The following is a 71,721-nucleotide window of genomic DNA, read 5'->3' on the forward strand; positions in this document are numbered from 1 at the left end:
TTTCTCATCTGTCCCTTTAGTCTGTTTAAAAACTCCATGGGCCCTTCGTTTTTTCCCTGCTGTATATTAAATGCTTGGAAAGTATTTGGGGTTTGAGGCACTGATTCCCAAATCCCTTTAACCATCCTTTCCCTAAGGTCTTTCATGTTTTCTCAGTGGGCTGCATTGTCATTATCCCTTTGGGGGTCTTGGGCTGCAGGGATATTTTGACCGGGAGGATGTTCATGCTCCCAGACTATCACAGCAGTCCTGCAGATCATGGCTCTTTTCTCCCCCAAAAAGCAAATAGTTAAGACACTTCCTCTGAGGAGAATGGCATCCCGGAGAAATTGTTAGAAACAAGTGCTTGATGCCACAAGGAAAAAACAGCACTTACATAAAAAATTTCTCAGCAAGGCACATTTACTTCTGCAGAAGGGTGTTGCCTGTATCCCTCTGATTGCAAGAGCACACCAAGTGGGGTAGGGCAGGGGTTTTTATCCCTAACACAGTTCCTATTTCTGTGTCCTTTTCCCACTGGGTGGAGTCAGGCACAGTCTAAGCTGATCTGATTGGCTAGTGTTTGAAATTGAGTAAGGCCAATTAGGTGGGAACAGAGAGGCTGTCCATTACCAACTAGGTGGGAAGGGTTATTTACAGAGTAAGAGGTTTGCTAGTTACAGATTAAGTAGAGAAACAAGTGCTCCTTACAGATTAAGCAGAGAAAGAAGTGCTTGTTACTGGTTAAGAAAGACTAAGGAAGCTTTGAAGAGGAACTTATTATTTCTGGCAGGACTATGGTCAAAATTGCCACTTCTGTACTTCACACCCAACTGAATCTTTTCAACTGTGAGATTTTGGAAGAGAAAGAAATTCCAAATAGGATTAGATCTCCTCATATTTCAGTGGAGGACTCTAAGCCCTGGGAGGTTCTGGGTTGTGCCTGTCTCCTCCCTCCACACTTTCATCACCTAATCCCTAGCCCCTTGGACCTGTGCTCCAAACTCGGAGACACTGCTTGCTTCTTCCTGAGACCTCACTGTTACCTTTGCCTCACACACCTCACTTGTCCTTAGTTGCAGCAATCCCTGCATCCCACCTCACCTTCCTGCCTAACTTCCATCTCCTCTCTTTGGTGCCTCCACTTGCACCCTTATTACACCTTCTCACAGATTCAGGGGACAAACACAAAAAAGGAGTCAAGTGTCTAGCATTTTTTTTTTTAAATGGAGTCTTGCTCTGTTGCCCAGGCTGGAGTGCAGTGGTGCGATCTCAGCTCACTGCAACGTCCCTCTCTGGATTCAAGCGATTCTCCTGCCTCAGTCTCCTGAGTAGCTGGGACTACAGGTGTGCACTACCACATCCAGCTAATTTTTGTCTTTTTAGTGGAGATGGGGTTTCACCATATTGGCCAGGCTGGTCTCGAACTACTGACCTAATGATCCGCCAGCCTCGGCCTTCCAAAGTGCTGGGATTACGCCCGGCCTCATTTTTACTATAAACTGACATTTGAGTGCCTCCCACCCTATCCTGGCCCCAGGCACCTGCTCAAACCATGATGAGATGAGCTTTTGTGGCTCGGACGCACTGCTGGGCGCCCTGTTCGTGAGGCTGCACGGCGGGGGCACCCTCCACTACAAGCTGGCCCTAAAGGGCAGCACAAGCGGGAGGCGTTTGGCCGCCGACTCCTCCAATGGCTTCTACTCGTGGACGCGGATGTCCATGAGCTCCGTGTCCGCCTCGCCCAGCCACTTCTGGGGCGCCTGCTGCCTGGAGCACCGACTGGCTGGACACGCTGAGCAATGGGATGGGATGGGAGGGCAGAGTGGTGGCTGCGGCTGCGGCCACGGTGCGCAGTGAAAAAGAGCAGCTGCAGGCGCTGAAGCACCGCTTCACCGGCTACATCGACAGGGTGCGGCAGCCAGTCGTGAACAACTGCAGCCTGGAGGGTGAGGCGGCGGCGCTGCGACAGCAGCAGGTGGGCCGCACTGCCACGGGCGAGCTGTATGAACGCGAGGTCTGAGAGATGCGCCGCAAGGTGCTGTACCTGGGCACCGCGCTATCCGCTGCGCCTGGAGCAGGAGCACCTGCTGGAGGACTTCGCACATGTGCATCAGTGCCTCCATAGAAAGGCCCAGCAGCGCGAGGAGGGCAAGTATGTGGCCCACTCGCGGGCTTCTTGCGGGAGGCCGAGGCGGCGGGCGTGGAACTGCAGAAGAAGGCGCAGGCACTGCAGGAGGAGTGCAGCTACCTGCGGCGCCACCATCAGGAGGAGGTGGGCTAGCTGCCCGGCGAGATCAGCGCTGCAGCGCCTGGCAGGCACAGGCGCAGGTGCAGGCCACGTTGGGGGACTCCCTCAAGTGTGGCGAGATGTAGGTGCATCAGCGCTGCAGGAGATCTGCGGCAGCTCGAAGGCCACGCAGTACAAAGCACGCTGCAGTCTGAGGAGTGGTTCCAAGTGAGGCTGGACCGACTGTTGGAGGCAGCCAAGGTGAACACAGACGACATGCGCTCAGTGCAGGAGGAGATAACAGTACCAGCGTCAGCTTCGGGCCCAGACCACAGAGCTGGACGCACTGAAAAGCACCATGGACTCACTGGAGAGGCAGCCCTCTGAGCTGGAGGACCCTTATCAGGCCGACATTGCCTCCTACCAGGAAGTCATTCAGCAGCTGGATGCCAAGCTGAGGAACACCAAGTGGGAGATGAGGGCCCAGCTGCGAGAATACCAGGACTTGCTCAATGTCAAGATGGCTCTGGATATAGAGATAGCCGCTTACAGAAAACTCCTGGAAGGTGAGGAATGTCAGATTGACTTTGGCCTGATTCCTTTCTCGCTTCCAGAAGGACTCCCCAAAATTCCTTCCACTTCCACTCACATAAAGGTCTAAAGCAAAGAGAAGATCAAAGTGGTTGAGAAGTCTGAGAAAGAAACTGTGATTGTGGAGGAACAGATGGAGGAGACCCAAGTGACTGAAAAAGTGACTGAAGAGGAGAAAGGAGGCCGAAGAGGAAGAAGGCAAGGAGGAAGAAGGGCGTGAAGAGGAGGAGACAAAAGGGGGAGAAGAAGCAGCAAAGTCTCCCCCAGCAGAAGAGGCCACATACCCAGAGAAGGAAGCCACGTCCCCAGCGAAGGAAGAGGCAAAGTCACTAGCTGGGGCCAAGTCCCCAGAGAAGGAGGAAGCAAAATCCCCAGCTGAGGTCAAGTCCCCCAGGAAGGCCAAGTCCCCAGCAAAGGAAGAGGCAAAGTCACTGGCTAAGGCCGAGTCCCCAGAGAAAGAGGAAGTAAAATCTCCAGCTGAGGTCAAGTCCCCCGGGAAGGCCAAGTCCCCAGCAAAGGGGGAGGCAAAGTCACTGGCTGAGGCCAAGTCTCCAAAGAAGGCCAAGTCCCCAGTGAAGGAAGAAGCAAAGTACCCTGAGAAGGCCAAGACTCTTGATGTGAAGTCTCCAGAAGCCAACACTCCAGCAAAGGAGGAAGCAAGGCCCTCTGCAGATAAATCCCCCAAAAAGGCCAAAAGCCCTGTCAAGGAGGAGGTCAAGTTCCCAGAGAAGGCGAAGTCTCCCCTGAAAAAGGATGCCAAGGCCCCTGGGAAGGAGATCCCATAGAATGAAGAGGTGAAGTCCCCAGTGAAGGGGTGGGAGAAGCCCCAGGAGGTGAAAGTCAAAGAGACCCCAGAGAAGGCAGAGGAAGAGAAAGCTCCTGTCACACCAACAACAGAGAAGAAGGACAACAAGAAAGAGGAGGCACCCAACAAGGAGGCTCCAAAGCCCATGGAGGAGGAGAAGAAGGAAGCTGCCATCGAAAAGCCCAAAGAATCCAAAGTTGAAGTCAAGAAGGAAGAGGCTGAAGATAAGAAAAAAGCAGCCACCCCAGAGAAGGAAGCTCCTGCCAAGGTGGAGGTGGAGGAAGATGCTTAACCCAAAGAGAAGACAGAGGTGGTCAAGAAGGAACCAGATGATGCCAAGGCCAAAGAAACCAGAAAACCAGCAGAGAAGGAGGAGGCAGCAGCAGCACTGGAGAAAAAAGACACCAAGGAGGAGAACGCCACTGAGGTCAAGAAGCCTGAGGAGAAACCCAAGACAGAGACCAAAGCCAAAGACGACCCACCCTCTCAAAGGAGCTCAGCGAACCTAAGGCGGAAAAGGCTGAAAAATCGTCCAGCACAGACCAAAAAGACAGCAGGCCTCCAGAGAAGGCCACAGAAGACAAAGCTGCCAAGGGGAAGTAAGGCAGGGAGAAAGGAATGTCTGGAACAGCCAAAGAAACTCAGAAGGGTCCCGGAGCTCAAGGATCGGAGTAATGCAATTTTCACTTTTTTTCTCTTTACGTAAGAAGAAACTGCTTAGATGACAGGGCCTCTTTCTTGAAACAGGAACTTCTGTTAGCAATATGTTAGCAAGAGAGGGCACTCCCAGCCCCCTGCCCCCACGCCCTCCCCAGGCGATGGATAATTATGTTATGATAGCTTATGTAGCCGAATGTGATACATGCCAAATGCCATACGTAAACACTTGACTGTAAAATCTGCCCCCCTCTTTCCAAATAAGTGCATTTATTGCCTCTATGTGCAACTGACAGATGACCGCAATAATGAATGAGCAGCTAGAAACACATTATGCTTGAGATGTCTTAACCTATTCCCAAATGCCTTCTATTTTTCAAAGCAGTGGTCAAGCCCTTGCCCAGAGCTCTCTATTCTGGAAGAGTCGTCCAGGTGGGGCTGGGCACTGGCCACTGAATGATGCCAGGGCACACTTGCTACTGGAGTCCAGTTTCAATTGCTTCTGTGCAATAAAACAAAGTGCTTATAAAATGAATTAAAAAAGAAAAAAACCCTGACATTTGCCAGGGCTTCAGTGATGATCTGAAAGGCTACACTGTGTGTCTGTGGCCAGGTCCTACTGATGTTTAGCTTGGTTGTATCTAGATGATCACAGCAGAATTTCAGTATCAGTATGATTCCACAAACATTGCCACTGCCAGGCAAAGAGGTGGGTGTTCTCATAAAAGCAGCCTAATGTAATCAGCCACCAATGCATGCACCATGGCGGCAGACGTGCTCTTTTCCAGCCAAAAAGCCCGTCTCTGAGAGCTTGTTCTGTTGTCAGGTGGTATCTCCTCCAAGGCAAAAACTGAGTTTTCTTTTCCTCTTGGACTTCCCACCCACAAAGCAGAGAGTTCAGACTTGACCCACAGTGCCAGTTCCTGTGTGAAGCCTGGGTTCCGGATGTGAGAGTCACTCACCTTGGAAGTCCCCCAAGCGGTAAATGCCTCTGACAGAAGAAGGGGTACATGCTTGTTGCTAGCTGTATAATCATGTGCTTTTAGGGAAAAGAGCTTTGAGTCACCACATACTAGATACACGAATCTAGGCATGTCATTTCATGTCTTTGCATCTCAGTTTCCACATTTGTAAAAGAAGACAAATACTTTGTTTTCAAGCCTATTGTGAGGTCAAATGAAGTGATGTGTGTCCAGGGTCTAACACAATGCCTGGCCCCTAGGAGATGCTCGACAAATGTCAGCTTTCCTCTCAGATTGCCTCTATGTGCCTGATAATGAGGCCAACTTAAAAGAATAAAAGAAGAGACAAAATAATAGAGAAGTTTCACCTTGGGAAATAAGCCAGGAAAGTTCAAGCTCAGGGCCTGGAGACTTCGTAGCAAATAAGTCATGGACTGTAGACTGAGAAGAACTAGGAAACTTTATATGATTCCTTAGGTATGCATTACTTTTCTCTGCTTTTTACTTTTGTTTTTGTTACCCTCCTCTTCCTAGTTATTTCTCAGGATTGCCTAAATAGAAAGCCAGCAGAGCCTGTGAGATTGTGATCTAAGAAGCTGTGATGTAGGGAGCAGGGGGAGACAGGGCCCTTCTCAGCTGTTGGGCTTGGGATATGAGCCCCAGAACACCAAGGAGGTGGCGCCTGCTACCCAGAGTAGAGGAAGATCAACTGAGGCCCTAGCTCTGAGCAGAAAAGGTGGGAGACGTCAGCTCTCCTAGGCCAGGAGAGCGGCCACCATGGCTAAGTAGTAGGAAGTCTATGCAGCTCTCCAGCAAACTGCAAGAGCCCAAAAAGTGCTGGTTGTATGAATAACTGAACAAGCAGGTGAAAGAAGTGATGATGTAATGGAATTCAAGCTAAAAAAAACCCAGGCTTAAAATGTGAATTCTAATTTTTTCCTATTTAGTATCTGTGTGATCTTCAAAGCAACCTCTTTGGGCCTCAGTTTTGTCATGTCTGAAATGGTGAGGTACGGCCAGGTGCTGTGGCTCACGCCTGTAATCCCAACACTTTGGGAGGTCGAGGCAGGTGGATCGCTTGAGGCCAGAGTTCAAGACCAGCCTGGGCAACATAGTGAGACCCTGTCTCTACAAAAATAAAAATTTTTTAAAAATTAAAAAAATAAAATGGTGATCTGGGGGAAGGAGTTATAATCTGGCCTGCTCACTTAAACTCAAAAGTTTGTGGTGAAGGCTAGATGAGGTCACCAACAAAAAACCTACACCGAATGCTGGAATTTTCAGGACAGCATTGTGATGGTGAGGGTGGCCATAAGAACCATCTGGGGAAAATCACTCAAAGGAAGACTTCTGGGATTTGGTTCAGCCCTGGCCGGATCCCACTCCAGGAGAGAGGGCAATCTCTTCACAGTCAGATGAGCTGATCATCTCAGGGCAACCCAGTGAAAGTATCCCTTTCTGGCAGCTTCCAGGGTTGCTTTTTTTCACAGGACGGTGGGCCAAAGTCCCTGCCTGCTGCTGCCACCCTCTGGCAGCAACCTGAGCCGCACTCTTGTCAATTTCACTGGTTAGAACACCTAATTTTTGCACATTCGTTTACATTTGCATAGTGTTTTTCAGTTTACACTTTTCCCCCCTCAAGAATGATGCCCTTTCATCCAAACAATATCCTTGTGGCATAAACATTTTTGTAGATGAAGAAACCAAGGTTTGGGAAAGGTAAATGGTTTGTCTAAAGAGACTCGGAAAGGAGATGAGACCAGGCTTTCTGATTCCAAGTCCTGTGTTCTTTTCACTGTCACAGGGGCATGTCAGTTAGTTCTACTGCTATTGTTGCACTTCTCAAACTCTGACAGAAGCGGATATGCACATGGAGTTCTCCTGACCTCCTCTCTCACCCCATTCCTCCAACACATCCCCAAATTCTCCAGACCCCATCTGTACCTGCAGCTGCCTATGAGTGAAGGGGAGTAAGGACTACAGATACGAACAGGGCAGAGCAGCACCTGCTCTTCTCTGGGATTCAGACTGATGAAGGAGATGAGACAGATACCCAGGGACCTCAGAACCTGGGAGAAGTGCACATGGAATTCACCAGAGGTCAAAGGGACTCCAGCTAGGTGGTACCTGAGCTGGTCCTGAAGAGACAAACAGGATGTAAGTTCACAAAGAGGTAGATGCAGGATCTTCCAGGCAGAGGAACTGGCAGAAGCCAGGCTTCAGTGAACCGAACCAGAGGATACCTGCTCTGGTTGGGCAGAGGAGGGAGGCAGGTGGTGAAGCTGGAGAGGGAGGTTGGAGGAGATCTCGGCAAGATGGAATTCATACTGTTTTCTAAAGGCAGCAATAAACCAGCCATCCTGCATGTCTCCCATTTATTCACTTAACAAATATTCATTGTAATAGGCATATACTCTCTTTCTCAGGATAAGAGCAAAAGCTTAACTTTGTTACATAATATTCATTTATTTCTTCAATGGATATTGGCTGCCTACTTTCCTTGTGCCAGGTATTCTTCTAGGCCCTGGGGATGTATTTCTGTGGATATTGAACTTTTGCTTTAGTGGGAAAGGCATAACAAACAAGAACAATAAGTAAAATAGAAGTATTTAGATAGTGACAAGTATTCAAGAGAAAAATAAAGTAGAAAAAGAGTCATGCAAATTAGGGACGTGGGTGGGGATTTGCTCTTTTGGAGAGCATGGCCACAAAGGACTGAGGGAGGAGGTGGCTCTCAGTAAAGGCCGAAAGCAGCAGTTTCCAACCTTCTTGGCACTAGGGGCCAGTTTTGTAGAAGACAATTTTTCCATGGACCGGAGGGGGTTGGGGGAGGATGGCTTCAGGATGAAACCGTTTCACCTCCCATCATCAGGCATTAGACTCTCAGAAGGAACGCAACCTAGATTCCTCAAATGCACAGTTCACAATAGGGCTCGCACTCCTTGGGGAAGCTAATGCTGTGGCAGAGTTCCTAACAGGCCACGGACAGGTACCAGTCTGCGGCCGGGGCTTGGGGATCCCTGGCCTAAAGGAATTGAGGGAGACAGACAGGCAAATACACAAGGAGGGACAGTCCAGGCAGGGGGAACTGCAGGAACAAACGCCCTGAGGTGGGACCATATCTGGTGTGTGTGGAGCCAGAGGAGGAGGCCAGCATTGCTGGGGAGTGAGTGAGGGAAGGTGGAAGGAGAGGAGGCCAGAGAGGCCCAGAAGGGACAGGCAGGTCGAGTAGGAGGTCACAGCAGGCCTTGTTCAGAGTGGGAGCGAGTCAGTGCTGACTGCCACACAGTCTGGCTCTTTCTGCAGGGTTTTAACAATGGACAAGGAGTCTTTTCTGCAGTCTGGTCCTATAGATTTGATGAGGTGTGGGCAGTACAGCCAGGGGGACTGGGAGGTCTAGCTCTTGGAATGCACCCAGGGCCCTTTTAACGCTCAGCATTCACCTGGCTGTGTGCTGTCCTTCCTCCTGCTGCAACCACCCCACACACACTCAGGGGAATGAAACGGCTGCCTTGTTACATTCACAGAACCTGTGGGCCCGGCTCTTCACTGCTCTACTGTGTCTGGAGTGATGCGGGGAAGACTTGAATGGCCAGGGTGATGCAAATGGTTGAGCGCTGGGTGGGCTGGGGCTCCGAGCGTGCGTGGTGCCTCCGAGAGAGTGGCCTCACTTGCATGCCTGGGGCCTGTGCCTGGAGGCTGGAGGATAGTCACCCAGAGCACCCCACAAGGCCTCTCCATGAGACTAGGCTCCTTGCAATGTGGAAGCTTCCTGCTTAGGAGTATCCAGAAAAGGGGCCACAGCGAGCATCCCAAAAGCCACAGGTGGAGTGGGCCTGGCCCCTTCTGACCCAGCCTTGAGAGGCCATAGCATCCTCCCACTGCACTCACTTGGTTGGAGGGGTCACAGAGCCCAGATTTTAGCAGAGGAGACGTTGACCCCACCTCTTGATGGGAGTGTGTAAAGGAATTGGTAGCCTCTTAAAAATACCACTACAAGCCGGGCTCACACCTGTAATCCTAACACTTTGGGAGGCCAAGGTGCAAGGATCACTTGAGCCCAAGAATTTGAAACCAGCTGGGGCAACAGAGCAAGATCCCATCGCTACAAAAATAATAAATAAATAAATAAATAAATATATAAATATTAAAAAAATAAAATAGGAAGAAGATTCAAGCAACCTCAAACGCTGTGCCCACATGAAAAGGCATCCTACCTGGGTGTCTCTGAACCTCAGATAAAAAAGCTCTGCAGGAGGTTCCTGGGAAGGAGGCTATATCCTCACCCCCCTTCCACCAAGGGCTATATCTGTAAACATGTAACTAATTCCCCATGGGGGACAGGGCAGTGTTGTGTGCCACACTTGTGCCAAATATGTATTAATAAACTCTGGACCATATTGGCAGCTTTGTGGTTTTCCATAGTCTTTTGCAGCCTGCAAAACATTTTCCGATTAGAAGCCCCCGCTGTTTTATCTATTACATGTGACACTGAGTAAGCCTCTGCATATCCGCTGGGGGTTGGTAAGTAACATCAGAGCGTGCAGGGAGGGGAAAAGAATTAAAAAGGGAGCTAATGTCATCCGTGGGGAATAGCTGAGGAAGGAAAAAACCACTCTGGAAGAGAGGGGTTGCAGAAGGATTTTTTGCAATGTATTATGACCACTCAAGGCAGGCACACATGTGTGTCTGTTGTCCCAGCCTCAACATGTAAAATGAAACTCCAAAGAATGTTATACCATGAGGTAGCTGGGAGGGTGGAGGGAAGGAGAGAGATTTTTATTTCACAAAGCAGTTTGATTTTCTGAGAGCCATATGCTTGCTTTTCTTTTTCCCAAAAAGCCCACAGTCGCATGTGGAAAAAATTTAGAATTTTATTGGCTTTCAAGGAAGAGGGAATTGGAAACGTTAGATAAGTAGGTATCACATGGAACAGTATTTCATAGCACTCCCCCAGGCCTGTGGGTGAATGCCACGCTATAAAGCTGCAGAACTGTGGACAGAAATGCAAAACTGAGATGTGGCAAGAGCTGTGGGCTGGGGACAAGATGTGGGCTCCAGTCCCTGCTTTGCTGCTTAACTCCACCAAACCACTTCGCTTTTCCTGAAATATGGGGGGAAGGCAATATTTGCCCTGTTGATGTTGTAAAACCAATGTAAGTATGTAAGAAGGCCCTGAATGTGGTGTCTTGGCACTCAAAGGGACAGTCACATGTCAGGTATTGCTATCTATGAGGATGTAACCTAGAACCCAACCTAAGCTAAGGTATTCATTGGTCCACTTTTTAAGCAAACACATTAATTAAATGCTGTATGAGAATACTTTGTAAGTGGCGGAAACTCAACTGAAAATACCTCATGCAAAAATAGGAAAATGATTAGCTCATGTGTTAATTCATCCAATCAGTAAGTTGACAACACTCTGCTGAGTACCTGCCACTTGCCAGCTGCTGCTCTAGGAAGGGTGCATGTTCTAAAGGGGAGATACAGATAACAATAACCGCATATACACTGAGAAATAAAAATGAAATCCCAAGTCCTCCAACCAACTGAAAGGACCCCTGCCCGGCCAAAGAGACCTCAGAGAAACCTTAAAAACTGACTTCCCAGCCATGACAGAGTGGGAAGTTAGACACATCTCCTTACACCCGCTTCTGCTAACTACTATTAGGCTGTTTTCCCTAAGGGTTAAACAGAAACCAGCCCTGTTTCAATACAACAACTGATCAGTGTTCCTTCCTCATTAGAGACCACTGACCATGGGGTGGTTTTGGCCAGTCTATAGAGGTTGCACACAGAAGGCCTTTGTGTCCCCTGCTTCACCTTTTGACTTATAGAACCTAACTGTAATACATTTAAATGTTGAGTTTCCACCCCAGAGTGAACATGGGGTGCATGTTGCACACATTAGCCTGCTATGCATGCCACGCCTCCCGTTTGCGACTACTTATAGCTCCTCCTATAACCTGTTGATTATGTATGTTTGACCCCCCTCTTCAGCATAAATCCTTGTCTTATTCTTCCCACCCTTATTCTTCCCATCCTTGCTTCTGACTTCTGGCCAGAGGCTACACTTCCAGCCTGTCAGAATGGTCACCTGCAGAAAAATACAGCTTTCCTTTCCAAATGTATGAATCTTGTCATTCTTCAGTTGACAATATATAATTTTTTCAGGTGGTTGTAAGTGCTATAAATAAGATAAAGCAAGGCAAGGGAATACAGAATTATAAGGAAGTGCTGTTGTAGGAAGGAGGGGTCAAGGATGGCCTAACGGAAAAGGTAACAGTTGAGTAGAACCCTGAAAGAAAGAGAGAGCAAACCATGCAGCTATCTGGTGGAAGAGCATTCCAGGGAGATAGATCAGCAAGTGCAAAGGCCCTGAAGTGGGAGCTAAAATGCTCGTGAGGATGCAGTGGGCTGAGCGAGGGCTAGAGTGGTAAGAGAGGAGGACGGGGGAGCAGCCAGGCCATGCAGGGCCTGAGAGTCATGGTGAGGATCTTGGAGTTGGATGGGGAGCTGTAAGGGGGTTCTGAGCAGAGTAGTAGTGTGATCCAACTTATGGTTTTAAAAGGATCTCCTGGGCCACTTGTGGAAGCAGGGAGACCAGTGTGAGGGCTACCGCAGTAGTTTGAGCAAAAGGACTAGGAAGGTAACAGCAGACATAGAATGAATTGGATTCTGAATATTCTCAAAGGCAGTGCTGGTGGGATCTTCTTATGGATTGGATGTAGAATGTGGATGCACAACAAAGGTGTGGGAGTGGTTCAGGCACAGCTGGATCCATGCACTTGGATAATAAAATTGGGACTCTTCATCTTTCCATATCTCTTGTCTGTGCTTTCTTCCGCATTGGCTTCATTTTCAGGTAGCCTCTTCCCATACAGTGAGGAAGATGGCTTCCAGCACCTGGCTCAACTCTGGGCATGCTCAGAAGAGCAAGGAAGCTTTTTGTTCACAAAGTCTTCAATAAATGTCCTCTCTAGCCTCATTGGCTTGAACTGGGTCATGTGCTCAGCCTGAACCAATGAGAATAACAGGGAGGTGGGGGAGTGGGGTGGAATTATGCTGACTGGGTTAGGCCTAAACCACAGCCTTCATTCCTAGAGTTCTGGGTAGTTGGCTCCCTTGAGTAAATGGGGAGATGTGGTGATGGAAAGAAAGCCAAGGGTGGTTATTGAGAGAAGGGGGGCTGGGTGTAAGCTGGCCACCACAATGTCCAATGCATCCAGAGAAAGTTTAATGAAGGGCATCTAATGTGAATGGAAAGGAGGGTACTCATAAGAATGCAATTTGGTGACCTATTACATGTGAAGGCTGAGGGAGAAAGGAGGCTGTAGATGGTTCCAGAATAATCTAGGCAATGATGTTAATAGAAATAGAGACTATGGGATTCAAAGTATGCGTGGGTTGCAAAGGAGTGAGATGAGTTAAATTTTACGATGTTAAAAAAAAAAAATTACAATGTAAGAGAGACAGACATCACAGAAATGATTAACCACAAGTCAGGGCAGTGCCAAATAGGCGTTAAATGAGAAGAATAAGCACAATGCTCAGGGGAAACTATAGCTGTGGTGCCTGCAGGTCATAGATAGAGGGACGGGCATTGGCATCTGGCTCTGAACAAATCAAAAGTGAAGTTTGAAGGTCTTTGACTAGGAGCACTTAATTATCCATGGCCCTCAACCCCTTGACGTCCCTAGCATCTTTGCTGTTGTTTGCTTCACCTTCAGTCTGTGTACCAGAGCTGCTAACAGGAAGTCCATCTCACTGCGTGGTTTCCCTTCTTCCTTCTTGCCCCAGGCACAGCCTTCTGTTTAAGCAGTGAAACAGCAAGGGAAAGAGTTACCTGCTGCTGAGGGGCAAAAGAGTACTTTGTCTGGCTGCAGATGGAAGACTGGGTGATTTGGTTTCAGGAGAGGAGCCTGTGGAAAGGAGGGGAAGCCCGGCTGAGGCCTTTTTTTTTTTTTTTTTCTTTTTTTTGAGACAGAGTGTCACTCTGTTGCCCAGGCTGGAGTACAGTGGAGTGATCTCAGTGCTCTGCAGCCTCCGCCTCCTGGGTTCAAGTGATTCTCCTGACTCAGCCTCCTGAGTTGCTGGGACTACAGGTGTGCGCCACCACACCTGGCTAATTTTTGTATTTTTAGTAGAGACGAGGTTTCACCATGTTGGCCAGGCTGGTCTCAAACTCTTGACCTCAAGGGATCCACCCACCTCAGCCTCCCAAAGTGCTAGGATTACAGGCGTCAGCCACCGTGCCCGGCCCCAGCCCAGGACTCCTAAAGGAGAGGCAAAATCTAATCAGCACAACTTCTCCCAAAGACTGGTAGGAAATCTATGGAGAAAGAAATACTCTCCTGTCTGCTGAGAAAAAGGAAAGAATTAAACAAGAATGTGCTGCGTCGGTTAAAGCTTCCCAGGAAAAGATAAGGGTGGTGAAAAATCAGAATTAGATCATGCCAGCCAAAGCAATTAAGGAGAATACGATGTGCTTTTACAAATATCAGGGGGAAAGAAGATTATGGAGAGGAAATAAGACTTAATAAATGCAGAGGACCATGAAATTAATGATGACCACAAATGGCTAAAATACCCAATTCATTTTTTGTTAGCCTTTAACTAGGAAAACAAAGGAAAGAAATTGAGCAATTAAAGAGTAAGGACCCAAAAAAAAAGTAAGAACAACTTGAGAGAAGAGTTAAGTAGACGCTGGCAGGGAGGAGGTGTCTGCACCGTGTGGCCCTCAAACTCTGCAGGCACCCTCCTGGGACATTACCGTCACGGGCTCAGGGAACAGCCCAGCCCCGCATTGGCACTGGGCTGGTGGGCAGGATGCCTGAAATTCTGAGTGCAACCAATTGACAGAACTTCCCCACTTTCTGGGGAAAGAGTGAGCGAGGAGGGGAGAATGGGAAGGAGAACCAGGCCAGGGTCTTCAGAGAATGGTGACCTTGGAGCCATCATGACTGCTCCAGGATAAACAGAGAGACAGGCTTTACTGGGCTTCCACATCACCCCTCTCTTCCCATTCCTTCTCTCTCCTTCTGCCTCCAGCGCTCACCACCCTGTGTTCAGTGCACATCTGTTGAGTTCTTCCCTATGAAAAGCGCACTGACAAGATTGTCACGCTTCATAAGAAATGGAAGGAAGTACAAAGCATGTTGAGGGAACAAAAATGGCTTGTCCTTTTTTTGCTTGAGGGGAGATCACATTGGTTTCTGTGACTTGCAACCAAAAGTCCTACTCATAAAGCCCTGTTCTACAACAGGCACTGGGGATACAAAGATGTGAGACACAGTGCTGCTCTTAATGAGCTCACAGCCCAGGAAGGAGACATACACACACACACAGCTTTGCAATATGGTGTGGTGCATGCAATAATGGTGGATGTATGGACAAGGTGCCTTGCCAGCTCAGAGGAGGAGTGAGCAATGTTGCTCCCATAGGCCAGTGAAGAAAGCTTCTAAGAGTTTCTTTTGCTTGCTCCTGAAGGATGACTAGAATTTGGACAACTGGCAAAGGTGCACTCTTCAGACAGCAGGAAGCCAGTGTGCAGAGGCCAAGAGGCACAAAGCGCCTGTAATATCCAGCATATAAATCATTCCTTTTTCTTTCTAAATCTTTCCAGCTAAACCCTCTGGCTGCCTAAAATTCCCTCATAATTCGGATATTTCTTGCTAGAGAAAGAGTTGTAGGAATAGGTTCAACTTTTGGCTAACCTCAAGGATTAGGCCACTTTGACGTCCCTTAATTGCATTGCAAAAGAAAACTGAAATGTGAGGACACTGCTTACCCAAAGCAATAGGTAACTGCTGGTGGCCGTTCTGACAGTGACTGGCTACAGTGGGGAGCTGGGGAAGTACGCGGTCTCGGGGAAGGCAGGGCCAAGGAGGCCAAGTCCTATTCTCTATCTCAGCGGCAATGGGAAGCTGCTGAGAGGTCTAAGCAGCAGGTGACAGGGTAGGTTCGAATTTTTTAAAAATCACTCTGGTTTCGATGTGTATATAATTTGGAGTGGGCCATGTGATGTGAATACAGGTCCAGGTGACAGATGAGCCTGGGGCTTGGATTAGTGCAGAGGCAGTGAAGACAGAAAAAAAAAAAAAAAGGGCAGGATGTAGTGATGAGTTGAATATGATGGTGTGGAGTCAGGGTATGGAGAGGAAGGTATCAAATGGAACACCTTGGGGTTTGGGATCACGTACCTGGATGGGGATGCACTAACTAAGATGGAAAGCCCTAGAAGAGGACCCATGGTGAGCCTCACCCAACCCTTAACTCACCTTGTTCTTGCATGTAGATGTGCCCAAGCGGCCATTGGAGGTACCACTGCTGCCACCATCACCCTGATTGACTCACAAACTGCTAGTTTGACAGTCAACAGGCCATGTCATGTCCAGCTGCCCCAATGGAGGGACATGGCACTGTCAGACAAAGTGACCTTGGTGTTTTAACTTTTGTCATTCTGTATTGTGTTTACTAACTTTTGGGGATGGAGATGGGGGTGTAGTGAAGGAGAGGCTAATAATTAAGATAAAAGAACTAAAAGGAGCTTCGACTTGGCAAAAACATATTGAAGAGTTACATGATCAATCAATCATAAAGTGTTGAAATTGGGAGGAAACTTAGTTAAAAAAATAATCTTTTCCAGAGCAGTTTTGACAGTAGTTCAAATACCCTCTGCTTCAGTGTTTCCAGTCCTAGGAGCAAACTGTCTCAAAAAGCAGCCGGTTCCATTGTCAGAGGATTCTGATAGAAGGAGATAAGGTTTTCTTGTATTGAATTGAAATTTATCTCTGAGCAACTTCCATTCATTTGTCTTGGTTCCATTCTCTGGAGGGAGAGTAGGTCAATGTCCCTTTTAAAATGTGGTGCCCAGAAAGCAACACAGAACTCCAAATGTGGTCTGATTTAGTTAAAGCCCTGTGGGGAATTTAGAGGGGGAAGAAAAATAAAGCCACGAGTTAACCAGCTTTAAAAAATGACTGTCATAGAAAGCTCCCATAAGCGGAACCTTAGAATCATAAACTAAAGGGAGCCTTTGAAAACACCCAGCTGGTTTGTTTCCTTGCAGAGGAAAATCACACCTAAATCACACCTCTGTCTAACCCAGAGATACTGACCTATTTTTTAAGACCTCTAAAAGCAAGGGTTCCACTGATGTTTATTGCAGAGAGATTTCTTACAAATCAATCTGTATAAAATATCTTCAAATCAGTGTTTTCTAGTAGACTAATTTGTTTTTACATTTTCCTCTTTCTCTTGCTATTATCTTTCCGACCACATAAATTGTCTTCCTAATGAAGCCGCTTATTGTATCATATTCTGGGAGTGTATGTTCATCTGCTCCTGTAGTGTTTCAGCTCCTACTGCATTAATTAACTGTGCTTCCTCTATTATTTTCCTCTTTTTTGCATGCGATCCATGGCATTTATCCTTATATTGTTGCATAATGCTTTGTGCGATGGATGTGTTCTCAAAATCGTGTGCAAATCTAATCTTCGTAAATTGAGTCTCTTCAATTAGAAGTGCCTTCCAAATGCATTTCAAATGTTCATTATTTAAAGTCACTCTGTGGGAGTTGGCTTGGTAGAACAGAAAACACAGGACCTTTGGGTCTTCTTCTTACAAGCTGCGTGATCTTTACCGGTGACTTAATCTACTTGAGCCCTAGTTTCTCATCCATGAAATGGGGATAAAAATGCCTCTTCTCAATATGTTGTTGCAGACAATAAATAAGCTAAGAAAAAATTAGTGCAACTTAAAAAATAGATGTCTTCTTATCTTTAAAGTGAAGAGTCCTCTTTAAAGACAATAATAGTCTCAAAAGTCTATTTTGCAAGTTCAGATGTTTTCGCATCACATGTTCTTAAAGGAGAACACAGCATATATTGACTTTGCTGTCTGGCTGTGGCAGCTTTCTACCAAACTTCTTGGATTCACGCCTCCAGAACCCTGTCTTGTCTGGGCTGACTTTCTCATTTGCAGAGGTGAACATCTGCAGTGTTCATGGCCATCTTGCTGTGTCCCTGCTTTTACCACTATGCTTGAGTTCTTGAAGCTTAAGTAACTTAAGCTTAAGGGATGTAACATCCCTTCTGTTTTCATTATCATTTAAATATCTCTTTCTGAATATCCTAACCTGCTCATTTCCATGTTATTTGAATCCTTTTTGTTTCCCCAAGAATCACCCATCTCTCCTACCTGACTCTGAGTTCCTTGAGACATCATGTCCACAGGCCAAGAGTAGTATATGAATGAATGGCTAATGACCCTCACAAGAAGTTCTTTCTATAGCCTGACATATCAAGCAATTCACTTCAACTCTCTGAGATTCCATTTCCTCATCTGTAATATTAGGATATGCAACGATATCAGTGGTTTCCAGGAGGCTGGGGTGCCTTCTCCTTGGGGATCTATGATGATAGAAATGGAGCAATGTTTTTAAAAGCTCAAAAGAAAGTGTGTGTGTTGCCAGTTAAGGCTATGTTGGCTAATATGAACACTGTCTCTTGCTCTGGTTGAATGATGTCAACTCTGTGGGTATCGTAGATAAAATCATGTTGCTTAGCATGTGTATCCATCAAGATTCTTGGCTGCATGCAATAGAAACTAAGTCTAGTTGACTTAAGCAGAAAATAATTGCTTCGGGAAAATGTCTGCCAGCTCCAGAGCAAACGAAAAGGCAGGAGGACTAGACTCTGGACATGGGCAGTAGCCAGGAAAAGCTGAGCAATGAGGAGCTCAGCCAAGGTCACATCACAGAAGTGGCATGGTTGGGATGCCACTGGACACCAGGCACTGACCCATGGGATCCACCAGGACATGGGATGCCACTACCCAGCAGACTGCATTCCAAACCATGGTTGCTGCTTTGTGTTACTTGCTCCAGATGCAAAGTCCCAGGTTGACACCACCCAGTTGGCAATTTTTTTTTTTTTTTTTTAGACAGAGTTTTGCTCTTATTGTGCAGGCTGGGGTGCCATGGCGCGATCTCGGCTCACTGCAACCTCTGCTTCCAGGGTTCAAGGGATTCTCCTGCCTCAGCCTCCTGAGTAGCTGGGAGGCATGCACCACCATTCCCGGCTAATTTTGTATTTTTGGTAGAAATGGGATTTCTCCATGTTGGTCAGGCTGGTCTCAAACTCCCGACCTCAGGTGATCCGCCCACCTCGGCCTCCCAAAGTGCTGGGATTACAGGCATTAGCCACTGCGCCTAGCCGAGTTGGCAAATCTTAAGTCTTGTGTGCTCTTGCCCAGTTGCTGAAGGACAGGGACAACAAGTATAAGGCTGTCAAAAACTCTATTTTATTAGGATTCCCCAAATATAAGAAGGAGATCAGCTGCTGGCCAGCCCACAAAATGAAACAAAACAAAATCCACTATGGTTGTTAAATGTTTGTTTTTTGTTTATTTTATTGAGACAGGGTCTGACTTTATTGTCTAGGCTGGAGTGCAATGATGCAATCATAGCTCACTACAGCCTCAAACTCCTGGGTTCAAGCAATCCTCCTGACTCAGTCTCCCAAGTAGCTAGGACTAGGACTACAGGCATGCACCACCACATCCAGCTTGTTAAACGTTTTTCATGACCAAAAAACCAATAGAACTTAACTGATAGTAGAGAAACATATTTTGGAACACGAGATCAATGGAAGAAAAAATAATGAACAGGTTTAAAGATTAAAAAAAAAAAAAAAAGATTGACTATAATAGGCGATCTCTAATGTTGTTCACAGACTTAGACGCCCCCTGCAGGCAGGATGAAGGAATAAAGACTGGACTGATTTTCTCAAGCCCTTTCTTTCATTGAATATATGTCATAATAATCTGGACTTGTAGAATTAATCACTGCTTAGAAATAGCTAGCTCATAGCTGCTACACATAAGAGAAAACAAAAGTAATAATGCCTTAAACATGGTATGGAGGTCCTATTGGTTTGAATGTGTCCCACAAAGTTCATGTGTTAGAAACTGAATCCCCAAACCAACATTATTGGGAGGTGGGATTTGTAAGAGGCTCTGCCCTCGTGAATAGATTAGTGCTTTTCTCACAGGAGTGTGTCCCTGGATAAAAGGATAAGTTTGGACAGCTTCCTGGTCTCTCTCGTGTCCATGCTCTCTTGCCCTTCCACCTTCCACCATGGGATATCACGGCAAGAAGCCCCTCACCAGTTGGAGGCTCCCATACCTTGTATTTCCCAGGCTTTAGAACTGTAAGAAATAAATCTCTGTTCTTTATAAATTACCAGTCTCAGGTATTCTGTGATAGCAGCACAAAACAGACCAAGACAAGTGGTTTCTTTCACATAAAAGAAATCTGAAGTGGTGTCCATGAGCCCGGGCCTCTTTTATTTTTGCTCTGCCATCATTAGTATTACAGGGCTCCCATCCTCAAAGACACTTCCTTAAGGCTGCTGGAGGGAAGTAGGCAGAAAGGTGAAGGGAAAAAAGACAAGAGAGAACAGATAAACCGTCTGACCCCTCTTAAGACTTCCTGGAAGTCCTGAGATCTACATTTAGATTTAACAATGTCTGCTTGCATCTTATTGACCACCCTTAACTGTAAGATAGCCTGGGCGTTGTGGTCTTTTATTAGGGCACATGGTCACTCAAATATTGAATGAGCAACTAGCAGTCTTCGCCTCCCCAGGGAAGTTTCAGAGATAGTGAGAAGTTTGATTTAGTGGCCTTTGACTCTCCCTTTGCTCCAACTCTGTCCCTCCCCTGAGTCGACTTTATGTGATATCACTTAGGACGAGGGAAGCTTCCAGGGAAGACACCAGCACTGAGGCGTTAGCACCACCTCTCTGCAATGTCTAGAGAGTGGTACGAGCCCTTTGAGGAGCTTCCTAGGAAATAACCGCACACTGAACATTTATTGAGCATTAACCTTCTGCCAGGCACTGTGTGAAGTGCTTTATCTCTACCCTCTAACCTCATCCTCACAAATGCTCCATGAGGTAGGCACAATTGTGCCCGTCCTGAAAATGAGGGAGCTAAGGATAAGTGACCGTAACTTGCCTGATCACGGTTAGTGAGTGGGGACCAGGATGGAAACCTGTGTTTATCTGACTTCTGAGCCCAGGATCTTAACCAACCCACTGCAGCTGTGCTGTCCCATACAGTGTCACTGGTCCCACGTAGCTATATGCCCTTAGATTTAAATTAATTAAAGCAAAGTCAAATTTAAAATTCAGCTCTTCAACCATGCTGCTTACATTTCAAGAGCTCAGTAGCCATGGAACACGCAGAACACAAGATCAGTGGAAGAAAAAAATAACTTTATTATTTTTTTCATTATTTCATTTTTTCTGGCTAGTGGTTACCATCTTGGGCAGCAAAGCCTTAGAACATTTATAACATCACAGAAAGTTCTGTTGGACAATGCTGTGCCAGAGGAATGGATCATTATTGATTTTCATTCATCATCACAAATAGGATGACGAGAAAATTTTTTCTTGCCCTAGCCTCTTTTCCTGTTTTCCAGCTGCCTTTTCTTGATATATTATATAGCCCAGCCATACACGTACAAAGAGACGGAAGAAATTCTGAAAAAGAAAATACCAACCAAAGGTGAAAGTGGCCGCTTGTGATATTTCTGCTGCGACAATACTTTTCACTCTGGGGCAGGAGACCATTGTGGAGGGCACGGCAGGCTTGGTGGGGAGGGTGTTCCCTGGTGTCTGCAGTCAGCTCAGCTCAGAGTGAGCACTAGACGGCATGAATTCCTGAACACAAAACCCTCTTATCTTTTAGTTCTGCTCTTTAGCTGTTCTCTAGTTGCCCTATTTCAGCACATGCCAAATGTGTTTCAGTGTAAACCTGTACTTTTAAAAGGTTGCAAAGCTCCTAGCTGCTGCAAAGTAAGGTTTTTCAGAACACATTTGCATCTTTTCTCAGTTGCTACCTTAATTACACATAATAAAGGTATTTAGTTATAGACAAATAGCTGATGAGCCTGAACTGTAATGAAAAGGTCTTGCCGAAAGTCATTTCCCTTGTCAAGAGAGAACTTGCTCAAAGACAGTGGGAAGCTGTGATTCATTCTTGTGCCACAGTGTTACTACAAGAAATTCAGTTCACTGGGAGTGGCTGGCGCACAAACTTCAAGCAGTGACAAAGTCTAGAGTTCTCAGCTGTTTTCTGTGGCCACCACTGATGCCTTGATTAGAAATGTGTGATGAGAGAAGACCAGCACCATTTGTGATTGGTTTAACAGGAATCAGCAAACTTTGCAGTTGACCATCTGTTTTTGTTAATAAAGTTTTATTGGAACACTGTCATGCTCATGATTTATGGCTGCTTTCATGAGACAACAGTAAAGGTGAGTAGTTATAGCAGACACTATATGGCCTGCAAAGCCTAAAGTACTTAATAGATGACCCTTTCCAAAGTTTATTGACCCCTGGCTTAGAAGGTAGGAGCTGGACTAAATTAGAGGTCTCGGCCCTATCTCTGTAGGAGGGCTGGCACTGACCTTTCCCTCTCACCTGGCCCAGTTGACCATCTCTGCCCTGCATGACAGCCCTACCTTCTTTCTGCCTAGCCGTCTACCTCCTGGCTACCTGCAGTCTATTCTCCTCAGCACAGCTAGAGTGCGCCCCTTTGAAACATAAGCCATTTCATGTCACTCCCTTACTCAAAGCCCTTCAAGTGCTTCCCATTTCATAGACAGTAAAATCCAAAGGCCTTCAAGTGGCCTGCAAGGCCCTATATCAGCTTCTCCGGCCATCCTAGCCTTCTTGCTGAGCTCGAACTGGCAGCACTGTCTCCACTCAGAGGCAGAGGTGGCTCACTTACCACCAAAAATGCCCATCATAGTGTGCCCTTGCTGCCGGAGGCAGCTGCCCGGAGAGATGCCTCAGCATTCAGGTGTGGCTGAGGACTGGTTCTCCCCAGCGGAACATGACGCGAAGTGGTGCTTGTCACTTCTACTGGGGGTGTGAGGAGGGAGTGACTTAAGAACCATCTGTGCCTTCTCTACTCCCCATCTGCCCACTTATTGGGGAGGCGTTTTGGACCCTTGGAGAGGAGAAAGCCACGAGATGGAAGTTGTTTGGATGTCTGGACCCAAATGAAGACTGCTGTCCATCAACCAGCAACATCATGTTGAACTGGAGCATGAGCAAGAAATAAACATTTACTGTGCTGTGCTCTTATTGTGAAGTTTGGGGATGTGTTTGTCATGACAGTTAGTAGTATTGCAACTCACATAGGGCCTTTGCTCCTGCTGTTCCCTTTGCCCGAAATGCTCTTCTGCAAATACTTGCATGACTTTCCACTTCCTTCAGATCTCTGTTCTGACAGCATCTTATCCGAGCAATTTCCCCAAGTTACCCCAGATAAAAGAGCAGCTCACCCACCCCAGCATTCCTCTCTGCCTGACCCTCTTTTCCTTTTCCGTTTAGTACACATCGCTTGGCATAGACTTTACCAGCTCGTGGCTCAGTGCCTGAGTTGTTTGCTGTCTTTCTCCCTCCATTAGAATGTAAGTTCCATGAAGGCTGCCATCTGGTCGGGGTATTTCCACATGGCCCCACCACTTAGTATGGTGGCTGTCACAGTGTGGGGGTGCCATAAATGTTTGATGGACACGTAAAGAAATGAGTGAACAGACCAGCAAGCTGGCTGTCTTCCTGATTATGTACACAAGGATGAATGGGGAAAATAGCAAGGTTTAGGGTAGGCGGTAGAGAGGAGAGAAGAAAGCAGAATGACACAAGTGGGGTGATTTTGTTTTGCAGTTTTTAATATTAGGTATTATTTGATGCCAGAGACAATACATGCACCAGGCATGGGGGGCCCCAACTGTCAAGGTGCTGCAAGTCCATGGAGGCGTGAGACTAGGAAACAGGTGGCACACACTGGGAGCATGGCTGTGTGTTCTGCAGGGATCTCTGAGGCTCACGGATGAGCATTGTGATTAGCCTGCGGGTCAGGGAAAGCTAGACAATCCCTAGGAGGACTCGGCAAGAAGGAGAATCCAGAAGAGGCGCTCCTGGAATCAGGAAGAGCAGGTAAAGTTCCACAGCCTGGTGGGTTGGAGGAGCCCTGAGCAGTATGATAGAGCATGAACCTAGAGGAAGGTGGCGGTGAAGGGAGGGGACGGCAGACAGGCCTGTGGGGCCCAGATCATGAGCAGACTTGTTTGTTACACTAGGAAGTTTGAACTGTATGCTGAAAGCAATGGGAACCAAGCAAGAGAGGTTCAAGCAGGCCGATGGCACAATCAGATGTGCATTTTATGAGGCTCTTTCTGGCAGCAGCCTGTAAAAAAGATTGGCATGGATGTGAGATTAGAGGCCAGGTGAGGCAAATATATCAAGATGTCCTAGGGATGGTCCAGGAACCCAGCACCAAATTGTTGTGAGACAATGCAAACCATGTGCCCTAGCTCTAGCCATGGGAGCCTGGGAAGCTATTTTCACTTTCTTTCTCCCTGTGCCAAGTTGAGGGGGTGGGTGCCATCTAGATCTAGTTTCCTAAAACCTTGGACTCCAGGAGAAGGCAAAGGTTTCATGCAATGACATCTTGAAACCTTGATTGGGCTTCATGTTCTGCCTTTTTTCACCATCCAGAGGGGTTCCTATAGGGATGGTGGAGCCCCGATGAACTATTACCACAAGCCAGTGCTGAGGCATAGGCCAAGGACCTTGAGGTCCAACCAAAAGGGAGGATATTTGGGAGGCCCAAGTACCAGGTTGATCATGTTTTAAATGAAGTGTCTAGGGCCTTAGCATCAGAGGGGTGGCCAGAGAGGGGACATTCAGGGTGTATAGACAAAGCAGCTGCATTTCAGCTGATTGGGGTTAGCATTCTCCAGGAGAATCAGCTGCATTTCAGCTGATTGGGGTACATCCTTCCCAGGAGAGGCCAAGGAAGACAGAGGAGATGTCAGGAACGGGTATCTGTAGCTACCCAAATGTCAACAGGAGATCTTCCGAGACTCTTGGTTTGCTCCCAGATGCTTGGTAGCTTTCATGTGGCAGTGTCTACACAGCAGCAGAACTCTTGATAATTTTCCCTGAGCTCACCCACCCATGTGGTACTTGTTGAGAATTCCAGGAATGAGAGAAAGGATGGAGTGGGGTCTCTCAGGGTATGTAAAAAATACTTGGAGCTGAGCAGTGGGTGAACTCTAGGGGTCTGGCTTCCAACAATGAGTCATAAAAACTGGGAGAAGGTCAAGATTCAAGATAGCCCTTGTTTCTCATATGGTTTGTGCAAAGCTCCTGTGCTGTGAGAGAACATTCTTCATTCAAGGAGTTTACAGATGTTCAGGGTGGCTGGAATGAGAAATACAAGGAGGTGGGTGTATGAGTGAGGTTGAGAACAGAGGCCAAGTCAAACAGAGCTTTGCAAATCATGTCAAATATTTGAACAAATGTCTGAAACAGGTGCCCATAAGTGGCTTTTATAGGTTCCCTGTGCCTCTTGTTATACATGAGTGGCGTGGAGATTTCAGTTAGAAGCTTAGAAGGTCTGAGGTTCAATGTGATGCTTTGATATATGTATATATTGTGGAATGACTATATTAAGCTAATTAACATATCTGCCACCTCACATACTTATCATCTTTCATAACGAGAACATTTAAAGTCTACTCTTTCAGCAATTTTGAAGTCTATAATATATTATTACTAACTATGGTCACCACGCTGTGCCATGCTGAGACCGTCTTAAAGTATCTTTCTCTTGTATAATTGAAACTTTGTACCCTTTGATCAACACTACTTGTTCCCCACCCCACTGCACTCCTCAGCCTTTTGTAGCCACCGTTTGACTCTCTACTTCTAGAAATTCAACTTTTTTAGATTCCACATATAAGTGAGATCATGCTGTATGTGCTTTTCTGTGCCTGTTTCATTTCATTTAGCATTATATTATCCAGGTTCACCCATGTTGTCACAAATGACAGAATTTCCTTCTTTTCAAAGGCTGAATAGTATTCTATTGTGTATATTGTGTGTACATACTACATATTCTTTATCCATTCACTGGTTGATAGACACTTAGATTGATTCCATGTCTTGGTTATTGTGAATGATACTGAAGTGAGAAGGAGAGTGCAGATATATCTTCAACAGACTGATTTCAATTTCTTTGGATATATACCCAGAAGTTGGATTACTGGGTCATCTGGTCATTCTAATTTCTGTTTTTTGAGAAAGCTCCATATTGTTTTCCATAATGGCTGTACTAATTTACATTTCCACAGTCAGTGTACAAGGGTTCCTTTTTTTTCCACATCCTCACCAACATTTCTTTTTTGTCTTTCTTATAATAGCCTGTTAGAAACAGGTGTGAAGTGATATCTCATTGAGGTTTTAATTTACATTTCCCTGCTGTTGGCCATTTGTACGTCTTCTGTTGAGAAATGTCTACTCAGGTCCTTTTCCCACTTAAAATATTGGATTGTTCTCTTGTTGTTGAGTTGTTTGAGTTCCTTATGTGTTTTTGATATTAACTCCTTAACAGATGAATTGTTTGCAAATATTTCCTCCCTGTTTATGGGTTGCCTCTTTATTCTGTTAGTTGGTTCTTTTGCTGTGTGGAAACTATTTAGTTTGTATTTCTGGTGCTACAGAAATACAGGGGTTCATAAGAAATGACTATGAACAATTATTTGCCAAAAAATTGGATTTTTTTGAAATCCAATCTAGATGAAATGGATACATTTCTAGACACATACAACCTACCAAACTGAATCATGAAGAAACAGAAAATCTGAATAGATCAATAATTAGTAAGGGGATTGAATCAGTAATAAAAAGCTCCCCATCAAAGAACAGCCTAGGAATAGATGGCTTTATAGCTGAATTCTACCTAATATTTAAAGAAGAAAAATATCAATTCTTCTCAAACTCTTCCAAAAAATTGAAGCAGAGGAAATACTTTCAAATTCATTTTTCAAGCCTGCCTTTACCCTGGTATTAAAGCCAGACAAGGACATTACAAGAAAATAAAATTACAGGCCAATATCCCTGATGAACATAGATGTAAAAATTGTCAACAAAACACTAGCAAATTGGATTCAACAGCACATAAAAGGATCATGATCACCATGATCAAATGAGATTTACCCCTGGGGTGCAAAGATGGTTCAACATACACAAATCAATAAATGTGATACACCATATTAACAGAATGAAGGGCAAAAACCATCATCTCAATACAGAAAAAAAAAATTTGATAAAACTCAACATCTTTTCATGATTAAAACTCTCAACCGAAGAAATGTACCTCAACACAATAAAGGCCACATATGACAAGGCTATAGCTAACACCACACTCAATGGTGAAAAGCTGAGAGTTTTTCTTCTAAGCTCAGGAAAAAGGCAAGGACGTCACTCCTGACACTTGTGTTCAACATAGTGCTAGAAGTTCTAGCCAGAGCAGTTAGGAAAGGAAAAGATACAAAAGGCATCCAAATAGGAAAGGAAGATGTGAAATTGCCTCTATTGGCTGGCAATCTGGTCTTACACAGAGAAAATCCTAAAGACTCTGCCAAAAATTGTTAGAATTGATAAACAAATTTTTCAGTTTCAAGATACAAAATCAACATACAAAAATCAGTAGTGTTTCTATACACTAACAACAAATTTTCTAAAAAAACAATTAAGAGGGCCGGGAGCGGTGGCTAACACCTGTAATCCCAGCACTTTGGGAGGTCAAGGTGGGCAGATTACAAGGTCAAGAGTTTGAGGCCAGCCTGGGCAACATAGTGAAACCCCATCTCTACTAAAAATACAAAAATTAGCCTGGCATTGTAGCGGTACATGCTTGTAATCCCAGCTACTCAGGAGGCTGAGGCAAGAGAATTGCTTGAACCGGGGAGGTGGGGGTTACACCACTGAACTCCAGCCTGGGCGGCAGAGCAAGACTCTGTCTCGGGCAGGGGATGAAAAAGCAATTAAGAAAATCCCAGCTCTCTGCTCCTCCCATTCAACAGACAGCTGCATCTTCTCGTGCAGCGCCAGCTGCATCCCTGAGACATCATGGTGAAGCTGAAGCCTGGACTCAAATGGGTTTGGCTGTATTGGGTGCCTGGTCACCAGGGCTGCTTTTAACTCTGGTAAAGTGGATATTGTTGCCATCAAAGACCGCTTCATTGACCTCAACTACATGGTCTACATGTTCCAGTATGATTCCACCCATGGCGAATTCCATGGCACCGTCAAAGCTGAGAACAGGAAGCTTGTCATCAATAGAAATCCCATTATCGTCATCCAGGAGCTAGGTTCCACCAAAATCAAATGGGGTGATGCTGGCGCTGGTATGTTGTGAAGTCCACTGGCGTCTTCATCACCATGGAGAAGGCTGGGGCTCATTTGCAGTGGGGAGCCAAAGGGGTCATCATCTCTGTCCTCTCTGCTGATGCCCCCATGTTCATGATGGGCTTGAACCATGAGAAATAGGACAACAGCCCCAAGATAGTCAGCAACGCACCCTGTGCCATCAACTGCTTAGCACACCAGGCCAAGGTCATCCATGACAACTTTGGTACCGTGGAGGGACTCATGACCACAGTCCACACCATCACTGCCACCCAGAAAACTGTGGATGACCCCTCTGGGAAACTGTGTTGTGACAGCCACAGGGCTCTCCAGAACATCATCCCTGCCTCTACTGGCACTGCCAAGTCTGTGGGCAAGGTCATCCCTGAGCTGAATGGGAAGCTCACTGGCATGGCCTTCCGAGTCCCCAATGACAATGTGTTGGTCATGAACCTGACCTGCCTGGAAAAACCTGCCACATATGATGACATCAAGAAGGTGGTGAAGTAGCATCCGAGGGCCCCCTCAAGGGCATCCTGGGCTACGCTAAGCACCAGGCTTGTCTCCTCCGACTTCAACTGTGACACCCACTCCTCCACCTTTGATGCTGGGGCTGGCATTGCCCTCAATGACCACTTTGTCAAGCTTATTTCCGGGTATAACAATGAATTTGGCTACAGCAACAGGGTAGTGGACCTCATGGCCCACATGGCCTCCAAGGAGTAAGACCCCCAGACCACCAGCCCCAGTGACAGCATGAGAGGAAAAGAGAGGCCCTCACTGCTGGGGAGTTTCTGCCACACTCAGTACCCCACTACACTGAGAATCTTCCTGCCTCACAGTTTCCATGCAGATCCTCTGAAGAGGAAGGAGCCTAGGGAGCCCCACCTTGTCATATATCATCAATAAAGTCCCCTGTGCTCAGGAAAAAAAAAAAAAAAAAAAAAAAAAATTCCATTTACAATAGGATTGAAAAAAAAAAAAAGTTCGTTTCTGCTCATGTTGTCAGCAGCTGTGGCTCTGCTGTGCATGTCTTCTTGTTCCAGGATCCAGCTGTAAAGCAGACCCATCCTGAACACATTGTTTTGTGACCGAGGGAGAAGAGGGCCCGCAGACCCATGTGGTGCTTCTTCAAGCCACTGCTCACCAGGCGGCACAGGTCACTTCTGCTTACATCCTGTTAGCCAAAGCAAGCCCCCTGTCCAGGCCTGAGGGAGTAGGGAGAGGACCTGCACCTCTCTCATAGGCCACAAAGGGAGGGTAAGGGATAACTGGGCACAAGAATAGGATTTGCTCCACTCCCTGTTTTTAAACATTAGCAACTGAATTAAAAGTGTCATAAATGCTGGGCAGAGCCAAATAAAACACAAGAAACCACAAGCCATGGATGTACAACCTCTAATTTAAAAAGTCAGAAATGGAGTGAAAGCCTTGTTCTCTTCCTTGAAACATACACGCTACCTCAGAGTCTGCCGAGTTGAACAGTCCTCTCAAAAAGGAAAAGTGGTTACTTTGCCTTTAACATTATGGGTGAATCTATACTAGCTCCTAGTATAACCCAGCACCCCTGTTTTTCTAGAGGTGGTTTGTTTTTTTCCTTCTCGCTCTCTTCTTTTCTCATTTCCCTGGCTCCCTTAGCCTTTCAGAAATGCAAATACAACCATTCTCCTCCCCCTCACCCGACATTCCCTACAGGGCAAGTTTTTCTAACTGTGTGCTCCAAGACAGATCTCTCCTGGAGAGCTGACGGTGGATTTGCAGACCAAAGCACACCCACCAAGGAACTTTCCCTTCCAGAGGTTGCCTCAGAACTTCCATCTTCCCAGGGTTGCCTCAGGGCTTCCATCCACCAGGAGGGCAAATCGAAAGCACACCCGCTTGGCCACTTTTTCAACTTACTTCTGCCCAGGAAGGTGCCAACTCAACACCAAGCTAGGAGGGGGACCCCTGCCCTTGCTCATTTCCTCCCTTACCCTATAAAAATCCCTGCTTTCTGCTCCCAAAGTGAAGCAGCACATTTTAAGGTAGGACCCTTTGTGCCCCTTCCCCAAGCTAACTTTGGAATCAATTCGCTTTTTTTTGCATCAGACCTTGCTCTTGTTAGCTGGACTCCCCATGCAGCGAGCAACTAACCTGCATTTTAGTTACACTGGTAATCACTACTTCCTTGTGTAGGTGCTCATAAATTCTCTTTAAACAATTTATTTGTAAATATGACCTAGAATCTAGGTCATTTGCTGTTCTGTAATCTCCAGAATTCACCTTCTATTTCTTGCACTTAGGACGTTTGCCTGGGTCCAGTGCTATGGCACCAGTTTTGCTCACTACAGTCCCACAAAGATCATTGGTAGAACTAAGCAACACATTTGCAAGATTTCTTAGCACCTAAGGGTAAAATGTTTTCGGGCCAAGAAACTTGACACTGCCTACAATTGCATGAAGCTCTTTTACATTTCTTTAACTACTTTTTTATCCTGGACCCTATCATTGTCATTAAGAACCATATGAGTAGAATCTGGAAGAAACTGCCATTCAAACCAGCATTAATTTTTGTTCAGAAAGAAGATGGTCAATTACTCAGGGTTCTCCAGGGGGACAGAACCAATAGGATACATATATATAGGATACATATACATATATATAGGATTGTATACATTTGTGTATATATACACACATATATACATGTATCCTATTGGTTCTGTCCCTTTGGAGAACCTTGAGTAATTGTATACATGTGTGTGTGTATATATATATATGAGTTTATTAGGGAGAATTGGCTCACACAATTACTAAGGCAAAGTCCCACAATAGGGCTTGCAAGCTGGGGAATGAGAAAAACCGGTAGTGTGTCTCAGTCCAAGCCCTAAGCCTCAAAACAGGGAAAGCTGACAGTGCAGCTCCCAGTCTGAGACTGAAGGGCTGAGAGCACCCCAGAGGCCACTGGTACAAGTCCCAGAGTGCAAAAGCTGAATAACCTGGAGTCAGATGCCCAAAGGCAGAAGGAGAAAAGACGGCCTGCTCTGGAAGGGAGAGAGAAAGAGAAAGCCCCAGCAAGCTGCATGCCCCTTCTGCCTGCTTTCTTCTGCCTGCTTTGTTCTGCCACGCTGGCAGCCGACCAGACAGTGCCCATCCACAGTGAAGGCGGGTCTTCCTCTCCCAGTCCACTGACTTATATGTCAGTCTTCTCTAGAAACACCCTCACAGACACACCCAGAAAAAGTGCTTCACCAGCCATCTAGGCATCCCTCAATCCCATCAAGTCGACACCTAATATTAACCATCACAGAATTCATCTGGACAGTCAGCCCTTGGGTCACACTTCATGGGTCTTTTTGTTACATACATGTGCCTGGAACAAGTGCCCAGTGTGCTCTTTGGAACAATTATAAAGTCATCATTATTCTGGATGATGATTTTAGGTTTGGATGATAAACGTTTTGTGTTGGTCGTGTATGTTTTTGAATATGGTCAAGCCTGAGCTAAGTCTCTATAATTTTCTTGCTTTCCAGGAAGGAGTGAAATATTTCTTAACTCAGTAGGAATGTAGTGAATTACAGTGTTTGCTTATCCTTGCAGAGTGGAGAATGTTTTTTGCCAGAGCAATTGTTTGCAAGAGCGGCCAGCCCAGAGGACTACAGAAGGACATTCAGGCCGAACATTCACCTCTCCCTAGAAGACAGCCTATGAAAGAGAACTAAGTGTGTTCAATGGACAGTTTCTGCCCTTCAAGTGGCATTATTGAAGTATAATGACCCCAAAGGCCTTGAGACTATTGTGTTCTGATGGGACTGTTGTACTGGGTGCCACAGGGTGAGATCATAGGCCTGGAGTGAGGGCCGGGTTTCCTGGGGGAATAGATGTCCCATCATTGGTCACCAGGGAGGAGCAGGTGTTCGGTAGGAAATAAGTGCAGGGAGGCAGCTTGAGAATCCCTTCCCCTTTCTGGGTCTTGGGAGGGGTGGGGCTGGGATTCCAGGCAGAGTAGACCTGATTTGAGGGCACTTGGACTGCGTGCAGTTGTGCTGGCTCACGCCACATGACAGGATAGAAGCCCTGTAGGAAGACAGTGCAGCTTTGTCCAACAGAGCGCGGCCAAGCTGTGCACCCTGCTGGGGGCTGCCCTTGCTGGGAGAAAGGCATGTCTTTTTCTCGACACAAAGGTACCACCTACTAACTAAACCCTTACCTGACAAGGACCTGCCCACCAACTGGGATCGCTGTCTTCTAAGGTATCTGCCTGCCTTGTGGGTGGGGAGAGGGGACCCATTTTTCTGTTTTTTTTCAGCCCAGAGAAGCTTTTTCTGCCCACAAAGACATATTCTGCACGCCAAGCCATCAGACTGCTTAAGGTGGGTACATTTTCATCACTGGGCATTTCTAAATCTGAGTCTGAGGATCCTGAAATTCACAACATCTTTTAATTGTTGTTAGTTATTCTCTGCCTTGTTCTTTCTTTCACTTTTAAAAAGTAAAATAGAGATAGCATCTCGCTATGTTGCCTAGGCTGGTCTCGAACTCCCAGGCTCGAGCAATCCTCTCCCCTTGTTCTCCCAAAGTGTTGAGATTACAGGCATGAGCCACCTTGCTCAACCCTTTCTTTCACTTTTGAATGTTTATTAAACGCTTGTTAAAAGTCAGAGATTTACTGAGCTCCTACTGTCTACCAAAAACTGTTCTAGACCTTGGGGTTACATAGATGGGGGTATGGGTGGGGTGCAAACATTCCTCCGCTTGTGCAGCTGGTATATTAGAGAGAGGATTGTGCTCTGGGGACTCAGGGAATGCTGTGTTCTGTGTTTAGGATGGAAGGCAAAGGGAAACCCAGCATCCCTCATCCCAGGTGGTGGCAGCAGCAGAGCTGGCTAGCTATGCCCTGCAGAGGGTCCGTTTCCTGAGTGTCATTAGCATCAGAGGATGATTTGGGGTGGTGAACAAGCATTCGCAGCCCGTCACCCAGGGGGAATCTCAGAAATATCTGAGGAACCCTTTGCAAGGGCTAAATTCTGCGGGGGTATTTAATGGGTATGTGAAGTCTGCTCAGAGCAATTATATATGGCTTTGGTTCCCTCTAACCAGCACTAATTCTGCCCTTTCCAGTCTGAAGATGGGTCTTCTTGACTGAGAACTGAGAAGTAAAGTACAATTTGAGGAGTTCTGCCTGTTTTGTTTTGAGACAGAGTCTCGCTCTGTTGCCCAGGCTGGAGTGCAGTGGCGTGATCTCGGCTCACTGCAACCTCCGTCTCCCAGGTTCAAGCAATTCTCCTGCCTCAGCCTCCTGAGTAGCTGGGACTATAGGCGTACATCACCACACCCAGCTAATTTTTTTGTATTTTCAGTAGAGAAAGGATTTTGCTGTGTTGGCCAGGCTGGTCTTGAACTCCTGACCTAAGGTGATCCCCCCACCTCGGCCTCCCAAAATGCTGGGATTACAGCAGTGAGCCACCACACACAGCCCGAGTTCTGCCTTCTTGCTATCATCTGTTAACAAAACACAGTTAGCCCCAATTAGCCTCCCTTTCCTCTTGAGCTGTCTTCTCATTGAGAGTCTCTTTTCCGAACACGTCTGAACCCTGCTTTCAGAATGGGTTCTGCCTGAGCCCCGGATGCCACCAACTTTGCAAAAGATGGCTCCTCTCAGGGTCCCTGTCACTTCCACTTCTGCAGAGCATGACCCCTGTGCTTAGGTGCAGGGTAGCAGTCCCTCTCATTTCTTTCTTTAAACTATGAAAGACGAAATTGTCAACATGAGGAGAATTTATCAGACACCCAGGGTCTAGGAGAAGGAAATTCCCAGCTATCCCCACTCAATCTTGCCTCTGTGCCAGCGTTGTCAAATGTGTCATCAGAAGGCCTGCTCATGCCTTTGAACCCCGAGGGCAGAGTCACCCGCTTGTGGACAAGCAGGAAGAAAAGCCACAGCTCCACAGCTCAGCAGCAGACAGCCATCTGGTGAAATTCTATGTGCATCTTTGTGTCTGTTGGCTTCTGCCCCTCGTCCATCCACCCCAGCAGACCCCTTCTGGTTTCTAGCCTCTGTTCCTAGGTCCTCCCTCTACCTGTGTCTGCCCACTTTTACAACTCTCTTTCTAGATTTGACTCACTTGTGTCACCTGGTTTCTGCTTTTTGATTGACCTTGAACCCATATTTGTCTACTCCTGAGTCAATCAATTTTGCTTCCAGTCCCTGCGCCCAGACGTGCCCACACCTGGAACTGCCTACCAGGGTCAGCCAGTTGCTGCTGCCTGGCTCTTGGCTTTCTATGCCTCCAGCCCCTGATTCTGCCTGCCAGTGAGCTGCATGTGGCTCTCTGCCCCAACCCAGCATGTGCACTGTGATTCTCAAGAGCGTGGCTTCCAGGCCTTACATCTGGCTGCACAACCTCGTGTGCAGGCCACAGTCCCCCTTCCCTCTCTCTCCTTACCTTCTCCATTACTCTCTCTACTCATGGTTTGTGGATTTTCATGCAGGAGCTCTCATCTTAACACGTGGTCTCCTCCACTCCACTACCTCCCAGGTCTGTCTTTTGAGAAAGGAATGCTGTTCCATTGCTGCCATCCCACCTCCCTGGGCTCAGAGAACCAGCACAGTCACATGGGCTTTCCTGAGCTGTGATCTCAAGGTCACTTGTTTCAGTACCACCTCTGTCGCCTGGGGTGCAGACACCCAAGACTGCAAAGTTTTATTCTCCCTGGTTATTTTATTTCCTGTGAATTACTGGAGATTTCCTCCATTCTTCTTGTGGCTTCTATTTCTTTTCTTATATCAGGCTCTATAATTTTGCTGCCGTAGCCAGTGCATTGTTTTGTACATTCTTGGTTTTAAAAAAATGACAGAAATTCAATTCTAATAAGCACCAATGATAGAGAGGATTTGTGGGCTCCTGCAACCAAAACAAGAAGGGCAGAAACAGGGTTGGACATCAGTGGCCACCAGAACCAGAAGCTGGAGGCTCTCAGGACACTCTCTCCTCACCCTTTTTTCCTGCTTGCTGCAGGCAGCTCTATGCTCTCTGGCTGGCTTTCCTCTCAGTGCTGGAGGCAGGGATGCCAGCAGTTCCCATCTCACATGTTCCCAGCTTTGTGTCCAACAGGGCAGGGTTTGCTTCTTGGTTCAAAACACCTTTGAAAGCACCTGGTTAGGCCAAGCGCAGTGGCTCACTCCCGTAATCCCAGCACTTTGGGAGGCAGAGGTGGGCGGGTCACCTGAGGTGGGGAGTTCGAGACCAGCTTGACCAACATGGAGAAACCCCGTCTCTACTAAAAATACAAAATTAGCCAGGCATGGTGGCACATGCCTGTGATCCCAGCTACTCGGGAGGCTGAGGCAGGAGAATCGCTTGAACCCAGGAGGCAGAGGTTGCAGTGAGCTGAGGTTGCACCATTGCACTCCAGCCTGGACAACAAGAGCAAAACTCCATCTGAAGAAAAAAAAAGAAAAGAAAAGAAAGAAAGAAAGAAAGCACCTGGTTAGCCAGGCGCAGTGGCTCACGCCTGTAATCCCAGCACTTTGGGAGGCTGAGATGGACGGATCACGAGGTCAGGAGATCGAGACCATCCTGGCTAACACGGTGAAACCCCGTCTCTACTAAAAAATACAAAAAACTAGCTGGGCGAGGTGGCGGGCGCCTGTAGTCCCAGCTACTTGGGAGGCTGAGGCAGGAGAATGGTGTGAACCCAGGAGGCAGAGATTGCAGTGAGCCGAGATCGCGCCACTGCACTCCAGCCTGGGCGACAGAGCGAGACTCCGTCTTAAAAAAAAAAAGAAAAGAAAAAAAAAAAAGAAAGCTGGTTAATATCTTGGAGAATTAGGTCATCTCACAGTCCAAGGGAAAACGAGAGAAGCCCTTATAGAGTCTCATCACTGGGGGGATGTTCCTAAGTGAAAGGATGTCCATGCCAGAAAGAAGGGGTCTTGGCAGATAATAAATGTCCACTGCAGACCAAGATTAAATACATCCTGGCTCTGACCATCTCTCATCTCTTCCCCCCTAAGCGCTCTTCCCCAAGTTAGGAGAAGTCTTTTATTCCAGAAGTCTTTTTGTTTGGCAACTTGATTATGGAGAATGTGACCCCAGTATACTAAGTTTTCTTGGGTAAAATGTGGAAGGAATATATATTGACAACAACGGTGGTGAAAAGAGAGAGGGAGAGGAGGATCAGATTACACTGTAGTTTTCACACGCAGCTCAGCAGATCTACACCAAGTCTCTAGCAACATTTTCATTGACATAAGCTAACTCAAGCACATCTTTGGGCTTTCATTGTAACTTTGAGTGGATACGTTTTATAGAGACAGGTGGTTAGTGCTAGAGCACTAGTTTCAGATGCAGCAGAACACCCTTCATTTATCACAAAGAAAATAGTATGAACTTTAATATGTAGAACAGATCAGACCATATATGCTGTAATTGAAGTTTCCCTTCTGCTACCCTCCACAGGAATCTGAGCTCCACAGAACTCAATGAAATAGCAACTATAACAGAAGAGATACGTACGTTATATTCTCTGTTTACTTTGTTTATGTTTATGTCTGAATTTACTTTGAAACGCTTCAGCATTGGCAGTGTGATTTGCTTGTGTATGTTATTTAGATGTAATCTGCACCCAAGGGATGATCACTTGCTGTAATTGGGAATGCGTACTCCAGGGATGGTTAGTTAATATTTACCAAAGTAGCAGACAACACAGAAAATGAGAGCCAAGTGAAAGGGGAAACCTCTTATAAAATCATCAGATCTTGTGAGACGTATTTACTACCATGAGAACAGTATGGGGGAACCGCCCCATGATTCAATTATCTCCCACCAGGTCCCTCCCACAATATGTAGGAATTATGGGAGCTGCAATTCAAGATGAGGTTTGGGTGGGGACACAGCCAAACCATATCACCCGATAACAAGGTTAAGAAGGGGGAAGAGCCAATATCTTCACCTCATCAAGGTTGGATCCAACTTTTGTGGGGCCTGAGACTTACATACCTTCAGGGTCTTCTCTGAAAAAGATGTATTAAAAATTATAAATACAAAATTAGCGATGAAAATGAATACAGAATGAGAAAAAAATGACTTCAATTTTTTTTTTTTTTTTTGAGATGGAGTCTCACTTTGTCTCCCAGGCTGGACTGCAGTGGCGCGATCTCAGCTCACTGCAACCTCTGCCTCCAGGGTTCAAGCGATTCGCCTGCCTTAGCCTCCCGAGTAGCTGGAATTACAGGCATGCACCACCATGCCTGGATAATTTTTGTATTTTTAGTAGAGACGGGGTTTCACCATGTTGGCGGCTGATCTTCAACTCCTGACCTCAGGTGATTCACCTGCTGTGCCCTCCCAACGTGCTGGGATTACAGACGTGAGCCACTGTGCCCGGCCAATGACTTCAAATATTGAAAAGTTTACAAATACCACAAAAATCCCCCAAATAACATAATATTTCTATTAATTAATGGTTGATATGGCTGTGTAATACATTTTCTTACTTTTTTGCTGCGTCCTCCTTGATGGCCTCTTCATGTCACCACCATGTTGTAATACTTTCTATAGAGAGAATAAAATAATTCAGTGCTTCCTCTAACTTGGTTGATCAAAATTTTTTCCATGTTAATTTTTAAGATTCATAAAACATGCAACTTCAATAGACAAGTTCACTCTTTGTAGTTCTTCCACAAGGTTGTGCACTATAAACAGAAAAATTCTGAGGAATTTAGTTTTGCATAATATCTTCACAAAAGAAAACATCATGGAGTGTTTATAATTGTATACACTGCATATAAAGCACACTCCTGACAGAATGTCCTTTACTAGAAATGGATGAGAACAGAATCCTCCACTAGGAATTGTTTATGTCTTGATGGAAAGACACTTCCAGAGATTAGTTTCTGGCTTCGCACAATTAAAACCTTGTTTCTTCCCCTCTCCCTGTAAGGATCCAGTGCTGGGTGCCATAGCATAGGTTCATGCTCATAGGTGCTCTGGTTCCGTATCTTCCTGTTATATCACTCGGTAAGTTTGCCCCGTGGGTGGTAAGAATATTCCTGCACAGGACAGCTAGGAATAAGTTAACTATACATGGAAATGTCTGCAAACCACATAAATACCTCCCACTAAACCGCAGCTAAATGTATCACCAACTCAACTTTCCTTAACTAGATCCCCAAAATGCTTACGGTCACTCTCCACCACCTGAAAGGGGAGACTGGCTGAAAGAAATTCATAATGGAAAGAGAAAGTGCCTTATTCCATTGTGGTTCAAATCTGTCCTTGGCAAAATTTATAAAACCATCTACCATGTAAACAGATGGCTGGGGACCCTCCCAGGGCCTTGGAAGTGGTCCATCACATGAGAGCTCTGATATTTAGCTTTGTTTGTTTCGTAATACAATGCCTCTCCACCAAACTATAGAGGGTCACCAATATTTACCTTGGGAACAGCCAGTTGAATTAGGTGGGTTTGCAACAAAGGGAATAAATGAAAGACAGGCTTTTTCTATTTATAAGCTTCTGCTTATAATCATCAGCAAAACAGTCACACATAAAATAACTGCCAAAAACTTAACAAAACTACATGGCCAGAAGTGCAATTTAATGTAGTAGAAACGAAGTACAAATTACAACAAAGGGCAGATGAATAAAGAGGGTGAATGGATTAATCATAGGGTGTTGCCGGGCGCGGTGGCTCACGCCTGTAATCCCAGCACTTTGGGAGGCCGAGGCGGGTGGATCACAAGGTCAGGAGATCGAGACCACGGTGAAACCCCGTCTCTACTAAAAATACAAAAAAATTAGCCGGGCGAGGTGGCGGGCGCCTGTAGTCCCAGCTACTGGGGAGGCTGAGGCAGGAGAATGGCGTAAACCCAGGAGGCGGAGCTTGCAGTGAGCCGAGATCCGGCCATTGCACTCCAGCCTGGGCGGCAGAGCGAGACTCCGTCTCAAAAAAAAAAAAAAAAAAATCATAGGGTGTTTTCTGGAAAAGGTGAGTTTGAAAGAGCTTTTGTATGGAGTGAGGCATAGAAAGAAGGGGAAAATGCATTTGAGGAAGGCCTGAAAGGTCTAAATACACTGAAGAACATCAAATTGTATACAGGAATCAGCTGAAAATTGACTGGAAAGGAGTGTTCATGAAAAACAGCATAAAATTAAATTTTAATAAGACTGTTTATGGTCAGAACGAAGTAACTAGTGCACATCTAGTCCACCAAGTGTCAGCAACTAGAAAATTAAACAAAAATATTAATATCTGAAATAGTTATTTTCGGTTATTGAACAACAGGCATTTCAGGCATGAGATCTCAGAGAGAAGACAAACAAGTGAGGTGAGCCCTACCATAGCCCTAGCCTTTTATTTCAATGCATTTTCTGGACCAGTTGCAGGAAAGGGGAATTCAGAGTATGGCAGTCTCATTGACTCAAAAAGTCAGAGACTGGAGTTCAGGAAGCCTGAGGCATCTGGATGGAACTTGTGAGACACAGTAGCAGAATGAAAGAGCAACACAGAATAAGTTCCAGAAATCTGCAGAGGATCCTCTTGAATCTTTGGCTAAATAATAAGATGCACATGTTTAAGGTGAAACTCCATAAACCCCGGGAAATAATAATGATTAAGGAAAGATAAATTACGGGGAACTATAAACTGAGCAACTACCAGAGCTTGCACAGGACTGGGAGATATCTGAGTTCAGCTCAGCCAGAATGGGAAGACCTCATTGAGTACTTGCTGCATTCAGGTGAAATCCTGGAAAGAGTATGTCTTACTAGTAGGGCTAAACTAGTCCTAGAGCAAAAGATACTCTAGACTCTTTCTAAAAAAGCCTCAAAGGGATAAAGCTGATCTGAAATTAATTAATCTATTGCAAGAGCAAAAATCAATAATTTGTAAAGAAACACAAGAAAGTTTAGGCTAACAATGGAATATTCGCAATAGCCAGAATCCAGTCAAAATTATTAGACATGCCATAAACAAGAAATGTAACCCATAATGAAAGGGAAAATCAGACAATAGAAGCAGATCTAGAAATGACAAAGATGGAATTAGCAAACAAGGGCGTTAAAACAACGATTATAGATTTGTTCAAGCAATTAAGGGAAAACACGAACATAATAAGTAAGTAAATGGAAATCATTAAAAGAAACAGGCCAGGCACAGTGGCTCATGCCTGTAATCCCAGAACTTTGGGAGGTCAAGGCAGGTGGATCACCTGAGAGGTCAGGCGTTCAAGACCAGCCTGGCCAATATAGTAAAACCCCGTCTCTACTAAAAATAGAAAAAAATAGCCAGGCGTGGTGGTGGGCACCTATAATCCCAGCTACTTGGGAGACTGAGGCAGAAGAATCGCTTGAACCTGGGAGGCAGAGGTTGCAGTGAGCCGAGATCACACCATTGCACTCCGACCTGGGCAACAAGAGTGAAACTCCATCTCAAAGAACAAAAACAAAAACAAAAACAAAAACAAAAAACAGAAAAAGAAACAACTCAGCCATCTAAAGCTAAAAAACACCCCAATATCTAAAACAAAAAGCCCACTAGGCAGATTTAAAGGCAGATTCTACATTATAGAAGAAATAAATTAATAAAAGATGTATTATATCAACCCTAGAACAAAGTATTAAAAAAGTTATAGCTAATAAGACAATAGTGAAAATAAAATGAAATAATAAATTTTTTAATTCAAAAGAAGGGAGAGAGAAAGGAAAACAAAACCAAAGAAAAACTGAAACCAATAAGTCAATAGTTAACTGATTTAACACAGCCACATTAAGAATTGTATTAGGTAAAAATGGACCAAAATCATCTATTAAGAGATACTATTATACCTGGTAGAAAAGCAACATCCAACTATTTGTTTTCTACAAGGCTTAGTTTTTTAATACAAAGATACATATAGGTAAAAGTTAAAGAACAGAAGAAGATATACCAGGCAAATATTAATTATAAAGCTAGAGTGGCTACTTTGATATCAGACAAAGTAGACTTCATGATAAGAAATATTTCCAGATTAAAGGGAAATATTTCATCATAAAAAAGGGTCAATTGATCAAGAATATTTACAATAGTCAATGTAGGTGCACCTAATAATAAAGTTTGAAAATACACAAAAAACTGACAGAACTGAAAGAAAAAACACACAAATACAAAAGTATAGTCTGAGATTTTTAATACTCCTCTCTCAGTAGTTGATAGAACAAAAGGGCACAAAAGTTAGAAAGTATATGGAGGTCTTGAACAACACCATCAAACAATCAAACTTAATTGATATTTATGGAATACTCCAGACAGCCAACTATGAAACACACACTCCTTGTAAGTGAAAATAGAACATTTATCTTAGAGGACACAGAGGGCACATAATTGGCCATAAAATACGTTTCAATAAATTTAAAGATATTCAAACCCTATACAGAGTATGTTCTCTGACCAGACCACAACGGAACTACATTAAAAAACAAGAAGAAAAAAATCTACAAGATCCACAAATATTTGAAAATTAAACAACGAACTTTAAAATAACCTATGGATAAGGTCAGAAAATATTTTGCGAAATTAGAAAATACGTCGAACTAAATAGATTGGATAGATATAGATAGATAGATAGATAGATAGATAGATAGATAGATAGATAGATAGATAGACAGATAGATAGATAGAAATATGTGGATACAGTTAAAGAAGTACTTAGACAGAAATTAACAACTTTAATGCTTACATTAGAAGAAAAAAAGTTTAAAAATCAATGCCCTAAGCTTCTACCTTATGAAACTGGAAAATAACAGCAAAATAAACTTCAAGTAAATAGAAGAAAGGAAATAATAAACATAAAAAAGGAAATCAGTACAACAGAAAATATGCAAATAGCAAAGAAAACTGATAAATCCAAACATTCATTCTTTGAAAAAAAATTCAATGAAGAAAATAAACTTCTAGTGGGCAAAGGATATGAACAGACACTTCTTAAAAGAAGACATTTATGTGGCAAAAAAAAAAAATATTAAAAAAAGCTCAACATCACTGATCATTAGAGAAATGCAAATCAAAACCACAATGTGATACCATCTCATGCCAGTCAGAATGGTGATTATTAAAAAGTCAAGAAACAATAGATGCTGGTGAGGCTGTGGAGAAATAGGAATGCTTTTACACTGTTGGGAATGCAAATTACTTAAAACATTGTGGAAGACAGTGTAACAATGCCTGAAGGATCTAGAACCAGAAATACCATTTGACCCAGCAATCCCATTACTGGGTATATACCCAAAGGAATACAAATCATTCTACTATAAAGACACATGTACACATGTTTATTGCAGCACTATTTACAATAGCAAAGACATGGAACCAACCAACCCAAATGCCCATCAGTGACAGACTGGATAAAGAAAATGTGGTACATATACACTATGGAATACTATGCAGCAATAAAAAGGAATGAGATTAATGTCCTTTGCAGGGACATGGATGAAACTGGAAGCCATCATCCTCAGTAAAACTAACACAGGAACAGAAAAGCAAACACCACACGTTCTCACTCATAAGTGGGAGTTGAACAATGAGAACACATAGACACAGGAAGGAGAACAACACTCACCGGGGCCAGTCAGGGGGATGGGGGGCAAGGGGAGGGAGAGCATTAGGACAAAGAGCTCATGCATAAGGGGCTCAAAACCTAGATGACGGGTTGATAGGTGAAGCAAACCACCCTGGTACATGTATACCTATGTAACAAACCTACATGTTCTGCACTTGTATCCCAGAACTTAAAGTAAAATTTTAAAAATTTTAAAAAAGAAAGTAAAAACTATCTTCTGCTTTTTGTAGTCCCTCCCCCACCACACTCCCAACACTATGACAGTCAATTCCAAGCTAATGTTTGATGAATGAAAAAAATCCTCAAAATAAGCTTTGTTTTCCATTAAAGAGAAAACAACCCCTAAAAATAAAAAATAACCTTCTACCAGCAAGACAGATAAAGAAAAAAAAAGGAAAAACACAAAAATAAATATTAATAATAAAAGAAGGGACAGCATTATAAGTCTTATAGACATTAAAAAATAAAAAGGGGATATTATGAACCACTTATGCCAACCAATTAAAAAGTTTAGTTGAAATGGATAATTCCTTTGAAAACATGAATAACTCAAATTGACACAAGAAGAAATAGAAAATCTCATCAATTCTATGTTAAGCCTAAATAAATTGGATTTATAACTTAAACTCTTCCGACAAAGTGGACTCTGGGCCTAGATAGATTAAATAATGAATTCTATCAAACATCTAAAAAGGAAATAATATCAGTCTTAAGCAAAATCTTTCAGAAAATAGAGGGGGAAGAAATACTTTCCAACTCCTTTTATGAAGTCACCATTATTCTAACAACAAAACCAGACAAAGACATTAAAAGAAAATTATAGTCTAATTCCTTATGAACATAGCATAGATAAAAAATTCTTAACAAACTATTAGCAACTAGAATCCAGAAATATAATTAAAATGATAATACATCATGACTGAATGGAGTTTATTCCAGGCATGCAAGGTTATTTAACACTTGAAAATCAATCATTGTCATTCATCGCATTAACAGAATAAAAAAGAAAAATCCTATGATCATTTACAACAATGCAGAAAAATCATCTGATGAAATTCAGTGCCTTGTTACGATTTTTAAAACTCAGTAAACTAGGAATAAAAGACAACTATCTTAACCTAATAAAGGAATCAATGAAAAACCTGAGCAAATACTGTAAATTAATATTGAAAGACTCAACATTTTCCCATTAATATTGAGATCCAGGCAAGAATGTTTGTTTTTTATCTTCTATTCAACATTATATTGGTGTCCCACCAGTAAAATAACACCTAAAAAATAAAATAAAATCTTATAGATTAGAAAAACAGAAGTTAAACTTTTTTTATTCACATAGTACACAATTTTCTTTTCTTTTCTTTTCTTCTTTTAGTTAATAGAGATGGGGTCTTGCTGTGTTGCCCAAGTTGGTCTCAAACTCGTGGCCTCAAGCAATCCTCCCACCACAGCCTCCCAAAGTGCTAAGATTACAGGCATGAGCCACCATGCCCAGTCATATACATAATTTTCTATCCAGAAAATACTAACAAGTCTACCCTGAATGGCTACTATGTTAATAAGTGAATCTAGTAAGGTTGTAGAATACAAAGTTAACAGAAAAAAATTGTATTTCTGTATTCAAGCAACAAATAAGTGAGACATTAAAATGTAAAACATCATTTACAATAGCATCAGAAATAGATAATATTTTGGAATTAATTTAACCAAGCATGTATAGAACCTATGCTAAAAACTACAAAAAAACTACTGAAAGAAATTAAAGACCTTTGGAAAATGGAGAGACATACCCGTTTGTGAATTGGAAAACTCAATATTGTTATGCTGTCAATTCTCATCACATTGATCTACAGATTACATGCAATCCCAATCAAAATCCCAGCAGGCATTTTTTCTTTAAGCAATTTTTATACTGAACCTAAAATTTGTAAAAAATAAAAATAACCTATGTTAGCCAAAACAATTTTGAAAAAGAAGTTCAAAACTGAAGGACTTAATTTGATATCAAGACTTACTTTAAAGCTACAGTATCAATGTGTAATGTATTGCCTCTGGCTGCTTCCTCATTATGATGGTAGAGTTGAGTAATTATAACAGGGACCATATGGCCCAGAAGGCCTAAAATCCTATCTGGCCTTTTACAGAAAGAGTTTGCTGACCTCTATCATAGATGATGCTCATATGTAAGACACTACTATCTATAATTCCTGGCCTACCAGGTATTATTCCACCACTTTCTCTGTTATTCATTATAGCATATTAAAGTGCAGATAAGGGAAAATAATTTTATAAATAATCTTTAATCCCTTCGAATTTATTTAAAATCAAAATTGTTCATAGATTTTGGCACTTTATAGTTAATAATACGTTATTTGGAACATCCCTTACAACTGTGTACAAAGCCATAGTGGAAAACCAGTCCTACCAGGATGAAGATAATTACACATTAAATTTGTATTGTATGTAAATATGTATAGGAGGCATTGTAAGCATTATTTGACCCATTTTTTAAATGAGGAGGCTGACTGGCAAATGCATCTATTAGAGCCTGCAGAAAGTGAGGAAGGCATGGTTAGGAAAAACAGACCTACTGGACAGTGGAATTAATAGGTTGAAATTGGTAATAGATTGGACATAGGTAATGAAGACAAGAAAGTATTGGAAAAGTAATTTTGAGAGTTGTTGTGAATCTGGGTTTCTAGACAGGGTTGCCATTGACCTGGTAGGAAAATTGTGAAAAAACATTTATTTCGCCACTGAGAGCAGATTGATTATGTGTTCCCTTTCTAATTGCTTAAAATGGTGCTTTCCAAATTAATGGACTTACTAAGTACCTGGTCATCTTGTTAGAATGCAGATTCTGATTCAGCAGTTTTGGGATAAGGCCCAAGATTCTGCGTTTCCAATCAGCTTCCAGGTAATTCTCATGTGACTGGTTCAGGAACCACACTTTTTAAGAAAGGCATTAAATGTGACTAAAGGAAATCCAAGTGTAGATTTCTTCTGGAAGGTAAGAGGAGGGTGCTGACGGGGAATACTGTTTATGCAGTTGGAAAGAAGCTATCTATTTGTCTTCTCTAGAGGCAAGATACAAAACTAAGGGCCTGTAATCTTGAGGAGATTCTCAGCGCAGAGAAGAGAAGGCTCTAGAACAATCAAGGAGACAGAATAAGAGCCATCAGAAAAATAGAAAAACCAGGAGCATTTAGTGTCATTAAGGAATCCTATGGAATACTGAATGTCAAGGAGTCAGTCAATGAATTCCAACATGCAACTCAGTCATCACACCATCTTTTCTGGCCCCCTTTCTTTGCCTTCTTTGGTCTTTTTTCCAGCTCTCTCTAGAATGTAGTAGATACTTACTGGATTGTCTGTCCAAAGCTTCCCCACTCCGTTTTTTTTTTTTTTTTTTTTTTTTTTTGGTAAAGCCACCCATCATCAACACGACTACCGTAAGAGCTGCCATGTTTTTATATGACTCTCGGTCCTCTTCCTACAGTTGATTGGTCCAGGCATGGACACCTGATCCCAGCTCAACCAATCATAAATTTCTTCTCTGGGATTATTCAAAATAGGATTCTACAGAGACAAAAGTTGTCAGGTGCAAAACAGTCTTTATAATAGGAAAAGTCGTTAGGCACAAAATCTACTAGTCCTAATATGCAGCCATGTTAGGAGCCAGCACAGAGAAAAAGTAAAGACAGGTGATGGAAGACAGTCCTAGCAGCATTCCAGTTTTTGTTCCAACTGTTCCCGAGCCCAACTACTTTCGTTCCTTTCCCATGATTTGGTTATTCAATGTTCCCTTCAGTGACCCAGAAAATTCCCCCTATTGCCTAAGTGAGTTTGAGTCACTTGCAACAGAATCCTGACTAATACATGGCAAACCTTATCCCCACTCATTTTGTCTTATACAGCATCTTCCTTTGGGTCCCTGCATGCTGTTGACTGCAGCTTTCCCAGGTTTTTCCTTAGAATGACACCAGGCCAAAACCAGCTGCTGGGCAAGGACCATAAACCCCAGTGCTGGTCTTGGTGGATGTTAATGGGTCACTGAACACCAATGTACCAAGTCGATGTGTTCATGGCAACAGCCAAAAAGAGCCCACAAAAGTCTAATCTTTGGCACACTGGGGGCTTCACTGGCAGATTGTTAAGACCCTGGGGGCAAAACTTAATTTGCATAAGTATTTGCAATGCACAATTACCTTTTTATTCATTTAGACTAAATTAAATTCATTTTGGAATCTCCAAAGTTATTGCTGTTGACTTCTCTTCCCTTACTTCACGTTCTAGGTATATTTCCCCAAAACCGAAAGCCATTTTCATCTCTAGTTTTCTGGATGCCTCAGATCCCAGGTGAGGTTTTATCCCGCCACAGTTCTTTAAGATTAGCAAAATAAATTAACTCCTTAACTGCTGGGAAATTTAAACAACAAAAAAACTGCTGTTTTGCAAAAATGCGAATATTATTAGTATTCCCTACTTTCTTCCTTACTCCCAACACACACACACACAGACACACAGACACACACACACACACAGGCACGCACACAGGCCTGGCTGCACTCGAGAAGCCCATTCCCACCACCCCTTCTGCAGACAGAAATGCTGGCATTCGTAAGCTGTCACACTGAGGAAGACAGCAGCTGTGTTATTCCATGATTTATAGAACAGATTTGCATTTCCTTGCCTTTGAAGCTTGCCTATAATCTGCCACATAAATATTTGAAAGACAGGATGGTGGAAACAGACCTAAGCAGCTTAATCGAACACTTGGCAGGTAGAGGACTCGGGCTGGTGTTCATTTCAAACACCCCCATTGCCCTGAGGCCTCTTGGTGTGTGTATGCAAAATTGAAATTCAATGTTTAAACCCAAACCTACAGTCACAATTCCACTTGAAGAAAAAGTCAGAAGAATGCCCCTCTGAAAGGAGGTTTTGTTTCGTCTGGTCTCCTGAGGCAAAAGCCCAGTAGTCTTCCTTAAATTCTGCTCCAGGAAGCAGGAAGCAGGGAGCATAAGTGTCTCAGCCACTCCAGAAGCCCTAGGTGTGCTCATGCAGGGACAGGAGCTCTGCCTTGCCTCACAGAGGCCCTGAGGCCACAGAGAGGCACTTTCACCAGGGAGCAGGCACATTCCTGTCCTGGAGACCAGTCATAGCTCTGGCTGCTCCATAGAACCAGGATTCCCTGGTAGAGGATCAGGCAAACCTTCAATTTTCCATGCATCCACCTTTGTGCAGCTTTTCACAAAATATGGTATGGAGAACACTTTCTGGAGTTCATGTTAAATGGCCACAGTCGCAGTGCTTTTTTTTTTTTTTTTTTTGAGACAGAGTCTCACTCTGTTGTTGCCCAGGCTGGAGTGCAGTGGCACGATCTTGGTTCACTGCAAGCTCCGCCTCCCAGCTTCAAGCCGTTCTCCTGCCTCAGCCTCCTGAGTAGCTGGGACTACAGGCACCCACCACCACTCCCGGCTAATTTTTTTTTTTTTTTTTTTTTTTTTTTAGTAGAGATGGGGTTTCACCATGTTAGGCAGGATGGTCTTGATCTCCTGACCTCATGATCTGCCCGCCTTAGCCTCCCAAAGTGCTGGGATTACAGGCGTGAGCCACCATGCCTGGCCAACAGTCACAGTGCTTTTTAGCCCATTATAAGCTGTAAGTCCTGCAGGAAAAATAAAAATCTAAGTTGATTTAACCTAATTATTTAAGTGGAAAATATGCACTTTTATTTTTGCAGTAGTTCTATTAATATACTATTGGAGAATTAAAATACCGAAAATTGGCTAGGTGCGGTGACTCATGCCTATAATCCCAGCACTTTGGGAGGCTGAGGCGGGCAGATCACCTGAGGTCGGAAGTTCGAGACCAGCCTGACCAACATGGAGAGACCCCCGTCTCCACTAAAAATAGAAAATTAACTGGGCATGGTGGCAGGCACCTGTAATCCCAGCTACTTGGGAGGCTGAGGCAGTAGAATTGCTTGAACCCGGGAGGCGGAGGTTGCGGTGAGCTGAGATTGCGCCATCGCACTGCAGCCTAGGCAACAGGAGCGAAACTCTGTCTCAAAAAACAAAAAAAAAGGAAAATTATGTCCTAATCTGATTCAATAAATATGTGTCGACGCCCCATATGTGCTCAAGGAGGCTAGCCACAAAGGTGTCTTCACGCTCAAGACAGCCCAAGAATGCCACTCATGGCCTAGGCATCTTATCAGAAGTTCTACAAGGTAGAGGGTGGGCAGGGGAACAGAAAGAAGAGGTTTTTGAATGTGAAGGACCTTTTATAAAATTCAAAAACAACAAGGGCAGAAGGCACAGTGAATGGAGACCCAGACTCAAAGTCAGGAGATACGGTCAGTCCAGCTCTGCCATGAGGTCCATGTTCTTAGTCCAACCACTTCACCTCTCTGAGCCTCTGTTTTCTCATCTGCAAAATGAAGCAGTTGACCTAATAACGTCCAGAGTTTCTTTCATACTGATATTCTATAGCAGGCTGGGGCTAAATTTAGATTTGTGTCCAAATGATGGAATGACCTCTTTTCCCATCCCTTCCCAGGTTCTACCTGGATTCTGGAGCTCCAGGGAAAGAACCCGCCTGTGTCCATAACTGGGGTCCCTGGGGCCTGCAGAACTTAGGACAGGGAACGGGGAAGGTGGGGTGGTTAGGGACAACACCCAAACATGGACTCCTTAAGAGAAAGTTCAACCTTAAGAAGAAAGGAATCCGTCCCAGGCAGCAGCACAGTTGCAAGTCAGAGGAAGCTGCGGTTCCGGGTCTTGGGTGGTGGTCTCTACTGTTATCAGCCACCCTGAAGTCAAGCAGACATCTGGGGTGTCTCACCAATCTCCTAACCCCTAGAATGCCAAACAAGCATGCTCTGAGGCCCTATAATATTATCACATGGGGGTCAGGGAGCTACTCTCCTTCAATACTTCCAAGCAAACTTCCTAGAGCCAAAAGTCCAGGAAGACTAAACACTCTGCAGATTTGAGTGAGAAATCCCCAGGGACTTCCATAGACACTGAGAGTCTCAGAAACACCTACCAGGTTGGTTTCCCAAGGCAGTGAGCCAGGGAAGGAGCACTGATGGTGATGTTACCTCATTTGGATGCTCCATGAGTCTACACGAGTTTCACAAAAGCTTCAAAGGAAAACAAGATATCAAATGAATCCATTAACAACATTCAGGGGAAAAGGCTACCTGGAAGAGGGACAAAAAGGGACCAGTTTCTAGAGGAAGCCTAGGGAAGATGCCTGATGTCACTGCTGACAGAGGAAGCAGGAGGACTCGGTACTCTCTGGACTGACCAGGCTGTGATGGGTGTGGCAGGCCAGAACTGGGCAGGATCATTAAAACCCTTGGAGAGGTTTTCACTGCAGGAAAGAAGAGCTACCAGGCCTGGAGGAGAGTAAGACTGGGAACCCAGGCTGCCAGTGAACTTATGCCCACCCAAAAACTCAGTGGCAGAAAAGTGGTAGGGATGAGTACACCAAAATGAGAATTACAGTCTCTGCCTCCTCAGCCCTGGCAGAGCTGCCATACGTGGCAGCAGCACTGTCCTGCCTCCAGGTGAAATAGGAGCCACTAGGATCACCCGCCACGCTGCAGGAGCTCTGAGGTGTACAGAACCGTGGGGAAGGGATATCAACACACATAAAGTAGTTCCATCCTTGCCTTATATCTGTCTTTTTATACCTCCGCAGATGTGGCCAAGAAAATTGCTACATAAATTGGACACTGCCCAAAGAAGCCTTAACGCCATTCCTGGGTTCTTTGTCAAAACCATGGTGGCTTTTCTTGTCTTCACAGAGCTGAGCCCATTGTTCTGTGGTCCCTGCAGCTGTGCCTCTGACCTGGGTGGAGCTGCAAGTCTGGGCAGGAGAGGCTTGGGAAGCTAGAGTTGTTGCTGATGATCTGTTTTCAGCTTGGGGCAGGAGCCAGGCTGGGTGCCAGAAGCAACTTTTGATCAGTCATTAGGCACAGACTTTGCTCCAGCCACACAGCCACCTCATTCCTGCCTTGGGGCCTTCGCATTCGCTGTTGGCTCTGCTTGGAGTCTTCTCTCTTGATCTGCCCCGGACTTGTTGCTCCCTACTTCATCAGATGTTACCTTCTCAGAAGGACCTTCCATGTCCACCTCCAGTGCAGGCCCTGTTCACACTCTGTCCACTGCTCTGCTGATTTCTTTATGACAGTTACGGCACTCTACAAGGATCTTGTTTATTTGTTTACATGGCCACTGTCTCTTTCCTTACTGGAACGTCTGGAACATTAGTTCCACCAGGGTCATCTGAGGGCTCCCAGGGTGACCCACACAGACCAGACCCCAGCCTGCACCCCAGGAGGCTCCTGCTCCCCACATACACAGAGCTCACCTCAGCCTTACCTCATAGATGAGGAAGACTTTGGCGCCCACATAAATGCCCATGTGTGTCACGACCCAGACAGCGGTGTTCATGCCTGCGAGAGGTCAGGGCAAGCCCGTCAGTCCCATGCTGAGATGCGAGGCCCTGGACGCCTCCTCACCTCAGAGGGTGAAGTGGGGAGGCCTGGACACCCTCTCCATCTCAAAGCGCAGCGGGTGAGGGGAAGGCCTGGCAGGCGAAGGATCTTGTGTCTCTTGTTCACTACTGTCCACAACCTCCAGCACAATGCTGGGTATATAATAGATAATATCTGTTGAATGAATAAATGCACACAGCAGCAAGCTGTGTGGCTGCTTATCCAACATAACTGTATCCCCGTGCTTCTCCCTTCCTAACATAACTCCAGTCTGCTTGGCAACATGTCCTATTCATGACCACGTGTTTGCCCTAAGCTGTTCATAGCATTCTCTTTCCCTGTGCTAATAACTGGTTTTTCAAAAGGACCCATGACTTAGTTCTGACCAAAACCATGAGCAGAAGTCTACTAGGTAGGGCCGGGGGTTCTAAAAGAGGCTTTCCCCTTTATAAAAAGAGAAGCAGCCACTGTCATATTATCTGGATTGGATCTGCTTAGTACAGCTGTGCCTTACTTCTCGCTCTGAGGAGAGTTACCGTGAAGAAAAATGCAACCCGATGAAGATAGCTAGGGTGGGAGTTGGAAGAAACTGGGTCTTCTATGACATTACTGAAGAAATAAATTAACCATCTCTGGAGCTTGCATATCTCTGGATCTCTTGCTATGGGGCATAATAAATTTTCCTATTATTAAGCCATTGTGAATTGCATCTTTTGTTACTTATAGCCAAAGGCATTTGAACGATAGAGACTATGGCATACACTGTCCCTTAGTCCTGGTGGCTGCCACTGCCCTGTAGAATAGAGCCATGACTTTTATCCACCAGGTATACTGTAGGTAAACATGAGTTAATGAATTAGTTTTTTCTTTACTTCTTTCTTTACTTCATTTTTCTTTACTTCATTCATACACCCAACAAACTTCATTGAAAACTTATGTGTACAGGCACTGCACTAGGAAGAGTGATCAGAAAGGCAAGCTGCCAACCCCGAGGAAGCTCAGAGCTCAGTGGGAGGAAGACTTTTCAACAGAGAATGACAATCTAGCATGGACACACTACAGCAGAGGCATGCAGAGGTGCCACAGCAGCGGCGGAGAGCAGCAGGCACATGGCGTGAAAGAGGACAGGCAGGAGGGTAGCTAAGTTGCTTTCACAAGAGGTTGTGTCTGATCTAGTCTTGAATGAAAAGCAGGAGATGCCCAGGAGGACCAGCTGGCTGAGTCTCTCAGGAAGAGGGAACAAAAATGTCCCACATTGGAGAGTAGGCAAGACCACTTTTCACGATGGGCCAGGCACGGTGCTAAGAGATTACGTAGACATTGCGCCCTCAGATCCTTAACAATATGCACTCAAGGTAAATACAGTTATCCCGTGTTATAATATGGAAACCGAGGCTTCAAAGGGTCAAGGAACTTGTCCAAGGTCATACAACCAGGAAGTGGCAGAGCCAGGCTTTGAACCTAGATCTTCCAGAGCCCACATTCTGTTTACCACCCCAGCACTCCTCCTACACTAGTGGACCCTGTTAGGGAAGCATCATCTGTAGGGCAACCTAGTGTCCTGCCTGTAAAAGAGAGTACACCTCCGTGGGCAGGCGAGAGAAGAGACTGAGCACACGGGCAGGAAAAGGTGTACTCTGAGAGGGGTAGTGGTTAGGTGGGTGGGCAATGGAGAGAGCAGGCAGAAAAGAGAGAATGTGGGTGGCCTGAAAACACCCGTTTCTCTTCTATTCTGTTTATTTTAACTTGAATGGCTTTACTCAGGGTCACCATCTTCTAACCTTTCCCCTTCAAATCACTCTTACAGTTAAATTATCCTGAAAATTTACCAGCCCACAAATTTTTGTTAACCAGCCTGCCACAAATATTACACAGATGGCAGAATAAATAAAATTCATTGGTAGTTACAGCAAGCCTCCCTGAAATGGTAACTGGCCCCGGGCCCACAGGGACTCAGCTTTGAGAAGACTGCCTTAAATAATGAACAGGCAGATGAAACAAACAGTCAGTCTCTGGGCACTGCATGGCACTGCAAGTTGGCACCCCAGGTCCTGCAGACACCCTCGGTTTGCAGGCTGTCTTTTTCATGAAACAAGGGGGGTATGGCAGACACCCATCATCATCATAAAATAATGGCACCAGCTAATTTCCTGAGGCTTCAAGCTCAGCAGGGAAGGATATAATATTGCAAGCCAGCAGAAGCCAAGCAAGTGGTGATACAGTAGTTCTGTTTTACATTACATTAAATGTTACTATTTCTGAAGGGAATATCTGCGGAGCACTGGTGTAACCCATAGCAACCAGCTAATAAATTGTAACTTACACTGGCTCAGCTTATTGTAGGGGTGGAGAACAGCAAGAAAAAAAGACAAAAAAAAAAAAAAAAGGCAAATGCTGGCAAAAATGCCACATTTTTTCCCTCTTACTACGTCCTCTACACACACACACACATAAACACACGCGCGCGCGCACACACACACACACAGCACAAATACAGGCTGCATCAGCATTCTCTAGCAAAATTACTTAAGGTGAAGCGGGACAATTAGCTGCCAGGATTTTAGAATTCTTGACCTTCCTGTAGATCTATATATACAATGTCTCTTTTAAAGCTCAGAAGTCGTACTTTAAATGTTTCCAACACTGGGCCCTGCCCTCTATGAGGGTGACCCTTGGCATCATTTTGCAGCCTGTATTGAGGATGACAGTCCTCTGCATCCAACCTGCACGTGGAACTAAGCCTAAGCCATTTAGTTCACCGTTTTTCCTTCTGTCTACAAATAGCTCATGCCTAATTGCCCCCATACTTCAAATTCACAGCAGGCTGGTGAGCCTGGCTCTCTGCTACATTGAGCCTACTCTTTGACCTCAACCACGATAGATTCCTTCCATCCATTAATTCCTGTTCCCTGAGCCCTTCAGTCTTTTACACATTCAATCAGTCTCTGTGAAGTGTGGGCATTGGATGTGTATTTACAGGGAATTATTCATGGGGCACTTTGTGGCCTTCAGACAGTATGTTCGTCTATTTGGGTTGACTGAACGTGCACACCCACTGTCTGTCCATGTGAATAGTGCTAAACTTAATGAAAGTGCTCTGTATCCTGAAATGCCCGCCACTTAGCCACCAAGGGGGAAGTGACCAGCACTCAGAGCACCTGAGTAAGTGTTACTGGGCATCTTCCTTCTGTCTAGCCATCTCTGAACTGTGTACAGAAGAGGAGAGCCAGGGAGTTCATCAAGACTCAGACAACAGGGGCTCTTCCTGTCTCTTTCCCTAGGACACAAGTGAGGGACTTAGAATCAATCACCCATGATCAAGAACCATTTCGGGCATTTGCTAGCTGAGTGTCATTTGGCAAAATCATTTTACTTCTGGGGCCTTCATTTCCTCACCTGCAATGCGAGAACATTGAGAGTATCAGGACGCATTTGGCTGCAGGAAACAGAAAACCCAACTCACAGTGCTTTAAAAGGGAGAGAAATAGAGTTTCTCATGTGACAGTGGATAGGGCCGGGTGGAGCCTCAGTTTCTACTTCTCTGTGCTTCTCTTTTCAGCTGGTTCCTTTCAACCCCATGTTCTCTACCCCAGAGCTTGTCTTACCGCTGCAGTGACACTGTTTGGGAAAAGATTGCCTGTTGGTCTCCCCACCTAGATCTGATCCCTTCATTCATTTATGAAAGCCCTGGCTTCTGGACCAGTGGCTGGCATGTGGTCTGGATGAATGGATGGGTGAATGAGCAGTTGAATGATTCTACAGTCTTACTTCTTGGACAATGAAAAGGGAATTTGGGGCAAATCGAAAGCTGCAACATGTGCAAAAATGCTCTAGAAACTATAAAATGCTACAAGACATTAGGAAATGTTATGGTTATTAACGATTACAATCATGAATCTTCATGCTATAAGAGCAGCCTCCTGGAGGCTGGTGTCAGCCATAACCACACCATAGTGGGGTTTTTGATAAGACAATGGAAGAAAGATGGTTTTTCCAGGAAAAGTAGATGACTTTTGCCCCCTAAAAACAGTTTTAACATCCACAGTGTGACTATTAATGAAAAAGGTCAAAAGGTGTCTTTACAATGGAGAGATGTGATGGATATCTCCTTAACCAAATAACTGAGCATCATAAACATGAAGGACCTCCTGATATGTGCAGCAGGAAGCACACAGTGTCACCTGCAGAGTGTTCTTGCCTCAAACATTTAGCCTAAATATCATCATGAGGAAACCATCAGCAAAATCTAGATTGTGCGATGTTCAACAAGACAAGTGAACTCTAATAATGCCAATGTTGGTCGGGCATGGTGGCTCATGCCTGTAATCCTAGCACTTTGGGAGGCTGAGGCAGGAGTATGGCTTGAGCTCAGGAGTTCAAGACCAGCCTGGGCAACATAATGAGACCCTGTCTCTAGAGAAAACAAAGAAATTAGCTGGGCATGGTGGTGTGGGCCTGCGGTCCCAGCTATTCGGGAGGCTAAGGTGGGAGAACGGCTTGAGTCCAGGAGGTCAAGGCAGCAGTGCACTCCAGCCTGAACAACAGGGTGATACCCTGTCTCAAAATTAAATTAAAATACATGCCAGTATCCTTAACACAAAATAAGTAGTAAATAGAGGCAGGAAGCTTCTTTTAGATTAAGGGAAACTAAGAAGATATAAAAATCAGTTTTCAATGAGTAAAGTTGAATGGATCCTGGATTATTAAAATACTATAAAATAGATATTTTTAGATAGCTGGACTATATATCAAAGAATGCTATTGCGTCAATGCTAAATTATTTTAGTGTGATCATATTTTAGGAGTGTGTTATTTTTATTTATTTATTTATTTATTTTGAGACAGAGTCTCACTCTGTCGCCCAGAGTGCAGTGGTGTGATCTCAGCTCACTTTAACCTCCGCCTCCCAGGCTGAAGTGATTCTCCTGCCTTAGACTCCTGAGTAGCTGGGATTACAGGCACGCACCACGATGCCTGGCTAATTTTTGTATTGTTAGTAGAGATGGGGTTTCACCATGTTGCCCAGGCTGGTCTCGAACTCTTGACCTCAAATGATCCACCCACCTCAGCCTCTCAAAGTACTGGGATTACAGACGTGAGCCACCGGGACTGACCTTGTTTTGCTTTTTGAGACAGTCTTGCTCTGTCTCCCAGGCTGGAGTGTAGTGGTGTGATCTTGGCTCACTGCAACCTCCACCTCCTGGGTTCAAGCGATTCTCCTGCCTCAGCCTCCTGAGTAGCTGGGATTACAGGTGCCCAGTACAATGGCCAGCTAGTAATTTTTGTATTTTTAGTAGAGACAGGGTTCTACCATGTTGGCCAGGCTGGTCTTGAATGCCTGACCTCAAGTGTTCCATCTTCTGCCTCAGCCTCCCAAAGTCCTGGGATTACAGGTGTGAGCCACCGTGCCCAGCCTGCATTTGTTTTTCGACTTCTACCTAGGCCAAATTGGGGAGCCTAGGATAACATATCAGAGTACACATATTTGTCAGGATTGCAAGTTTCTTTCAAAAACATTAACTGGTCCCCTGCTGTGTGTTCCTACTGTGTCTCCTCCATCTCCCCTTTTCCTTCTCTCTCCCAGTCTTCTCTCTTCACTGTCTTCCCACCAGTTATCTCAAACGCCCCTGCATTTAAATGACCGTTGTCCCTGCCCTCCAGCCCTGCTTATCCTAGATAAGACGTCCTTTGAGCAGAAGGAAGGAGAAGAAATGCTGGTTATTTCTTCCCCATCATGTGAACATCACACACACACACACACACACACACACACCTGAGGCTTGGACAAAAAAGGACAGATTAAAGTTAAGCCTTAGTGGATCAAGTCCACATCAGAGGCAGTCTTTGGGACAGGGTCCCAAGTGACTCTGAATTATGAAAGGCTGGTTCTGGCCCTGGCTGATAAAATGCAGAGCAGACCAAGCCTGGGATGCTAGGCCATCTGGCAGAGTTTCCAGACAGGGCAGGTCCTTGCTGCTTCCTGTCCCTGGGACTGGATGTGGCTAGCAGGACCTACCAGCCATTGACAAGTGGCCCTTCGCCCCCTGGAGTGTCCAGTCCTGACTGTGCTCATCTCCAGATGCACACACCTCTGCGGTATTTGGCCATCTTGTGAATTTATTCCTCAAGTATTTACTCCTCTAATACAATCCTTGCTCCCCAGGCAGGGGCAGACTTCTCCACAGGCAGAATGGGGAGGGGAGCATGGTGATAAGGAAGACTTTGGGACCCCATCCTACTGCATGCTGCCTAAAGTTTAGAACGGGTGTGTCTTAGGCACACAACACTTTTAGGGGTCTAGAAAAAGGTTTTACTTTGTTTTAATGTCAGAATAAAAATAATAAACTTTTGGAGGTCGAAGATTATAGTCTTCCTTATACCAAAGTAGTCATAAAATGTAATCTTTAGAATTTTTTATGGTGAAAGTTCTGCTCACTCCTCCTACTTCCCCGAACACAGTGCCTGGGGCCGAAGAAGATCATGTGGCCCTGAGGACAGGTTGTTGGCTCCGCTTCCCCAAACCCAGGGTGGCTAGAACCTCAGCACCAGGAAAAAAATGAAGACCAGATGCCTCAGGACCTTTGTCCATGTCCCTTTACTCTGCTTGTGGCACCTTCTCCAGCTTCTCTCGCATGAAACAAGACAAATAAGGACAATGTGATGAGTTCTTCACAAAGCCAAATTCATACCAATTCAAGAACACTTCATTTTTGCCTGTTATTATGTCCATTTTATTTCTTTTTCTTTTTTTTTTTTTTTTGGTATAAAAATGTCCTTTCTTCTATAAAAGTATAATAGTGGATGATATTCTCAATAAACATTATTTCACAAATGTAAAAGTTGATAACCTTTTCCTGGTCCTGACAACCCCTATCCCCAATTCCACAGACAATTTGCTGCTCTGTGAAATCCCACAGTCTGAGAAGCACTGGTTTAGATACTTTGAGTTTATCTTCAAGGCTTACCTCTCACAGGTGTGTAAAGCTAGCATGTTGGGAAGCCGACCCAGGAGGTCACTTGAGCCCAGGAGTTTTGAGGTTACAGTGAGCTATGATCGCACTACTGCACTCTAACCTGAGTGACAGAGTGAGACACTGCCTCTCAGATTAAAAAAAAAAAAACAAAACTTACCTCTTATGACATCCTTTCTGAAGCCCTCTCTAACCCCAGAGCTCCAGAGGACCCTGTATCACTTCCACCTTAATACTCACTTTCTGTTTGCTCGTTAGCATTTCTCGGCTGTCTCCCCTCCTAGACATCTCTGGAAGACAAAACTGTACCTTACTTCTTCATGTCTCCTCTCCTTAGCATGGTGCCTGCCACACAGTAGCTGCTCAATCTTTGTTGAATGAATAAATATACTAATTCCCAGAAAAATTAAGTTAATGGATAGAGTATCTTCAGCTTTTAGTTTTCTCTCTCTACATTTTTATTAAATTGTTGGCACCTGTTATTCCTTGTCCACTGGCCAGTGCTAGCAGATGACAGAAAGAATTAGTAAGTAACAAAAGAATATTAATGGACCCAGACATCGCCGACAGTGCTTAGTTTGACAGCTTTTTTCTATGGACAGGTGTTTGGGCTTATGGTTGTGGTTTTATATTATGTGATAGTATCTGTAAGTTTAAATAAATTTAACTTTTTTTTTTCCCCCAAGACAGTCTTACTCTGTCACCCCGGCTGGAGTGCAGTGGCACAATCTCAGCTCACTGCAACCTCTGCCTCCTAGGTTCAAGCAATTCTCCTGCCTGAGCCTCCCAAGTGACTGGGATTATAGGTACGTGCCATCACGCCCAGCTAATTTTTGTATTCTTAGTAGAGACAGGGTTTCACCATGTTGTCCAGGCTGGTCTCAAACTCTTGACCTCACAATCTGCTAGCCTCAGCCTCCCAGACTGCTGAGATTACAGGCGTGAGCCACCGCGCCTGGCCCAAATTTAACATTTTTAAGCAACTTAAGCATAAAGTAGCTAAATATGTAATTTTGTGCTAATTCATAGGCAGTATTTTGAACTTAAATATATCAATATTTCATGGTGTTCTGCAAAGGGTACCATCACTGATTGGAGGAGTCCCACTGTATGAAAATGTTGAAGGTCTGGGTGCGGTGGCTCAGGCCTGTAATCTCAGCACTTTGGGAGGCCAAGGTGGGAGGATTGCTGGAGCCCAGGAGTTCAAGACCAGCCTGGGTAATATGACAAGACCTTGTCTTGACAAAAAAAATAAATTAAAAGAAAATTAGCCAAAAGAAAATTAGCCAAATGTGGTGGAATGCATCTGTAATCCCTGATACTCAGGAGGCTGAGGTGGGAGGATCGCCTGACCTGAGATTGAGGCTGCAGTGTGCTATGATTTGCACCACTGCACTCCAGCATGGGCGACAGAGCAAGACTGTGTCTCCAAAAAAAAAAAAAAAGTGTTGGACACTAGAGAAATAGTACTGTCCTGGTGCAAATTTGAACTCTGGGGGAAGATTTTAATTGGAATGAGGGCTCTCTGAAGCTCCAGGGAGCCTAAATGAAGTGGGTGGGACACAGAGAAAAGGGCTGAAAAGGCTTGCCTGAGGCCAAGGCAGATTCTCTGTCTTGATGCTGCCTCTCATTGCTTGGGTCTGAGAATGTAATTCTCTCTTGTTTATTCTTGCCGAGGCTTTAGATGTGTTCATGTTAAACATCTGCGTATACTGAGGGTGTGGCAAATGACTAAAAGAATTAGTTATTATTGGATAAAAAAGAAATGCCTTCAGTCCCCCTGCTAAAGATAACTCTTCCCAGATTCAGCTCTGACCATGTTACTTTCCTATTAAAAAAAAAAAAAAAAAAAAAAGTCTCTAGGGGCTGCCATTTCCAACCTAAGCAAACCCACATTTCTTGGCCTACCATTTAAGGCTTCTCAAATCCTGACTCAATGTAACTTTCCAACATTATTTTCATTACCCCCCTCCACACTCTATAAGTCAGCCAAACCAATCTTACCACGGAGTTTTCCAGACCAGTCCACTTTCTTGCCTGTGTGTTTATTATTACTGCTGTTCCCTCCTTCTTTTCTTTCTTTTCTTTTTTTTTTGGAGACAGAGTCTCCGTCACCTAGGCTGGAGCTCAGTGGCACGATCTCAGCTCACTGCAACCTCCACCTCCCAGATTCAAGTGATTCTCGTGCCTCAGCCTCCTTAGTAGCTGGGATTACAGGTGCGCACCACCACACCTGGCTAATTTTTGTGTTTTTAGTAGAGACGGGGTTTCAACATGTTGGCCAAGCTGATCTTGAACTCCTGGCCTCAAGTGATTCACCCGCCTCAGCCTCCCAAAATGCTGGGATTACAGGCATGAGCCACCGTGCCAGGCCTACTGTTCCCTATTTTCTAGTCCTTACTTCCTTGATTGACACTACCCCAGCTTCTCCAAATGGATGTTTCACCATCTTCGTTGACTTCCTATATCTCTTTCAAGGCACTAAACATATTCTGCTTTCTAGAATAGTAATTTTGATATTCTTATTATCCCAGTTTACAATGCACACACATATATATTTGTCATAAGATATTCATGGTGAGGAAGTTTTATACTTCTGTGTCTAATACTGTGCCAAGTACATTGTTCTCATTGTATCTATATTGCACTGAATTGAATTTGTGTTCTCAATGGTCCCAAGCTGAATTCTGTATCTATTTTACTAATGATCTATGTATCACAATTCTTCCCACTGTAAATCACAGACGAACCAACAGAAAAGGCATAGTCAACAAGGAAAATTATAACAATATTTCACATATTAAGAAGGCTGGGCTGGGCGCGGTGGCTCACGCCTGTAATCCCAGCACTTTAGGAGGCCGAGGCCAGCGGATCATGAGGTTGGGAGATTGAGACCATCCTGGCTAACACAGTGAAACTCCGTCTCTACTAAAAATACAAAAAATTAGCCGGGCGTGGTGGCGGGCGCCTGTAGTCCCAGCTACTCAAGAGGCTGAGCAGGAGAATGGCATGAACCCAGGAGGCGAAGCTTGCAGTGAGCCAAGATAGTGCCACTGCACTCCAGCCTGGGTGATAGAGCGAGACTCTGTCTCAAAAAAAAAAAAAAAGAAGTCTGGAGACAGGGAGGCTCCAGGATTGAATTCAGTGGTTCGGGGACTCATTACAGAACTGCCTTCTTCAGCCTGTGGGCCACCCTTCGTACTGGTAACATGTGACTGCTGCAGATCTAGTTTCAACACACAGAGCAAAGAAAAGAAACAGAAGAAATATTCCTTCCGTGATTCTCTTGTTATCAGAAAGGAAAATATTTTCTAAGAGACTACCAGCAGATGTCCTGTCACATATTGTTGGTCAGAATTGTAACACATGTTTGTACCTAAAAGAATTGCTGGCCAAGGAAATAAAGCTATCTTGATTGGCCCACACTAACCAAGATGAACAGCCTTGGTCAGGGAAAAGACTCAGATTCCCCCAAGCACATGACCACCACATATCTGAACAAAAGGGAAAGAAAGAAATGACTTTGTTTAGGCATGATAGTGCCAGCCAAGATCTCTCTACATTACAGGCTATATCAAGCCTGGGCCCATCAGAACAGGAGTCTTGAGCTCCTGGATGTAATGAGTAAGTTGGGAGCCCTTGCCTCCTACAAGAAGATAATAACAATGGATACTGTTCATTTCTAGATGAGAATTTCTTATCTTCTTTCTCCTCAACGTTCCAACAACCCCAACAACCCTCCCCCATCCTCAAGCTCAGCCAATGACCTTGCTGAGAAAACATAAGCAAAGAAGTTTTATGTTCTTCTACCTACGTGTGACCACCAACTTATGTCAGTGCCCACATATTCTGCCTTTCCTCTCACATTATATAAGATTCATCCTTGCTCCCAGTTAAAGCCAATGCCTTCAACGGGTCCCATTCCCACTCATCTATTCAAGGATATCATCCAGCAAATCTTTTTTTCTCTATTCTTCATCACTTGATTTTCCTCTCTCTACTAGATCTTTCATATCTATAAATAATATGCTCTCAATCTTAAAACCTGTCTCTTAACTGCAGATCCTTTTACCACTCTGGACCCATTTCCCCATTTTTCTTTATATGAGAGTTCCTTAAAAGGGTTATCTATAGCCTTGGTTTTAATTCTTCTCCTCTCATTCTTTAACTCCTCCTAAGCAGGCTTCCACACTTTGCACTCTAGTAAAATTGTTTCTCTTAATGTAACCAAAGATGTGACTTGACTAAATTCAATGATTAATTCTCAGTCCTCATCTTAGTTGATTAGGTAGCAGTATCCAACACAATTGCTTCCTCATTTCTCCCAGAGACACATTCTGTACTTGGTTTTCAGGACACCAAACATGCCTGGTTTTCCTTCTGTTGCACTGACTTTTGGGGATTCCTCTTCCTTTCTAAATGTTATGGTTCCCCAAGGCTCAGTCCTTAAACTTCTCTACCTTTACTCACTTCCTTGCTGTTTTTATCAGTTTCATGACTTTATCATCTATATGCTCATTAATTCCTGAATTGTGTTTTCAGCCTGGACATGTTCCCTGGATTCTAGACTCAGGCATCCAACAGCCTACTTGAAATCCTAATTTGAATGTGCACAAGGCATCTCAAATTTAACATGATTGTACCAGTTATATATTGCTACATAATTAAACTCTGAAGTTTAGTGGCAATTTAGGCTGAGCTCAGCTAGGTGGTTCTTCTGTTCTTGCCTTGGGTCATTCACGTGACTGAAGTCTTTTGGAGATTTACTGGATGGTTTAAGATGTCCTTGCTTACATGTCTGGATATTAGTTGAGCCTATTGACCAGGGCATTTTGGCTGTCCTCCATATGGTTCTTCAGTAGAATTCCTTTTAAGGCCAAGGCAGCATTCTAAGAGGGCAAGTCCCAGTATATAAGGCCCAGTACATGACTCACTGGGGACTATTAAGGTAATAATCTCTCACAATATCCAAAACATAATTCATAACATCTACCACCTGCTCCATCTCATCCACCCCCAAATTTGCTCCACTTACAATTTTCCTCATCTTAGCAAATAGCCACTCCATCCTTTCCATTGCTCAGGCCAAAAACCTCTGAGACATTTTTGAACTCCTCTCTTGTTTTCACAATTCCTTTCACAAATCCATCATCAAACTCTTACAGCTCTTCCTTAAAAATGATATCCTGAATCCAACCCCTTATCACCACCTCCTTCTCTACTACCTAGTCCAAGCCACCACCATCTTTCACCTGGCTTATTGCACTGACCTTTAACTGGTTTCCCTACTGACACTCTTTATCCCCCATAGCCTACTTGCAGCACAGCAGCCAGAGCAATCCTCTTAAAATGTGAATCAGATTCCATCATTCCTCTCCTTAAAACTCCCCAGAGTTTTCAATGGCTAACAAGTTCCTACATGATTGCACTCCCTGCTGCACCTCCCCTCCTTTGTGCATGCACCATTGCCTTTCCTGCCCCACTTCCTACTACTGTCCCTCCCCCACTGAGCTCCAGCCCACCAACCTCCTAGATATTTCTCAATCATACTGGGTGTACTCTTGACTCAGGACCTTGGAACTTGCAGTTCCCTCTGCCCAGAATGCTCTTCCCTTCAACATTTGCATGCTTGGCTCTTTCACCTCCTTTAGGTCTTTAACCAAAAAATTACATTTGCCGGGTGTCTGTGCTGCTCTGTTTAAAACTGCAACCCCTCTTCTCCTAGCACTCCTTTATGCCCTCTCTGGCTTTATTTTTCTCCTTTCACTTTTGATCATCTGATGTGCTATATATTTTATTTATTTACTTGTTTATTGTCTGTCTCCCCCTGCTAGAATGTTACCTCCATGAGGGCAAGATTTTCTTCTTGTCTCTTTTGTTCACTCAGCACCTGGAATAGAGCCTGGCATGTAGTAGGTGTATAATTCACTGAGCATTTACTATGTGCTATGTATTTCACCTAGTGTGTTATTCCTGCATTCCTCACACTAACCCCAATATCTACAATATGGGGGAAAAGCACTATGATATCTCCTTATATAAAGCAGGTGCTATTATCTTCATTTTGCCAATAAGGAAACCAAGGCTGGCTATGTCACCCAGGCTGGAGTGCAGTGGCACCATCATAGCTCACTGAAGCCTTGACTTCCTGGCCTCAAGCCATCCAAGTAGCCAGGAGACAGGCACATGCCACCACGCAGGACTAATTTTAAATTTTTGGGGAGATGAGTTCTCCCTATGTTGCCGAGGCTGGTCTTGAACTCTTGAGCTCAAGGGATTCTCTTGCCTCGGCCTCCCAAAGTGCTAGAATTACAGTCATGAGGCACCACACCCTGCCTGAACTCTAAACTAGTAAGCTGAACTATCATTTGCCTTTTTTGATGTTATCTTATGCCCCAGAGACAGGGCTGGCGGCTCTGTGGCCTTCTGATGGGCATCTTTGTGTGGTGTGACTTCTGACTGCCTTTCTGTGACTCCATTGCTTACCTGAGTCAACAGTTATGAAAGAAAAGGAGGAGATAGAGGAGGAAAAGGAAGGGGAAGAGATAGAGAAGAAAGAACTGGAAGAGAAAGACGGAAGAGGTGGTGGGGTGATGGGGTCAGGAACCATCAGCTGCCTCTCAGTCTATGGTACAGTACTGGACTGCACAGCCAGTACTCAGGGAAGGGGGACTCTGTGTGCCCCACTCCATGTCCCCAGCTCACAGCACTCCTTTCAAATCCCACTATTATGTCTGTCCTTTTATTCTCTCATGCTAAAGACTGGATTCCCAGGCAGAAAACAAGCTTTTTAATAAGCAGCAGTTGCTGAACTTTCGGAAGAAATCTAACTCCATCCCAGCTCCACTTCCAGGTGGCTTTGCTCCTTCCCTTCCCCCAAAGCTGGCCTCAGGCAAGATTAGGTCACACTCAGATCTGGGGTGGGGCTCAGAAAGGGCTGCAAACCCCCACCCCTACACAGGCTGAAATGGCTCTGTGGTGGGTGAGGATGAAAGGGAACCACTGAATGACATCTGGTGGCCAGAAGCAGGCTGGGGGAACCACTGCTGAGTCTCACAAGTCAGCCATTGTTGCAATGGAGGCTACTTTGGTTCTGTGGCTGAAGCATACACACACACATGTTTAAAGAAAAAAAAAATTGTTTTTAAACAGTCTAGGACCAAGACAGATGGCTGTGGCTGATAGTTTCTGGAGAAAAATAGCAATTCCTATGTTTGGGTTATCATATGATAGGTCACAAAGAAAAGGGGCTTTGTTCTATGATTGGTTTCTCTAGTCAATTAAATGTTTAATATCGGCCACGAGGTTCCTGCTGTTTAAGTAGAGATACTTCAGATAAATTTCACAGATGTGTGTGGATGCTTAATTTAAAGTTCTCTCTTTGTTCTTTCTTTCTCTCTTCTGTTCTTTCCTTCTTTCTACTCCCTTTATTTTCCTCTTTCTTCCCCTTATTCTCCTTTATTTTTTTTTCTCTCTCTCTCTTTTCTCTCTCTCTCCCTTGTTCTCTCTTCTCTCCTCTTTCTCTCTTCCTTCTTTCTTTTTCCTTTCTTTCCCTTCTGGTCCTCCCTTTATTCCTTCCTTTTCCCAATTTTTCTTCTCTGGTTCATCCTCTCTCCTCCTAGCTGTCTCATTTTTATGTTCCTCTGTACTTCTTCTATAAATAGCATATTATAAGTGAGGGGAAAAGGGAGAAGATGCGGGGGTCATGGACGATAGTAGAAATTACACATGACTATGAAAGATGAGTGTTAACATCCACATGTGATAATTTGTGCTGTGAACTTAAGGTACATCTGTGGGCTCCTAAATACAGTCAGCATCACCCAAGCTGGGAGGAAATGCTGCTTTGGGGTAAGTCCCACGGGATTTGTGGGTGGCACAAAAGAGGGTAATCAGTAACTAAGGCTCTTGGGTACAAGTAGCTACAAAACTTTTGAACTCTTACTTTTTGTGTGAACCATCCATCTAAAGCAGCTAGGGAGAGAGGCACATGCCATCGCCAGCATCACCCAAATGAAAGCTCATGAAATACCCCCAACGCTGGTTGCTACAGCTTTCCTCTAGGGGCTGGAGGTCTGCTCTGTGAGCTTGAGTGTATAGTCTGGTGTATTTGTTCATTTAACGACTCCTTTATCCATTCCATAAAGATTTAGTTGAGACTAGGTGCAATGGCTTATGCTTATCATCCCAACTCTTTGGGAGGCCAAGGTGAGAGGATTGCTTGAGTCCAGGAGTTCAAGACCAGCCCTAACAACATAGTGAGACCCTATCTCTACAAAAATATTTAAAAATTAACTGGGTTTTGTGGTGCATGCCTGTAGTCTCAGCTACTTGGGGGGCTGAGGTGGGAGGATCATTTGAGCCCAGGAGGTTGAGGCAGCAGTGAGCCGAGATCACACCCCATGTCCAATCCAATCCACTTTACTCTACTCCTGGGTAACAGAGCGAGACCCTGTCTCCCAAAAAAAAAAAAAAAAACAAAAAAAAAAAAAAAAAAAAACTTTAGTGGAGTGCCTGCTATGTGCCAGGCATAGTATAGGGAGCAGAAGACATAGTCATATCAGGCAGCCTCTGACCTCAAGAAACTCAGTAGGTAAAACATACATTAAAAAAATAATCTAAGTAAAAAATAACCTAAGTGGAAAAGTGCTACCTTAGAGGAAGGTCTATACTAAACACAGAGCTTTCACAGATGATTAACTCAATTCTGGACGGACAGGAGGAGGGATACTTCTCAGAGAAACTCCTGCTTTGGTTGTTCCTACAAGAAGGGTGGGAGTTTGCCAAGTTGATGGGCAGCAAAAGGAGGAAGGGCATACTGGTAAACTACCTAGCACATGCAAAGGCATGTCCAGGAAGCCATAGATAACTGGTAAGAGCAGGATATAGTAGGATCAAAAGCATAGGGAAAATGGAGAAAGATCAAGGGGGGTTGGAAGGCCCTTTAACCCATTCTAAGGAGTTTGAACCTTCTTTAAGCAATTGGCAGCCCCAGAAGTGTCACCTCTATATTTTAGAAAGATGCATACTTTAGAATGACAGATGGGCAGGGACTGAGATCATTACCTGGGAGATAGGTGGGAGACTATGATAATAGTCTAGAGAGAGGTGATGAAGGCTTGATCTAGGGCAAAAGCCATGAAAATAGAAAGAAACAGACAGCTTCCAAAGAAGTTAAGGAGGTAGAATTGCTAGTCCCTGGTCGCTAATTGACTATGGAAGTGAGAAGTCTAAAATTAATCCAAAGGCTCTGGCTTATGTGATTGAGTGAAAAGTGGTATCATCAACTAAGATAGGAAATTGAGGAAAAAAATAGTTTAGAGGGGCAAATAATGAGCTGAGTTTGGGGCACGTTCAGTAGAAGGTCTGGTGACATTGAGGTGGAACATTTCAAAAGGCAGTTGGCTGGATAGGTGTAAAACACAGAAAAAACGACTGGGCTGAAAATGCCAATTAAAGAGCTGTCTACTGAGAGAGAGAAGGAAAAACCATGTGGGTTGGGGGAGAATGGGGTCATACAGAAAGCACATGGAGGTGAAGAGCTATGCCGAGCTTTTTCTCACACCCCATGTCTAGTTCCATTCACTGTATATTCTGAATTCATTTCCCACCACCTCCATCATCACCACTTTACACTAAGCCTCTATCATCTCTCACCTGGACCATTCAATAACCTATTAATTGGTTTCCTTCCTTCTATTTTTGCTTCCTTACAGTCTATTTTCTATACAAAAGCCAAACTGACTTTTATACAATTAAGTAAATTAAGTTACACCACTTCACGGCTCCAAGGCATCAAATGGCCTCCTTTGACACAGAGACTAAAACCTAAAATCCCTTAAGACTCAACATGATCTGACCTTCACCTTCACCTTCCTCTTTGACCTCACCTACCACCTCTTACTCTTGTTCCCTCTGCTCCTGCCAGAGAATTTCTATCTTTTTAGCATGCCAAGCTTATTCCTGCCCCAGGGCCTTTGTACTTGCTATCCTCTTGGCCTGGAATGTTCTTGCCCCAGATCTTAATACGATTTTGAGTTTCTGTGCAAATTTTCAAGTCTGAATTTTATTTCTTTGAAGAGGCAGCCTCTGACCTCAAGAAACAAGCAAGTCTAATTGTTTTATTGGCTGTGCTGGATGATTTCAGTATCTCAGGGTTTTGTGGGCCTTCCTGGTTATACCTGACTACATGCTGGAAATTCCATTTTGGAATAATTTGAAGCTTAGAGTGATAGGGTTTTCCTCTTGACTCTGCCAGGTACCTGGCACTCCTCCTTGTCTGGAACCACTTTAACCCAAGTTCTAGGCTCAAGATCTCTTGTACTATCCAGGTGACTTGAAGTCAGGTTACAAGTCTGAGTAAGAGCTGGTTTATTTCTGCTTCACATTTACCCAGAAGATACAGCTGCTAAGGGGCCCCAGCTTTAAGCACAGAGTCCCCATCTTCTTCCTAGGCTTTGAGGTTTGTTCCCCTTGCCTTATGAGGTCAAAAGACAGCTTTTGCAGATATTTATTCCAATCCATAGATGTCCTCATGGCAACGGTGGCTTTCAGTGATGGTCCTCCTCTTCTCCTACTTTTTGCCTGGCAATTCCTCACCACTGATAACTATTTTTTCACATTATTTAAATTTTGTCCAGTTTTTTTAGTTGATCTCAGTGGGAACATTGGTACAAATGTCCTGGTCTGATATTAAAAGCAGAAGTCGGCTGGGTGCAGTGGCTCATGCCTGTAATCCCAGCGCTTTGGGAGGCTGAGGTGGGTGGATCACAAGGTCAGGTGTTCGAGACCAGCCTGGCCAACATAGTAAAACCCTGTCTCTACTAAAAATACAAAAAATTGCTGGGCGTGGTGGTGGACACCTGTAATCCCAGCTACTGGGGAGGCTGAGGCAGGAGAATCACTTGAACCTGGGAGGCAGAGGTTGCAGTGAGCCGAGATCGCGCCACTGCACTCCAACCTGGGCGACAGTGTGAGACTCTGTCCCCACCCCCCCCCAAAAAAAGGCAAGAGTCCTTCTTCTCTCAGATCTTCCATGATTCTTTCTTTCATTCAGATCTCTGTGTAAGTATTATTTCTTCAGAGATGCCATTCTGATCACCCCATCACAAACAGCCACCTCCAAAATTAGCCAGGTGTGGTGGTGTGAGCCTGTAGTCCCAGTTACTTGGGAAGCTAAGGCAGGAGGATCACTTGAGCCCAGGAGTTCCAGGCTGCAGTGAACTATGATTGCACCACTGCATTCCAGCCTGGGTGGCAAAGTAAGACCCTACCTTTAAAAAAACAAAAACAAAAAACACCCCGGCCACCTCCATTCCTATGATCTCTGTTTCATTTTGCTTCATAGCATTTATCACATCTGCAACTGATTGCATATTTGTTTGCCTACTTGTTTATTGTCTTTCCAACTAGAACTTATTCATTCAACAAATATTTGTTGATCACATCCTATGTGCTAGGCATTATTCTAGGCATTGGACCTACACTAGAGAACCAGACAGACCAGATTCCAGCCCACAGGCAGCTTACATACCCAGGGGAAGATGGACCACAAACGGAGAAACTAATGAAGAATGTAAACTCATGAGGATAGGAAACTTACCTGCTTTCTTTACCATCCCTGGGCATAGAACAGTGCTTTATGTTAACTGAATTTATTTTTTTAAAGTTTTTGTCCTGATGTTATTTTTCAGTATTATTGAATCCCTGGTATTTCGACTGTACTATTGGTATACTGCTTTTCCTCTCTGAAATATGTGGCATTTCAAGCACGTTAAGGGTTAAACACACTTGCATGTCAGCCTGGAAATATAATCACCATTTATTATATTACTGTTATGGGAAAATATGTTCTGAGTTCCAAATAATTAACTTCCAAGTGAACTTTTGGAAACTGACAGCCAAATTCATATATATTTGGGTGAGATTTGCCAATGTCTTTGCACTCTTTTACAGGGAGAGGCAACGTGCCAGCCAGATCAGGCCAGACAGGCCTGGCGACTACTAGGGTAACAGATGTCTCAGAAAAAACACCCCATCTAGAAGGCTCCATTCTGCTACAATCTCATGGTTGTTTGGATTCTTAGAATCTCAGATCTATGGTGACACACTTTTCCCTGTGCAAGGACAGACGCTCTGTGATCAAACTAACATCTTTCCTTTGGAGAGGCCAAGCCAAATTCTTACGAGTCCTCCACCTGGACCACAGCATGGTTCAAAGTGGCAGCCAGCCCAGGCAGACAGCCCAGCTGCCCTGGGACGTTGAGAGAGAGAGATTGGGGGTCAGCCAATCTAATTCAGAAAAGCTACTCCAACGCGACAAGCGTCATGGCTTTCAGCCTGCCCACAGGTTTGGGTTCTTTAAATTCTTTAGCAAAGGGAGGGAGCCCATACAGGGAAGAGCACTGGCCAAGAGCCAGAGCTAGATGTAAGGAGACATAGATCCAAGGCTATTGGATTAAGAAAAAAATCAGGATTTGGTGAGATTTTGGAAAAGACGAATGGAGAGTCATTAAATGCTCAAGCTTTGGGACTGGCAAAGATCGGGAGCCTGTTGACCACGGTGAGGACTAAGTTCAGAATGGAATATTGGTAGAAGAGATGAGCTCCTCTGATTCTTTTTATCTGGGGTCAAGTTATGTAGTTGAGGGAATTCTCAATCCCAATAAAAAATGAACTTGGACAGAGGGGATGGGATCATGAATCTGAAAATCTGTCACAAAATGTTGACCTGAAAGACTCCTTTTAAAAGTCTTCTTAGACTAGTCTCAGAAATATGTTCAGAAATAAGATCTTCTAAGTGGGGCCTGGGAATCTGCACTTTAAGTGCTTTGGGAGTAACTCATGCACAGCCAGTTTGGGACTTTCTCACTAGTGTAATCAACCTTTTTTTTTTTTTTTTTTTTTGAGACAGAGTTTCGCTCTTGTCACCCAGGCTGTAGTGCGATGGCGCAATCTCAGCTCACTACAACCTCCGCCTCCTGGGTTCAAGCGATTCTCCTGCCTCAACCTCCCAAGTAGCTGGGATTGCAGTTGCATGCCACCATGCTCAGCTAATGTTTTATATTTTTAGTAGAGACAGGGTTTCACCATGTTGACCAGGCTGGTCTAGAACTTCTGACCTCAGGTGATCCGCCCGCCTCAGCCTTCCAAAGTGCTTGGATTACAGGCGTGAGCCACTGTGCCTGGTCATCACCCTCATTTTACAGCAGAAACTTGGGTCCAGAGAGGTCAAAACACAGCATAAGCAGCAGACCCTGAACTGGAAGCTAGAATTTCTGACTCCTGGTTTCCTGCTCCTTAGACCATGTAAAGTACATGATTCATGAAGAGAATAGCTAATGAACACTGAGAACTAAATACCAGGCATTTTACTAAGTTCTGTCCATATATCAACTCATCTAATCGTTCTAGCCTCCCTTTGAGGGCAGGTGGTATTTGTTATTCCCTTTTACAAATGAGGAACCTAGAGTAAGAGAGGTTAAGTAACTTGACCGGAGTTAGGTGTCAATAAGTGCAGATCTGGGACACAAGCCCAGGCATTTGTCTTCAGATTCGCTCTTCACCGTCAGCCAAGAAAATAAGCTAACACAGCACAGGAGTTTTGTGAAGAAAGGAGAACGTTAGCTGAATACAATTGTATTCCCCCTCTGGGATAAAGTAGTCTTCGAAGCTCCATGAGGGGGCAAATCCAGACCCTTCTCTAACGCTAGATGGCGAATCTCAGGTTCTGAACACTCACCTATGGGTAAAGCCTTTGGGGACTACCCACTCGCTACCCTGATCTCAAGATCCTATAGTCACTTCTCTCTCTCTCTTTTATTTTTAAAAGACAGATGGTAGGGGCTGGGCGCGGTGACTGACACCTGTTATCCCAGCACATTGGGAGGCTGAGGTGGGTGGATCACAAGGTCAGGAGTTCGAGACCAGCCTGACCAATATGGTGAAACCCCGTCTCTACTAAAAACACACAAAAAAATTAGCCAGGCATGGTGGTGCACACCTGTAACCCCAGCTATTCAGGAGGCTGAGACAGGAGAATCGCTTCAACCTGGAGACTGCAGTGAGCCGAGATCACACCACTGGACTCTAGCCTGGGTGACGGAGTGAGACGCTGTCTCAAAAAAAAAAAAAAAAAAAAAAAAAGACAGATGGTGTCCTGTGTAAAT

The 71,721-nt window shown here is 44.6% G+C and overlaps 1 long non-coding RNA gene and 2 pseudogenes across 1 annotated transcript; all 3 read left to right on the plus strand.

Annotated features, from left to right (window-relative positions):
• The first annotated feature begins 1,542 nt into the window (after positions 1-1,542).
• On the plus strand, positions 1,543-4,208 carry LOC105479111 (neurofilament heavy polypeptide-like; annotated as a pseudogene).
• Positions 4,209-27,157: 22,949 nt separating this feature from the next.
• Positions 27,158-28,227, plus strand: LOC105479112 (glyceraldehyde-3-phosphate dehydrogenase pseudogene; annotated as a pseudogene).
• A 3,281-nt stretch (positions 28,228-31,508) lies between these two features.
• On the plus strand, positions 31,509-36,033 carry LOC139356734 (uncharacterized). The gene is made up of 3 exons (XR_011609107.1): positions 31,509-31,661; positions 31,787-31,850; positions 35,940-36,033. It is a non-coding gene; the product is annotated as an uncharacterized lncRNA (long non-coding RNA).
• Positions 36,034-71,721: the final 35,688 nt, after the last annotated feature.

This window comes from Macaca nemestrina, chromosome 1 (genome assembly GCF_043159975.1).
Source record: "Macaca nemestrina isolate mMacNem1 chromosome 1, mMacNem.hap1, whole genome shotgun sequence".
In the NCBI taxonomy this organism is placed as follows: domain Eukaryota; kingdom Metazoa; phylum Chordata; class Mammalia; order Primates; family Cercopithecidae; genus Macaca; species Macaca nemestrina.